General features: G+C 50.1%; 1 non-coding gene across 1 annotated transcript; it reads left to right on the top strand.

Moving 5' to 3' along the window:
• Positions 1–45,096: 45,096 nt before the first annotated feature.
• Positions 45,097–45,221, top strand: LOC146868425 (U6atac minor spliceosomal RNA). The gene has a single exon (XR_014968954.1). It is a non-coding gene; the product is annotated as a U6atac minor spliceosomal RNA (small nuclear RNA).
• Positions 45,222–72,089: the final 26,868 nt, after the last annotated feature.

The following is a 72,089-nucleotide window of genomic DNA, read 5'->3' as shown; positions in this document are numbered from 1 at the left end:
GTACGAATCGTACAAGTCCCGTACGAACTGGCAATCACGATTCGCATGGTAAAAAGTCCATACGAACCGCATTGGGAATCATTCCCCACACGTCCTCGGGTCGGAAAATGTGTCCGACACGTCCTCGGACGATTTACCGTACAAACGTGAAAAGTCAAGTCCGACCGAGGAATCACGATCCCACCCGTGCGTCCGAACTCACAACCGTATGGTAAAAACACCGTCCGCACCAAACTCCCATTGCAACCATGGAGATATGTGCCCGCATACGCGCCAAACACACCCCCCAGCATCCATACGTTCGAGTCGTACTCCCCGTTAATGTACACCCCCCCTGCATGTACACCCATGTACGTGTCGAACCCCCACCCGTGTACCCACACCCCAGTACGTTCGAGTCGTACCCACACCCCTGTACGTGTCGTACCACCGTGTACCCACACCCCAGTACGTTCGAGTCCTACCCCCACCCCTGTACGTGTTGAACCCCCACCCGTGTATGTACACCCCAGTACGTTAGAGTCCTACCCACACCCCTGTACGTGTCATACCACCGTGTACCCACACCCCAGTACGTTCGAGTCCTACCCCCACCCCTGTACGTGTCGAACCCCCACCCGTGTATGTACACCCCAGTACGTTCGAGTCCTACCCACACCCTTGTACGTGTCGTACCACCGTGTACCCACACCCCAGTATGTTCGAGTCCTACCCCCGCCCCTGTACGTGTCGAACCCCCACCCGTGTATGTACACCCCAGTACGTTCGAGTCCTACCCCCACCCCTGTACGTGTCGAACCCCCACCCGTGTATGTACACCCCAGTACGTTAGAGTCCTACCCACACCCCTGTACGTGTCGTACCACCGTGTACCCACACCCCAGTACGTTCGAGTCCTACCCCCACCCCTGTACGTGTCGAACCCCCACCCGTGTATGTACACCCCAGTACGTTCGAGTCCTACCCACACCCCTGTACGTGTCGTACCACCGTGTACCCACACCCCAGTATGTTCGAGTCCTACCCCCACCCCTGTACGTGTCGTACCACCGTGTACCCACACCCCAGTACGTTCCAGTCCTACCCCCACCCGTGTACGTGTCGTACCACCGTGTACCCACACCCCAGTACGTTCGAGTCCTACCCCCACCCCTGTACGTGTCGAACCCCCACCCGTGTATGTACACCCCAGTACGTTAGAGTCCTACCCACACCCCTGTACGTATCGTACCACCGTGTACCCACACCCCAGTACGTTCGAGTCCTACCCCCACCCCTGTACGTGTCGAACCCCCACCCGTGTATGTACACCCCAGTACGTTCGAGTCCTACCCACACCCCTGTACGTGTCGTACCACCGTGTACCCACACCCCAGTACGTTCGAGTCCTACCCCCACCCCTGTACGTGTCGTACCACCGTGTACCCACACCCCAGTACGTTCGAGTCCTACCCCCACCCCTGCACGTGTCGTACCACCGTGTACCCACACCCCAGTACGTTCGAGTCCTACCCCCACCCCTGTACGTGTCGAACCCCCACCCGTGTATGTACACCCCAGTACGTTAGAGTCCTACCCACACCCCTGTACGTGTCGTACCACCGTGTACCCACACCCCAGTACGTTCGAGTCCTACCCCCACCCCTGTACGTGTCGTACCACCGTGTACCCACACTCCAGTACGTTCCAGTCCTACCCCCACCCCTGTACGTGTCGAACCCCCACCCGTGTATGTACACCCCAGTACGTTAGAGTCGTACCCACACCCCTGTACGTGTCGTACCACCGTGTACCCACACCCCAGTACGTTCGAGTCCTACCCCCACCCCTGTACGTGTCGAACCCCCACCCGTGTATGTACACCCCAGTACATTCGAGTCCTACCCACACCCCTGTACGTGTCGTACCACCGTGTACCCACACCCCAGTACGTTCGAGTCCTACCCCCACCCCTGTACGTGTCGAACCCCCACCCGTGTATGTACACCCCAGTACGTTCGAGTCCTACCCACACCCCTGTATGTGTCGTACCACCATGTACCCACACCCCAGTACGTTCGAGTCCTACCCCCACCCCTGTACGTGTCGAACCCCCACCCGTGTATGTACACCCCAGTACGTTCGAGTCCTACCCACACCCCTGTACGTGTCGTACCACCGTGTACCCACACCCCAGTACGTTCGAGTCCTACCCCCACCCCTGTACGTGTCGTACCACCGTGTACCCACACCCCAGTACGTTCCAGTCCTACCCCCACCCCTGTACGTGTCGTACCACCGTGTACCCACACCCCAGTACGTTCGAGTCCTACCCCCACCCCTGTACGTGTCGAACCCCCACCCGTGTATGTACACCCCAGTACGTTAGAATCCTACCCCCACCCCTGTACGTGTCGAACCCCCACCCGTGTATGTACACCCCAGTACGTTCGAGTCCTACCCACACCCCTGTACGTGTCGTACCACCGTGTACCCACACCCCAGTACGTTCGAGTCCTACCCCCACCCCTGTACGTGTCGAACCCCCACCCGTGTATGTACACCCCAGTACGTTCGAGTCGCACCCCCAACACAACCTCCTAAGTACGGAGCGCACCCCAGGCCCCAACATCACAACCGCATGTACGAGTCGTACCAAGCCACACACAAGGCCAGCACCGTACAACCAAATGGCCCATGTACACACCGTACACACGCTCAAAACGCACGTACACAACCAGGAAAAACCAAAACAACACAAGAATACACTATTCGAATGGCACAAAGCCACTAAACATGGCCAACAAACACTGAAAAAACACATACACTGACCTGCAACTGCCAAAAACAAACAGAGGCACTAAACACCACCACTCCTTATAACACACCCACCCAAACTTCAAACACAGCCACACCCACCAATTGACCAATAAAAAGGGCCCACACACACAAACCATGAGCCTTTGCAACAGACTCACTGCTGCTAGACACCACAGACAACTAACAGCACCTTACTACAAGCTTCACCACACCTTACACTTGCACATCTCCACACAACCACCTTCACAAACACACCCTCATCACATTCACACACACACACACCTGCACAACCACACCCACACACCCACAACCATCCACACACACCCCCCACCATCCACACCCCCCCCCACCATCCACACCCACACCCCTCACCATGCCCACTACCAAGAATCCAAAGTTCAGTAACCGAGAGTTGGAGGTTCTTGTTGATGAAATCCTCAGAGTCGAGCCACAGCTCTTTGGAACATTGGTCAGAAACACCAGCATGGTAGCAAAAACAGCCATGTGGCAGACCATCATTGATGCTGTGAATGCTGTTGGGGACACCAGAAGGACCAGGCAGGAATGCCAGAACAGGTGGTACGATCTGCGGGGGAGGGTCAGAGCCAAGAGGCAGGAGGAACACGACCAGGCCAACGCCACCGGAGGAGGGCCCTCCCGCAGACCCGTACAGTACCAGCCCTGGGAGGAGAGGGTGATGGCCATACTGCCGGTGGAGGCAGTCGAAGGATTAGAAGGACTCCGAGACCCGGGTGAGTACACAAACAACGCACCTCACATGGGGGGAACGGCATCCACAACCAAAATCACTAACAGGCACGCAACCACCCCAAGCCATCGCATGACTCAACCACACTCCATGAACACGCACATGCCACTGGCGCCACCATGCCCCATGCACCCAGCTGGACAATGTCAAGTCACAGGCCACAGAAGACACCAACACATGACACGGTAACCCGGATGGCGGGAGGCTGGGCACCAAAAATCACATAGTGCAACTCAGAAGCAGACAGCAATGCCCACTGCCCATATGGCCTAGGTCACAGCCAGATAAACAGTGTGTCCCAACACAGGAATTACTTGCCAGCAAATGGCGGACGCCTTGCATCAACACATGGGGGTGAAGGCACTGTTTCGCACATGACAGCAGCTAATGAACAGCCAACATTGTGAAAGAGTGGCAGCACACACCACCACAGCAGCAGCGCACACACAGACACTACACCCAATGGGTGCCTGGAGATCAGAAACAAACTCACTTCAACAAGCCAAGGCCCATTCAAAGATCTGCTAACAGTGTGTGCCCAGGAAGCTGGCCTGAGGTGACAGAGGGTGACACACAGAGGGAGGGAGAGGGGGACAGAGAGGGAGGGAGAGGGGGACAGAGAGGGAGGGAGAGGGGGACAGAGAGGGAGGGAGACACAGGGACATGGACAGAGGGAGGAGGCTGACACACGGAGGGAGGGAGAGGGGGACAGAGAGGGAGGGAGAGGGGGACAGAGAGGGAGGGAGACACAGGAAGACGGACAGAGGGAGGAGGGTGACACACGGAGGGAGGGAGAGGGGGACAGAGAGGGAGCGAGACACAGGGAGAGCAAATCAGCCGTGTGGCGTGTGCGAATGTCTGCTCGTCAGCAGGTAGACTGCGTGCATGTAGACAAGGGTGGCCAGTCCCAGAACCCCCCCTCTTCCCCATGGCAAAACACAGGGCTATGTCACAACCTGTTCACGAGCACAACGACAGCTACCTGGATCACATAAGTGTGTGGATCCACTCCATGTGCACATGTACAGTGCTACACGGAAGGCGCCAATACATGGCTCGCCACACCTGCCCACTCCACTGCTGACTGCAGTCACACTTGACGCAGCAAGTAAGACTGTGCCACACATAGTTAAAGGGGCCAAAGTGGTTCCCAAGGGACACACCCATGCACAAGTGCACTGTGAGTGGAATGCAAGACAGATCCCAATTCCAAGAGGAAATGTCCCAACTTTGAAACAGATGAAACATGGATGTTGCATGGACCAAAATTAACATTGTCTCTCTCACACACAGGTCAACGTCGTGGTTCACCCCCCAACACTGGGGGGGAAGACTCACAGGACCCGGATCTGCGGGAGCCCGATCCCACCGGCAGCGACCACTCTCACCACTCTGTGGACGACCCCGACCGACCTGGCACCTCTGGTGTCCAACCACCTGCAGCACCTGCATCAGGTACAACTGTGCCAACCACCACCCCCACTCCTGCCACATCCCAGGAGACACCCAGGATCCCTGCCCCAACACCACAATGCAGCCAGGCTGGCCAGGAGGGACACGGTGTCCCGTGCACCCAGGAGGAGGCAGGCGACAACGCCAATGCCACCCCTCAGGGGTCCCGGAGACCCGATGTACCCACAAGTGCAGGCCAGGTGCAAGTGGGCAGGGGTGGTGGGAGTGGAGGACGGCGGAGGCGCGAGCCTGACCAGTTGGCTGGGGAACCGGTATTTGCCCATGTCCGTGACATCATGGAAACATACCGGCAGGACACCACGGGCATGGCCCAGGTTGTGTCCATCCTCGAGGGGATCAAGACCCAGCAGGCCCAGCAACATGCCTGTCTACTGCTACACCAACGGAGGATGGAGGACAGACAGGCTGAGCAAGTGACGGCGTTCCAGGGGATTCACGATACACTCCGTCGGATGGCCGACAACATGGCCGACCCTCCCTGTGCCAGAAGGCGGAGAACATCACCACCCACAGGGAGGGATCAGGAGGAGGAATCATCCGATGGAGCATCCCAGACGTCGTCACGGCCTGCTGCTGAGGGTCCCCGCAGGAGGCCGGGTCGTCCATGGAAAGGACCGTGAGGGTCGGCGCTACATCACCATCTCCCAGGACACCTGGCCTGGCACCTGGGCCACTGGACCAACAGCATCACAGCATCAAGAGACATTCTCTGCCACATGGCCCTGCTGGTCACTGGCTGACCAATGTTGACAAAGACTGTGGCATGGACTCTGAGGATTTCAAATGGCAAGGACACCAACTCCCCTACTGAACTTTGGATTCCAAACTCCCGGAAAGCCCCTCACTTTGTCCCCCCTGCTGGTTGCATAATTACCTAACATGTGTCTTGTAAAGTCTAAACATGCCTGAGTCATCTATTGTCTTCAACCATCCACACCCTGGGGCCTGAGTCTGGCACAGGACACATGGGTCACAGTGTATTAGGCAAGACAGACATGGAGCACCATACACACCCGTGATGGGCCCAACCAGCTGAGGGGGTGGCCGAGCAACCGTGCTGACAGACACATAGAGTACAGCAACAGTCATGCGCAGAGGTCAGGGATCCAGTCCAGTGTCCTGGGGGGCACCCAGGTATGTGTAGACAGGTGGCAGAACCATGTCCTGCAAGCTTGAGTCCGGTGGATGCAGAGAATGGGGTCATGGACAACGTTGGATGCATGGGGATGGCACATGTCACAATACCCACACAGTCATGGACATCATGCCCAATACACAGTCTCAGCACACACACACAGCTTGCATCTTGCTACTCGACACATTGACACATAGCCACAATCAGGGAATACCATGCCAGACATGCTGGATGCACCGTGGCAACACACCAGCATTGACTGAGAAGAGGCACCTTGGAGGCATAGGGACACCTTTATTAGTCATGTTTTCGGGAGTACAGAGGCTACTTGAAGTACACATGAACACATCCTGTGGAGTAACATGTGGGTCCAACACTGGAACCCCCCTTCTGCAGCACAAATGTGTGTTCGCCATGGAACTGGCACACAAGCCTCGGCTAACAGCTCAACACCCACAGCTGCTCACGGAGAGACTGCCATACACCATTGATCCGCTGATGTGGAAGTCCCACACCATGTCAAGCCAATGCTAACCGTATGTGTCCGAGGGCAGTGTCACACACATTGATGCCATCATCACAATCCCCTATCCCATCACTGATGACTGTCTACCAGGCAGACCATCTATTCAGGTGTACACAGCTGCATGTCTTGTCCCATGCTGATGCCACATGGCTGCAGAGGAACCAAACATCGACAGGGCCAGTGTGCATACATCGTGAACACCTGCCACACCCAATACACCCCTGATGCATCCCTTACCCTATGGAGACTTCCAAACGTGTCCGTGCCTGTAACGCTGAGTCAGCCCACGATGTCGTGTCCAGGAGGAATAGCAGTGCCACAACAATGCAAGCAGCAGACGGCATGCGCAAGTACCTGGGGAAGAGAGACACACAAGAAGTCAGCCACAAAAAGCACAGCCACTTGCATGTTCATTGACTCGACACATGTATGGATGACAACATGCTAGGTCACAAGTATAACTGGGGAAATACTACCATCACGGCCACCATCACTCCAGTGACACACCCACACACACCTCTGACTCACGTGCCATACATGCAGGTGGACACACACATCACAACACATGGCACACGGGGACCAATGCGTGCACACTCAGACACTGGTACTCACCACTAAGCAAAGAAGTCGCGTATGAGCCGAGTCCGGATGTCCTCTTGCGGCTCCACATCACTAGCCACATTGCCAAGCCCTTCGTCCTCCACGGGTGGATGGTCCTCGTCATGTTGATTCAGGATGAGTGGCACAGCTCTTTCAACTGCCATGTTGTGCAGTATGCAGCAGACCATGAAGATCTTGCAGACCTTCGCCGGGGCATATGGGAGTGCGCCGCCGGTCTTGTGTAGGCACCTGAATCGGCTCTTCAGCAGGCCAAACGTCCTCTCGATCACTCGCCTTGTCCGGCCATGGGCGGTGTTGTAGCGGAGCTGGGCTGGCGTGATGGGGTTGCGGAGAGGTGTGAGCAGCCAAGGCATGTTGGGATAGCCAGCGTCCCCTACATGGGAAGCACATGGACATCGTTAGAAGTGGTGAAGCGGTCGTGCTGGTAGGTTATGCAAAATACAGGACAGACAGACTGTACCCACCAACAACACATGCCCGTTCGTTGCGCAGCTGCATCATCATTTCAGGCATCCTGCTACGCCTCATGATGTAGGCATCGTCTGCTGATCCTGGAAAACGAGCACAGACATGTGAAATCACCATGTTGGCCTGACACACCACAAGGGCATTGATGGAGTGGTAGTGCTTTCGATTGCGGTACGCCACCTCCCGTGCGTGTGGTGGTACCAAAGCTACATGTGTTCCATCTATGGACCCAATGACATGGGGCATCCCTCCCAGGGCATAGAATCCACGCTTGACCTCAGTCATCTGTTCAGGGGTTGGGAACTTGATGAAGTCATCCAGGTGAATCAACATGGCCTCTAAGAAATCATGCAGCACACGGCAGAACATGCTCTGGGACATGCCACCAACATGAGCTATGGTATTTTGAAAGGTACCCGTGGCAAGAAAATGTAGGGCAGCCATTACCTTCAGCTGGGGTGTCAGTGCCGTAGGATACCTGTGCTGCGGTTGCAGGTGTGGTGCCAGTCTCGCCGTCAACTCCACAATCAACGGTTGGGTGAAGCGGTAGAGCCGGATGCTGTCATTCTCCTGCATGGCAGCCAAGTCCGGAATAGGTCGGGCAAGAGGCGGCGCTCTGCAGTAATTAGGAAATGACAAGGAAGAGTGAGTGCACTACGACAACAATTCATATGTACTGAGCACATGTTAATCTGTCAATACACATATGCTACATAGGGAGTCAGGTATGTGCTACATGCCCAGGACACGTATGGCTGCCAGGTGACACTCCTACCAAGACCCAGCTACACACGGAGATTGTGAACCTCCACATGCCATGGCATGGGATTAGCTGTGTCCCAGTGCAAGTGACCAGCCAGACGCAAGACAGGAGTGACATACGCCCACACATCAGCAGCAGTAGGATGCCGATTGCAGAGACTGGTAGCGGAACACTGGATCCACAGGTCACATGACATTCCACTAGGACAGCCCACACACCTTGCCATGAAGGTGCACATGTCATGACTCACCACACATTCCTTGTGAGGATGCTGACATGTCCTTGTTACGCTACTCCGTGTCCCATGCATACATGTGCACCTCACTTCCGATACCACATGTGGCATGGTGTGCGGAACAGTGTGCAATGACAATCTACACACAGACACATGTTGGTTGCGGCAACGGCTGCAGCTTTTGAGGGTGCTCCAACATCAACCTGATGGGAAGCCCCCACACATACATGACATAGTCACATTGTGCACCGTGGGTAGTGACAAGTCAGGTGTGATAAACCCTGTACCGGGCATCAGGGGACACTTCCGTGTGTTGGTGTCCATGCCATGCCAGTGACGCCAACCCCAAGTGTGCAGTACGACATGCACACATGTCAAAGGAGTCAAGGCCATGCCTGGCACACATTGCACCATCACACGGTACATCTGTACACATCTCATCATACATCTGGTGCCTTCTCCACTCAGGAGTCATGTGCCACATCACAGGCCGTCACACCTGTGCCCCACTAATGTAGTAATGCACAGATGATGCCTTGATGTCAATTAATGGACAAGTATGTCCATCCATGGACAAATATGTCCGCCCTATCCCTACCTGTGTGCCGCCTGTCACCACTGTGATGTGTGAAAACCGCTGTTCTGCTGCGAAGAGGGCCTGTGTATGTTCCCATATCACTATGGGAGTGCTGCCGTATGTGTACCCATCGTGATGGGGAGCGTACAGGCATGTGTATGGCCCGTACCACTACGACTACGCATACGCGAGGCCACCCATAGTGATAGGGCCGTACTCACGCCTGTACGCTGACTATCACTATGGGTGTCCTCGCGTATGCGTACTCGTCGTGGTACGGGCTGTACACACGCCTGTACGCTCCCCATCACTATGGGTGGCCTCGCGTATGCGTACTCGTCGTGGTACGGGCCGTACACACGCCTGTACGCTCCCCATCACTATGGGTGTCCTCGCGTATGCGTACTCTTCGTGGTACGGGCCGTACACACGCCTGTACGCTCCCCATCACTATGGGTGTCCTCGCGTATGCGTACTCGTCGTGGTACGGGCCGTACACACGCCTGTACGCTCCCCATCACTATGGGTGTCCTCGCGTATGCGTACTCTTCGTGGTACGGGCCGTACACACGCCTGTACGCTCCCCATCACTATGGGTGTCCTCGCGTATGCGTACTCGTCGTGGTACGGGCCGTACACACGCCTGTACGCTCACTATCACTACGAGTACACATACGCGAGGCCACCCATAGTGATAGTGAGCGTACAGGCGTGAGTACGGCCCCATAACTATGGGTGTCCTCGCGTATGCGTACTCGTAGTGATAGTGAGCGTACAGGCGTGTGTACGGCCCGTACCACGACGAGTACGCATACGCGAGGACACCCATAGTGTTGGGCCGTACTCACGCCTGTACGCTCACTATCACTATGGGTGGCCTCGCGTATGCGTACTCGTCGTGGTACGGGCCGTACACACGCCTGTACGCTCACTATCACTACGAGTACGCATACGCGAGGACACCCATAGTGATAGGGCCGTACTCACGCCTGTACGCTGACTATCACTATTGGTGGCCTCGCGTATGCGTACTCATAGTGATAGTGAGCGTACAGGCGTGTGTACGGCCCGTACCACGACGAGTACGAATACGCGAGGAGACCCATAATGATAGTGAACGTAGGCACGCGTGTAGGGGCCGTTGCAATGCATTTGGGGTGCCCTTGGGCCCCAAAATGCACCGTACCTGTGTGTGACGCTGAAAATTACATAGGGGACAAGTATTAAGGCCTACATGCATGCTGGTTGTCATGGAGACCAAGTTCAAATTTCGAAATTGTTCTGGAAGATGCACAGCAGATGTCAGTTGGAATTCTTCTACTTTGTTGCAATGTGTTTGTGGGGCTGACATCATGCAGGAGAATGAAACCGATAGAGAACCCACAGACTGCTAGGTTTGAAGGGATTGGAGGAAACATAGGATGCAAATGTGAGTGACCAATCACTCTGTACCCCTGTGCATGAGATGGGCCAGCAAGGCAGATATAAGGCAGCCAGGTCCCATGAGGGAGCACTTGCCTGCACATCTCTGTATTCCACGACCCAGCTGCTGCTACTGATTCCCTGGAACCATGTCAAGGGCTGTGGAGAGGTCACAGCCATTCACCCTGGAGGAGAACATGGCTTTGGTGGATGTGATCCTCCCACAGTACCCCATGCTGTATGGGCGACCAGGTTATCAGGTGAGTGCAGTGTCCACTGGCACAGACTGTGCCCCATTTTCGTGACTGTGACTTCTGGCATTGTGTCCAGGTGTGACCCACATGCTATGTACTGTAGGGGGGTCCCAGGGGTGGGAATGCCTGATGTCTCCCAGCAGTGCCCTGAGACAGGAGGGGTGGGGGCCTATCACTCCCAGCAGTGCCCTGAGACAGGAGGGGTGGGGGCCTATCACTCCCAGCAGTGCCCTGTAACAGGAGGGGTGGGTGCAGAGTCCTCCCAGCAGTGCCCTGAGACAGGAGGGGTGGGGGCCTATCACTCCCAGCTGTGCCCTGAGACAGGAGGGGTGGGGGCCTATCACTCCCAGCAGTGCCCTGAGACAGGAGGGGTGGGTGTGATGCACAGTGTGAGGCTGGATCTTTGATTGTGTCGTTGCCCTCATTCCACCTGTGTCCTTTCAATGGCACGTACTGCTTTTGCCCTTCCCCAGAGGATCATGTCCCTATGACAAAGGTGCAATGCGTTGGATGCATACTAGGCCTTGTTGTAAACAGCTAATGTGTTCTAATCTGTGTCCCTGTGACATGTGCCAGGTGTATTGATGTAGTGTCACTTGTCCATCCTCACAGGTAGACGCCTCTGCCAAGGAGCAGATATGGCTGGACGCCGTCAGCGCCGTGAGGAGGGCGGAAGGTCGGAAGCGGCGCCTGACCCAGGTGAGGAAACGCTGGCAGGATATCCGGTGCTGGACGCGGAGGATCGCACGGGTCCTGCTGGGGGACTCACCTGAGAGCCACAAGAACCGCGGGCGCCGCCGTCTCTCCCACATCCAGAAACGTGTGCTGGCGGTGGTCTTTCCTGACTTGGACAGGCGTCTACAGGAGATGCAGCAGCCGGAAGGGGGTAGGTACATGTGTGTGTTTGTTGTGTTTCACCAGCATTTGTAAGTGCAATGTTCCATGGATACACTTCCAGGGTTTATGGTGCTGTGCTGATCCTATCCCCCACAGACTTGCTGTGCTCTCCTGCCTCCCTTCCCCTCCTTGCAATGTGTTCCCTGGTCTGTGTGTAGTCGCTCCATCACAAGGTCATGTAGCCTGACACCTTCTACAAGTGTACAATGCCTGCAGCATAATGTGTGGGGGTGGTGTGTAACAGGATTTGGGACCTTACCTGTGCCCTGTACAGTTCTGGACTTGTGGGTTCCATGTCAGTTGGCACTAATGCTGAGTCCAGACATGGGAGTTAGTCTCTCAAGTGTGAGGCCTTACAGTACGCATGTCCTATGTGGTGGCCTGTGACATGATGTGCATGAGTGTGCGTTACGCATAGTGCAGGGATGTTAGCGTGTGTTGCAGTCATTCCCATTCACGAGCATGGAGTTGTGTGGCCACTACTGTCCCCATGGGCATTTTTTCCTAGGTATCATGTGTGTAATCCGAATATGTTGACAATCTCTGTGTCTACAGCATAGGTTGTGCTCTGTGCCATTGTCCCCTGGCACCATGTATATCGACGTGCGATGTATTACAAGTGTCCACTGTACAGCCTGACCTGATTTTCCAAGTACATACTCACGGTGGCCAATGCCTGTGTGTCTTGTAGCAATCATCTGATGATGCCCATTTGTACATGATTCTTTGGACAGGCGCACCTTGGGTATTTGGTGTGCAACCTTGATTAGTTGCATCCCATGTGTATTTCACCCAGACTAAGAGATGTACGTGCTTCATGTGTCTCCATAGATTTGTCTCATGTAGGGGGTGGGTGGTGCGGGCATGGCCTACATGTCAAGACCTGTCATCTCCTTGCTAGGACTGGCCAGTGTGTGATGTTTGCCTGGACATACACTCAAGGTGCAGTGTGCCAGTCAGGGTGGGCATGTTATCAGTATTACCTATGCTGCATGTGCCTCTTGTTCCTGCCTATGGTCCCTGCTCATCCCTATTTGCTGCCACGCTGTGTGGTGCTGATGCAGTGCTGGATTGTCCCCAGGGCCTTGCTCCTCAGTCAAAATTCCATTTCATCTCATTTGCTAGTGTGTCATGCTCTCCATAGTTATTCCATGGCATGGTGGGTAGAGGAACTGTGTCTTGCATGCCCTACATATGTACCTTGTTTTGTAGATGTAACTCTTCCTTTGTATCAGGCTATGCACTGTAACCTACGTAGATTTGACTCATGTGACATATGTATACAGGTGTATGATAACTTTCTGTCTCTTCACCCTGCCCACAGCATCGTCGGGGGACATGGAGGGAGACATGGACACAGACGGCGCGGAGGGACGGAGCACCAGTGCCAGCGGTGACATCGGGGCTGGCACTTCGAGTGGGACTGAGGCGGTGGAGAGTGAACCCGGGGACCTGTCGACTGGCACAACAGAGTATGAAGCCGACGGGTCCGAGGAGGATCACTCCGAGTGGGCGGTGGCTGCACCACCATCTGACAGCAGCCCTACATTTGGCACCGCCCCCTCCATTGCCATCAGCCGCCTCCCACGTGCTCGTGTCCCTTCCCAGCGTGCCCGGTCCCCACATGTCTCCTTCCTGCCAGGCACCGCACCCCCTGCCCCTGTCTCCACTGCTGCCGCCAATGCTGAGTCTGTGGACATCCAGCGGCAGTTGCAGATTGGTCAGACTGCGATCCTTAATGTCCTCCATGGCCACAGCCAGGTCCTCAACAACATGGAGGCATACTTGGAGGGCATTCATTCATCGCAGGCAGACCAACGCAACTTGCTGTGTCCATAGACTCCACACTGACTGCAGCAGTGGGTCTCCTGCAGCGCTATGTCCCACCCCATACCCCTGCTCCTTCCACAATTCCCACTCCCATGCCTGTCCCACATACACACAGACGTAAGCATGCACCCACCACAACAGACACAGGCACCACACCAGCAGGGAAGGTCCGCCGCACACCTCCTGACACGTACACACAGGGTGCAGTAGGCACACCCACTGGGTCGGGGGGCAAACGTGTGACACGCAGCCAGAGTGGGAGTCCGCATTCCACCCAATCCACTCCCTCCAAATCCCCTCCCCTCAGCTCTCCTGGCCACATCTCCCCCAAAGACTCCTTCATGGCCGCTCTGTCCCCGAGCCCCACAGTGACGCCACCACGCAAGCGGTCAAGGAAGTCCTCGGTCAGGGTGCTTGAGTCCCCCCCCTGTCCACATCCTCCCCCAGTGGCGCTGCGACCCATCCCTCTGACCCCCCCCCCCCTCCTTGGGGCCTGTGGTTCCTTCGGGTGCAGGGGAGTCCCTGGAGGAACTTGCCAAGGTGTGCAGTGAGATCCTAGAATCCACCTTTGGCCCTGCCCCACCCCCTGTGGTGGAGTCCTCCATCCCTGCACCCAATTCGCCTACCCTTTGCCCTCCTGTCCCTGCGGTGCCTGTTCCTTCCCCCCCCCCATGATGCCCTCACCCCTGTGGAAGACGAGGACTCGTAACTGTGCAGGCAAGCTAGGGGACACGCATCCCACTGTGTCCCCCATCCAGCTCGGACTCCTGGACTGCCCTATGGCCTTTGTTATGATGGGACTTACGTCATACTAGTTTTTTGCTCATGCTGAATAAAGCTATTTATTTTTTGCCCTTGGAACACTCCTGCATTGCTGGCATTGCTGTTGGTGGGGCTGCTACATGGTTGTGGGTGTTGGTCATGTGTTGGGTGTGTGGGAAATGTAGTGGTGTGCTGCTCATAGGGGGGACCCTGGGATCAGTGTGCCTCACACGGTGTTAGCTACCTTTCTCCGTTCATGTAAGCAGTTGCTGCATGTTGCAATTGTCCCAAGGTGTTTTCCTTCCTCTGTGTACCCTGACTTCTTCCCTGCAGGGTGTTCCCAATATTTAGTGCAGAGCTGTGAGTACATTAACTGGGTGTGTGACGGACTCCTTCACCTTGGCACATGCATGCTGAGCCATTCTCCAGCTGCATCATTCATGGCATCCTTGGTAGTCATTGTACTTGTGTATGTGGACAATTGACATGACTTCATGTGTAAATGTTTTGTTTTTGGCCCTATGCATGCGTATACTTCCATCCTCTCACACATGTGGTACATGTACTGCAGGGTCTTTGTGCACCTGACTGACATTTGTGGGCATGGTATCTGTGACTACTCCACCCTTTGCATTCCATGGGCACTGCTGGGAGTGATGGGCCCCCACCCCTCCTGTCTCAGGGCACTGCTGGGAGTGATAGGCACCCATCCCTCCTGTGTCTGGGCACTGCTGGGAGGTCTCTGCACACACCCCTCCTGTCTCAGGGCACTGCTGGGAGTGATAGGCCCCCACCCCTCCTGTCTCAGGGCCCTGCTGGGAGGACTCTGCACACACCCCTCCTGTGTCTGGGCCCTGCTGGGAGGACTCAGCACACACCCCTCCTGTCTCAGGGCACTGCTGGGAGTGATAGGCCCCCACCCCTCCTGTCTCAGGGCCCTGCTGGGAGGACTCTGCACCCACCCCTCCTGTCTCAGGGCACTGCTGGGAGTGATAGGCACCCACCTCTCCTGTCTCAGGGCACTGCTGGGAGTGATAGGCCCCCACCCCTCCTGTCTCAGGGCACTGCTGGGAGGACTCTGCTCCCACCTCTCCTGTCTCAGGGCACTGCTGGGAGGACTCTGCACCCACCTCTCCTGTGTCTGGGCACTGCTGGGAGGTCTCTGCACACACCCCTCCTGTCTCAGGGCACTGCTGGGAGTGATAGGCCCCCACCCCTCCTGTCTCAGGGCCCTGCTGGGAGGACTCTGCACACACCCCTCCTGTGTCTGGGCCCTGCTGGGAGGACTAGGCACACACCCCTCCTGTCTCAGGGCACTGCTGGGAGTGATAGGCCCCCACCCCTCCTGTCTCAGGGCCCTGCTGGGAGGACTCTGCACACACCCCTCCTGTGTCTGGGCACTGCTGGGAGGTCTCTGCACACACCCCTCCTGTCTCAGGGCACTGCTGGGAGTGATAGGCCCCCACCCCTCCTGTGTCTGGGCACTGCTGGGAGGACTCTGCACCCACCCCTCCTGTCTCAGGGCACTGCTGGGAGTGATAGGCACCCACCCCTCCTGTCTCAGGGCACTGCTGGGAGTGATAGGCCCCCACCCCTCCTGTCTCAGGGCACTGCTGGGAGGACTCTGCACCCACCCCTCCTGTCTCAGGGCACTGCTGGGAGGACTCTGCTCCCACCTCTCCTGTCTCAGGGCACTGCTGGGAGGACTCTGCACCCACCTCTCCTGTGTCTGGGCACTGCTGGGAGGTCTCTGCACACACCCTCCTGTCTCAGGGCACTGCTGGGAGTGATAGGCCCCCACCCCTCCTGTCTCAGGGCCCTGCTGGGAGGACTCTGCACACACCCCTCCTGTGTCTGGGCCCTGCTGGGAGGAGTAGGCACACACCCCTCCTGTCTCAGGGCACTGCTGGGAGTGATAGGCCCCCACCCCTCCTGTCTCAGGGCCCTGCTGGGAGGACTCTGCACACACCCCTCCTGTGTCTGGGCACTGCTGGGAGGTCTCTGCACACACCCCTCCTGTCTCAGGGCACTGCTGGGAGTGATAGGCCCCCACCCCTCCTGTGTCTGGGCACTGCTGGGAGGACTCTGCACCCACCCCTCCTGTCTCAGGGCACTGCTGGGAGTGATAGGCACCCACCCCTCCTGTCTCAGGGCACTGCTGGGAGTGATAGGCCCCCACCCCTCCTGTCTCAGGGCACTGCTGGGAGGACTCTGCACCCACCCCTCCTGTCTCAGGGCACTGCTGGGAGGACTCTGCACCCACCTCTCCTGTCTCAGGGCACTGCTGGGAGGACTCTGCACCCACCTCTCCTGTGTCTGGGCACTGCTGGGAGGTCTCTGCACACACCCCTCCTGTCTCAGGGCACTGCTGGGAGTGATAGGCCCCCACCCCTCCTGTCTCAGGGCCCTGCTGGGAGGACTCTGCACACACCGCTCCTGTGTCTGGGCCCTGCTGGGAGGACTCAGCACACCCCCCTCCTGTCTCAGGGCACTGCTGGGAGTGATAGGCCCCCACCCCTCCTGTCTCAGGGCCCTGCTGGGAGGACTCTGCACACACCCCTCCTGTGTCTGGGCACGGCTGGGAGGTCTCTGCACACACCCCTCCTGTCTCAGGGCACTGCTGGGAGTGATAGGCCCCCACCCCTCCTGTGTCTGGGCACTGCTGGGAGGACTCTGCACCCACCCCTCCTGTCTCAGGGCACTGCTGGGAGTGATAGGCACCCACCCCTCCTGTCTCAGGGCACTGCTGGGAGTGATAGGCCCCCACCCCTCCTGTCTCAGGGAACTGCTGGGAGGACTCTGCACCCACCCCTCCTGTCTCAGGGCACTGCTGGGAGGACTCTGCTCCCACCTCTCCTGTCTCAGGGCACTGCTGGGAGGACTCTGCACCCACCTCTCCTGTGTCTGGGCACTGCTGGGAGGTCTCTGCACACACCCCTCCTGTCTCAGGGCACTGCTGGGAGTGATAGGCCCCCACCCCTCCTGTCTCAGGGCCCTGCTGGGAGGACTCTGCACACACCCCTCCTGTGTCTGGGCCCTGCTGGGAGGACTCAGCACACACCCCTCCTGTCTCAGGGCACTGCTGGGAGTGATAGGCCCCCACCCCTCCTGTCTCAGGGCCCTGCTGGGAGGACTCTGCACACACCCCTCCTGTGTCTGGGCACTGCTGGGAGGTCTCTGCACACACGCCTCCTGTCTCAGGGCACTGCTGGGAGTGATAGGCCCCCACCCCTCCTGTGTCTGGGCACTGCTGGGAGGACTCTGCACCCACCCCTCCTGTCTCAGGGCACTGCTGGGAGTGATAGGCCCCCACCCCTCCTGTCTCAGGGCACTGCTGGGAGGACTCTGCACCCACCCCTCCTGTCTCAGGGCACTGCTGGGAGGACTCTGCACCCACCTCTCCTGTGTCTGGGCACTGCTGGGAGGTCTCTGCACACACCCCTCCTGTCTCAGGGCACTGCTGGGAGTGATAGGCCCCCACCCCTCCTGTCTCAGGGCCCTGCTGGGAGGACTCTGCACCCACCTCTCCGATTTCACAATATGTACGCTCATGACATACACGGATGTGGATACGCTCCATGCATTCGAGGTGAGGGTACGTGTCTTACTTACACTGTTGGGGTGGGGGTACGCTCCATACGTACGCGGGTGGGTACGGGTCATACTTACACTGTTGGGGTGGGGGTGCGCTCCATACGTACGCGGGTGGGGGGTACGAGTCGTACTTACACTGTTGGGGTGGGGGTACGCTCCATACGTACGCGGGTGGGTACAGGTCGTACTTACACTGTTGGGGTGGGGGTACGCTCCATGCATACGGGGTGGGGGTAGGGTCCGTACATATCCGTCCCCACGCTGTGTGATGCTTGTGCGGGCCGTACCCAGGCCTTTGCCACGTGGGTACGAGCCGTCCCGCCATTGTTGGGGTGACGTGGGTGTGGGCGTGGTTCGACTCGTACCCACGCTCTTCAGGCGTGGGTACGGGACGTACCTGTCTGGTTGTGTTGCCTGTTCGCGTCGTGACGGACTTCCGTTGTGGCGGTCGCTGGCTTATCTGGACACGCCCCCACCCCCTCGTAGTGACCAGGGCATGGGAGTCAGGTATGTCCAGGGCATGTGTGCTGTGTGACTTTGGTGGGGGGTTTGTGGCCTGCCCTGGTCCTGCCACCCCCACCCCACCCCACTTTCCCCCCTCCCTTAGTTGGTCTGACCTTCTGCGGTGTCTGCGTCCGAACCTGTAGACGAGGTCGATTGCTATGAGGGCCGGGATGACTCGTAGGTTCGGGTCCATGTATGTCCGTCGCGTACTGGTCCTCCTTGTTCGCGTCGTCCTGTCGCGTACTGGTCCTCCTTGTTCGCGTCGTCCTGTCGCGTACTGGTCCTCCTTGTTCGCGTCGTCCTGTGTGTCCGTCGCGTACTGGTGGTCCTTGTTCGCGTCGTCCTGATTTCCCGGCAGTTTTTGGCAGCCGGAAAATATTCACCGTGCGGGATGACGTCGGTGCGAATCGTAATTCCTGGTTCGTGAATGGCAGGCTGCGAGCGTCCCGACGTCAGGTCGGCGCTTTCCCGGATCGCATTTGTATGTTTATTTTGTTCGGTCGGGGTTTTTTACGATTCGTACGGAAATGGTGTTCCCGTGCGAAACGTAATTCCATGTTGGTAGATTTTGACGACCGGGTACGCGTCGGACGGAGAATATGCTCCGTCCGACGGTTCGTACCCGCTTTTTACAGGATCGTGATCGGCACCAAAGTGTTGTGTTGACCTACTAGATACACCTATTTCTAGTGTTGATGGGGAAGTGTGGGTTGATGGATCCTAACTGAAATTGCCTGATGGCACTACATCTGCTACTTATGCAATTACACACTTCAGACAGTAGTTGAGACAGCTCGTATCCCACAGAAGTCAGCTCAAGCAGCCGAGTTGATAGCACTGACAAGAGCATGTGAGCTTAGTACAAAGTTGCTTCGTAACATTTACACTGATAGCCAATATGCCTTCAGCGGGGCTCATAACTTCAGGCAGCTTTGGAAAGAAAGAGTCTTTCTTACTTCACATGGGACACAAATAGTGCATGGGGAATTAGTGCATAATCTCCTTACTGACTTGACTTATCCTAAGAAAGTGGCGATTGTAAATGTAGCGCACCCAAGAAAGTGACCGATAAAATAGGAGCAGGCGATGCCTTTGCAGATTATACAGCTCGAGAAACCGCAGTGCAGCGAAGTATCACATCTATGTATATAGTGAAATCACAGGCTGAATGTTGGCATGATGCCAGGCAAGAGGTGCTGGACATGCAACAATCTGCCTCTGTTGATGAATTAGAACAATGGTCTAAGGAGGGAGCATTGGATGATGAGGGCTGATGGAGGAATAAAGAAATGACAAAATGGAAGTTACCCAGAGCCTATTTACACCCTATGATTCATATGGCACATGGGCCGGCACATGTTGGAGCATCCTCAATAGCAAAGCAAGTTATGCAAGTTAGGGATCATCCAGAGATTGTCGATACGACTAAGAAAATAGTCCAGTCCTGTCTGATCTGGCTCCAGTATAATCCTGGAACGGGACCACTAACTCCAACAGGAGAGTTTGCAATACCTACTGCAGCTTTTGAGGTCCTGCAAATGGATTACATCCAGCTTGAGCACTGTAACAACCTGAAGTATGTTTTGGTAGTAGTTTGTGCCTTTAGTAAATGGGTGGAGGCATATGCTACGAAAGATAATACAGCTCTTACTTCAGCAAAGGTGCTCCTAAAGGAGTTCTTTCCCCGATTCGGCATTTGCCGAGTTTTGTGGAGTGACAACGGACCCCATTTTATTGGGGAAGTTGTTGAGTATCTCATGAAAGGATTGGGAATTAAGAAGACGTTTCATGCTGCTTTTCGCCCACAATCAGCAGGACTAGTGGAACGTTACAACTCCAATCTGAAATTAAAATTGGCCAAGATACAGGCTTCCACTTGAAATGGCCTGATGCATCCCATTAGCATTGCCATCCATTAGATCGATACCACATACACGATCTGGCCTCACACCGTATGAGGTGGTTTTTGGAAGGCCAATATATATTTGGGGGGTTCCTAAGCTACACCCTATACATGATGTACCCTATGTATTGATGAATGACTATTTGTCTCAATTGACTGACAGTTTGTCTTCTATTTATCAACAGGTTCGGGAGACTCTTCCAGACAGGTCGCAAGGTGAGGGCCACTGCTTATGCCCCGGTGACTTCGGTGTGGTCGTAAAGTCCTTCCAGAGAGCCATCTCCCTAGCACCGAGGTGGGAAGGACCGGAGTAGGTACTACTGGCTACCAGGACTGCAGTTCGAGTGACGAACCGGAGGAACTGGGTCCACGCGACACACTGTCGAAAAGTGTTGCAAGACCTAGTGAACCCAGCTGCATTGGCAGATCACCGCGATATCCTGGTCGCCGAGAAATGACAAGCTATTTCACCTGAAGGATCTGAGGAAGTCTTTCCGGACCACATGATTCCTGGTACATCTCGATATTAGCTGCGACCTAGGAAGAAAGACACTTTGTTGCTGAAAAAGACTGTTTGAGCCACTGTCCTGGGTGGTTAAAGACTGACTTCAAAGGGGGGGTCGTCTTTTAGTGACTATTCGTCTCAATGTTAGTGAAGAAATCAACGCCTGCCCAGGACCTTAGGGCACCATCTGTTTTGTTGTTTGTCAATGAAATGAATATGCCTAAGGAGAAGAAACCAACTGCTGCAAGAGTTTGTAGCAAAAGAACAAAAATTGCTACTGGACTTACTTTGACTGTTGTTATTGTTGCCATATTCAAGAGGACAATAAACAATGATGAGGTGGATCAAACTGATACTGCACTACAGCAGTATATTGACTTTAATTTGGGACTATTCTTCTTTGTTGGTGCGACGTTAAACAGCAGAAAGATAAGGCGCTTGACGCGTGTTGTAGAGGCTGTAACCAATCAGACAGCAATGGCGCTTGGAAACATCACAGAACTACAAATTGCGAGAATTGTGACGCTTCAAAATATGATGGTCCTTGATGTCATCCTGGCTGATCATGGTGGAGCATGTCGCATCATCTGGAGTAGCTGCTGTATTTATATCCCTGACCACGCCCATTCTGTTTTTGATGCAATTTCCAAAATGCACAAAATAGCCACTGAAATCCACCTGGATTCAGGGACATGGACTTTAACTGGATGGCTATGGAACATGTTTACTGTATGGGGCTGGAAATTATGTCAGCCCTACATATAATTTTTGCGATTCTTGAAAAGAATCGCAAAAATTATATGTATATGTCTTCAGCTGATGCTAAAAAGGTCGTCTGTGGAAATCGGAAATAATTTACGTTTGCATAAGCTGAAGCCATCTTGTTTGTGACATCCATTTTGTTAGCTATGTAATTCTTCAGTCTTCACTGTTGCTTGCCTTTCTATTCTGCATGAGTCATCAGCTTTAGTAAACTCCTTCTGTACTGAGCCAAAGCAATGTACGTGCTGAGAAAAGGCCTGTAGCTGCTAGAATGCACCTGGCTAAAGATATAACTGTCAACTATGTTTTGCAACTCTAAGCATTTCTGCTCTCCCTTCCACTTTGCTGACTAAGTGATTACCCATCTGCCCATGTTTGGCTGTAACTATTCCTGTGTAGGCTGTACCTTCTATTTGTAACTACATGCTTACTCTGCAACAAACTCTGTATATAAGTCCCATGGTCTGGGTATTCCATGTACTACCTCAGGCAGCACTTGAGAGTGCTGTGTGGACATAGCCCCACTCATGAGTGATTAATAAACTTGTTATTTGAATTCCACCTTCAGTGCCAATCTCTATTTTGTTGGTCTACGGACCCGTGGACAGAGGGTTACCCCTGCACCGGTGTGCTCATTAAAAAGCACATTCCCACAGAAGGGCACCTCACAAGCTGATGGCCCAAGGAGGGAGCGAAAAGCCAAATTCTACATGAACTGAATTCAGAAAAACATGGTAACGGGTCCTTCACAAATGATCAGAGGTAAAGGCCTAGAAGGGATACGGACGAAGACTACAGAGACCAGAAGGAAGATTCAGGCCATTTTTGGGAATAAAAAGAAGCCCTTGCAAACATTTGCATTACTATTCACATATTCTACTAAGTGAATTTGGCAGCATAATCAGCGAGCCAAACAATTCCAAGACAAATGTATTGGTAGAGGGCACCAATGTGGCAGGGCTGCTTAAGTACATACATTTTAGCTACATATCAGTCGTGGATTAGGGGGCTAGGTATCCAGGGGCTAGCATTCCAATGGCTTGCGTCCTTTCTTTCAGGTCGGTCTCAAAGGATCCAGCTGGCTGACCAGGTGTCTGATCTGGGCGATATAACGAGCAGCGTCCCCCAAGGTTCGGCGCTATCCCCCTTCTTTTCAACGTCTACCTCCAGCCCCTGGTGGCCGCCTTAACAGATATGGAGTGTCAAGTCTTCAACTATGCGGACGACACCCAAATCATCATCCAGATCGACAACTCCCCCACGGCCCATGTACGGATGCAGAATATTCTGAAGTACATAGTCAACTGAATGACGACCAATTCCATCAAAATCAACCCCGACAAAACTGAGGTGTTGGCCATTACGATGGACATCAACCCTTGGAGTAACCTTTTCTGGCAACAAGGACTTGGCCCCACCCCCAAGCCAGCCCCAGTTGTAAAGAGTCTAGGCATAAAAATTGACGCCAAGCTCTCCATGTCCCACCAGGTTCTTACCGTGATGGGAACATGTGCGGGCCTACTAAGACAGCTACGGAGACTTGCCCCCCTTCTTTCATCCACGGGACTTCGTATGGTAGTGTCAGCAACAATCATCTCACGCCTAGACTATGGGAATTCTCTGTATATTGGCCTTCCAGAGAACCTGTTAACAAAGCTCCAGGTAATCATGAACAATGCTGCAAGACAAATTTTCAGGCTAAAAACACTCCTTTTTACTGAAGCCTGGGGCACATACTTGGCCAAATTGGATGCACAACCCTGCAGATATGCTGAGGTTGGGCTCTCTCTCATAGCGCTTAGAGACCAGTAGGTGATTACGCGCTCTAGAAATCCCAATTAACAATAACAATATGTGAGGGATGATGGGAATAATGGGGTTCTAGTGAAATATTCCTAGATTATGCCAATAACAATATGGTGCTAATGTACCAATCTGTATGATGTGCTATCCAAATAGGCTAAGGTTTAGATAACATATTTCGGGGCTGCTCCTCAGATACGCCAGGATGGTACTCAGGGATATGTAGTTATACTCAGTGCACTATCTTCCCTGCAATAAGCAATGTACAATATCAGTAATCCCTTCTGGACAACTGGAAACACGAAAAAAATCAGAGCTCGCCTGAAAAAACCTACAGGAGACCCAGAAGGGCTCAGCAACTACAAGCCAATCTCACCCCTGTCCTTCACATATAAAGTTGTGGAGAAAGCCATCAATAAACAACTCTCCATTAATCTTGAACACCACCACCCCCTAGACATCTCAAAGTCTGTATTCCATAGCAACCACAGCACAGAAACCGCCCACATCGTGGCGACCGATGACATCCAGACCATCATGGATAAATGGGAAACTGCAGCGCTCATACTACTTGACCTCTCAGCACTAGTGGATACAATCTCCCACAGTACCCTCATCACAAGACTCCACAACATCGAAGTAGAAGGACCTGCCCTGAGATATCTGGCCTCTCTTCTCTCCAACAGGACCCAATGAATCAGGCTCCCGTCCTACATTTTTGAACTCAAGAACCTCATCTGCGCAAGGATCATCACTGCTTCCCACCCTCTTCAATGTCCAGAAGGCACCTCTCGCTTAGTTAATAAGATCCCATGGCATCAACATTGTCTCCTATGCAAATTACACTCCGCTCATCCTCTCCCTCACAGACAACAACCACACCACCAGGACCAACTTGACCTCCCGCATATCAAACGTAACAAACTGGATGAAACAGAACTGCCTAAAATCAACACTGAAAAAACAGAAGTCCTGATCTGCGGGCAAAAAGCGCTCCATGAGACTCACGCACATCCCCCAATGACCATGCTAAAAACCTCTGCATCATCTTAGACAACAGACTCACGATGGTCAAACAGGGGAACGCAGTCACCTCATCCTGTTTATTCATCCTACGTATGCTCCGCAAGATATTCAAATGGCTCCCCACTGAAACCAGATGCATAGTCACCCAGGCCCTCATCACCAGGAGACAAGAATACGGCAACGTTTCCGGTTATACAATAAATTGAGATAAGTCCTCTATATATATTCTTTCTGAGGGGGATATTAGGCTACCCACACATTGCGGTGCTAAAACTGTCACGGAGGGATTTAGCTATTAGGGAATCTATGTTACGACGGACCAATTGGCCTTCCATGATAATAATCTGGCCCCACCTCTGCGCCGTCTACAGGCCGACATCCAACACTGGAAGTCAATGCCCCTCACACTATTGCAGCTTTATATAAGATGATGGCTTTGCCCCAATTTGTTTACGCATTACAAAATATGCCCTTTCCCGTTCCACCCAAATACTTTCAGGCTGTAGAGTCAGAGGTCAGGTCTCTTCTGATGAACGACGGAAAACCTCGTATCTCCTTGACTAATCTCACAAAGAGCTGGTACGATGATGGGATTGCTCTTCCGGCAATCAAAAGTTACTATTGGGCTTCCCAGCTAGCGGTCACTAACCACTGGGTTCATTGGCCAGTTGATGTACCTGCTTACAGGATGGATAGATATAATATGATAGCTGTCTCTTACCAATGGGCACTATAAGGAGGGCGGAAGAATGCTCTGGTGTATACCTCAACTTCCACTACGGTTGCATTGTGGCACACTGCGACCTCCGCCTTGGGTTGGAAAAACAAGGTTACCCTTGCTGCAAATTTTTCGTATGATCACAAAAGTTTCTCTTGATTGATAATTATGTTCAGTTGTTAAAATTCAAAGAATTCATTTAGCAAACAACTGAACACAATTATCAATAAAGAGAAACTTTTGTGATCATAAGAAAAATTTGGACCTGCTTTCTTCAAATCATCATGGACACTTGATGTTTTAATGAACTTTAATTAAGATTTATAACTGATGGGTGCTGAATCCTTTGCTTTGTGTGTTTGTTTTTGGGGTTGAACTCAATAGGAAGTGGAGAGGGGTGCACTTCCTGGCTTTTAGCACCATCAATAGATTGTAAAGTCACTTACAGTGACAGGTGCAGGACTATTGCCTCAACTCTCTTTGTGCTTTGGTTTTTCCAGATTTAAACTGATCCAGCTTAAGCTCCTCCATAGAGTTTATTATACAAGCGTTGCATTAGCCAAGATGGGCCTTTTGTGCTCCCCGCAGTGTCCCCGGGGTTGTGGACAAGTGGGCACATATCTACATCAGTGGTGGGAATGCCAAACTATATTGCTGTACTGGAAGAAAGTAATCTCCAAGATGTGAGACGTTTGTGGAAAAAGTATGGAAGTTACACCCTGACTTTCCCTCCTTAACATATAGGAAGCGACTGTGCTAACTGCTAAAGAAAGGATCTGGGTGTTCCTTGGGAATGTAGTTGTGAAACGTGATATAGACAGAACTTGGAAGGGACACAAGGTACCCAAACTCCGGGACTGGGAAACAGATATGGACTGGTGTATGCAGAAGGAGAGGGTGGTCTATGAAGGGAGGGGTTGCCCCCAAAAGTGGACCAAGATTTGGAACGACTGGAACAAAGCGAGGTGAATGTTGTGTCTACCGTTTCGTGATCCCGCTATACAAGATGGTAGGACTTCGTGAAATTATTGGTCATAATGTAGTAACTGACGTTATGTAATGTGATGGTAATGTTGGACTACACCTACGAATCGATGGTGGTTATGGTACTTATGCATGATGTCACTTTATTATACGCTGTCATTTGTTTGTTTTCTTATTCAATAAAAAGAATAAAAAATGTAAAAAAAAGACTACGGCAACCCACTCTACGCCTTCATCACAAATCAGCTCATGCAAGGGCTTCAGATTACCCAGAATGCTGCCACCAGATTAATCCTCAACATCCTCTGCAGCGCATGCATCATGTCCCACCTCAGAGTTACACTGGCTACCAATTAAGGAACGCTGCCAATTTAAACTGCTCACTAATGCATACAAAGCCCTCCACAACGCCGGACCTGCATACCTCAAGCACCACCTTAACATCCACCAACCTACCAGGCAACTGCATTTAGTCACATTGTACCTCGCACAGACGCCCCACATCCGCAGAAGCAAATCAGGAGGCGGCTCATTTTCCTACATCGCCGCCAAATCCTGGAATGACCTCCCACATCACATCAGGGCTTCCCTATCCCTACTTAAGATACACAAGAAACTAAAGAACTGGCTATTCAACTAGGAGCCTGATTGGCCAAGTCATCTACTCCAGTGCCTGGATACCACTCGGATGATAAACGTACCTTACAAATCCACCTAACATACCATAACATTACATCCACTCCTCTATTGTTCCGTCCTGACATCCTTCCACCAATCTATCAACCTTTCACATTTTCAATCTTCCATCCATCCTTCAATATTGTAACCATCTATTAAAATTCCATCTATCATCTGTTCACACATTCATCAATCCTTTGACCCATCTATCCACCTTTTCACCTTTCCTTGTTTCATCAGTTCATCTAATTACCATTCCCTACACACATAGATCTATCCATCCTTTCACTCTTACAAATATTCATCCCTTCACTCCTCTGTCCATCCTTCCATTCACCTATCCATAATTTCTTCAATTCTTAACATCTTCCTAACATCTTTTTACCAACTGATCTTTGACCTTTTCATCCAGCCCTCTCATCCTTTCAACCATCCATCCTTGTACTCATCTTTCCTTTTTACTCTTCAAGCTCCCTTCCTTCCACCTTTCCTTCCTCCCTTTCATATTTGCTTCCTTCTTTCCTTACTTCTCCTCTTTCTTCTTTCCCGTTATAACTACCACAATTATTTCTTTTATCACATTATTTTTTCAAACATGCCTCCCTTGCTGCTCTCTCTGCCTGTTTTCCTTTGTTTGCATCATTTCTTTCTCTTTCACTGAACTTTGCTCACATAATAGCACTTGAGTTGAACCTCTTAGCCTTGCTCTGCCCAGCATGTGTCCATGAGCTTTTGTCTGCATCCCTGCAGAGGCTGTTGTACCAACACTGCCGCTGCCACTGTGTGAACCACATTAAGGTTCCACTCAGGCATCACAAACAGTTTAGGTGGTACTACACCTTTAAGAAAATGCACCATTACACTTGAATTATACAAGGACAGTTGGTCTGGTAAATGCAAAAAGGCCAAAAGGGCTAACAAATAACCTTTAACTGCGTCTGCTGAAAGTACTTGCTGGGCTACAGAGAACACAAAAATCAAGACATCTAACAGGTTTGCCTGTAATGGGGTCGTATTGCAGGATCCACAAAGACCACAAACCTATTCCAGCACCTGGTGAAGCCAGATTTTGTAGCTGAACACCTGGCTGCCAAAATCACATCCATGACTTTGGGAGAAACGTAAAATGTAGTCATCTGCCGCTGCTCAATCTCCAAGCCTGGTGTGTAGATTGCACAGGCCCAGGTGCAAGACCCTGCTTCTGTGACAGAAGAGCCTCTCAAACTGGCAGCCTCATCAGAGAACAGATGATCATGCCCAAACATTCTGCAAAACACACACTCTGGTTCAATCTGGGGCCACTAGGATAACTTGGGCACATTCCTGATCTTCTTCAAAACTGTGGGCAGGAGAGGAAAAGGCAGAAAGGCGTACTGGAGCCCCGAGCTCCACCCTTGGAGGAGTGCATCTCTGAGGGAGAGACTTCTTGGAAACTCCAGCGTGCAAAAGAGTAGGCACTGCACATTCTCTCTGGTGGCGAATAGAGTAAGGAACATTTATCTTTATTGCAGAAAGATGCACTGTGCAACCCCAAAATGTACCTGCCATTCATGGTCTTCTAGATGTCGCTGGCTCAATTGGTCTGCTCTGGTGTTCAGAGATCCCTTTAGGTGGTTTGCGATCAGGAAAATTCCCTGAAGATCCAGCTAATTCTAAAGGTGTCAGGACCCCACTTGCCTTGTTTGTTGCAGTCCAACATGGCTGTGTTGTTGTCCGTGAGGTTCTGAACCAGCCTTCTCTTGATGGACAAAGCAAACACAAGGAGATGATGGACGGAGCACTGCAACTTTTCAGACACTCAACAACACTTACACATATGGGCTGAATCCATCATCGCTCTTTAGCTCACTTAGCCACCCCAGTTCAGACCCATCTATATGCAAATCAGTTTTGACCCTGTGCCTCATGGGAACAGTCCAGCCCGAACTGCCAAGCCAGGTCTTCCCTGGACCAGAAACAAGCATCCTGAGACCGGTTTTGGGGTAACACCCCTCACCAGCCAAGATAGCTTGAATCCAGTTGCAAAGTGAGCCACGTCTGGGCATACCATGCTAACTTAGGGTGAACAAAGCAAACACAAGGAGATGATGGTTGGAGCGCTGAAACTTTTCAGACACTGACTCCCAGTCACAGATCTGGGTTGAATCTATCATTGTTCTTTAGCTCACTTCGCCACCTCAGTTCAGACCCAGCTATATGCAAATCAGTCTTGACCCTGTGCCTCATGGGAACAGTCCAGCGGAACTGCCAAGTTTCAGCGCTCTGTCCATCATCTTCTTGTGTTTGCTTTTCACTTGATGGACGGCAGGAAGGTTTTCAACACCAAGCAAATGGCCCACAACTGTAACAGGTTGATGTGGAGCTGGGATACTGTAGAAGACCAGAGTCCTCTGACCTCCCCCTTTCCCAGTTGACCTCAACCTAGCAGTGATGCATCACCACCATAAGCTCTGGATGGGAGAGGGGTCTGCAGCTGTTCCAAATGCGATCCAGCAGCCACTACTGCAGGTCTTTTACAGTCCCCTCCAAAACCTGGATAGAATCTGACAGGTTAGGTTAGTGCTGAGCCCACTGAGACTTGAAGTCCCACTGCAGACCCCAAAAGTGCCATCTGGTGTAGTTGACAAGTAAGAGGATGGGACTAGTGGAAGAAAATATAATCTTCTAAATGCCTCCGATGTTTTTGACTCTTAAGGGTTTTTGGGAAAGGAATTGGGGGTACCCTGTTAGTGGAGGCTTGTATTACCAGGCTCTTAGTAATAGGATGCTGTGTCAGGAAGGCAGGGTCACACAGATCAGGCCTGTGATGACATGCCATCTATCTGTTTGAGGATTGAAAGGACTGGCAAGGATAGAATTCATTTCTTCAATACCCTCGAGGCAACATTATACAACCGGGTGAGCTGTATATGGTGATTTCGCCCCCGGATAGGCAAGAGACTACCACGCCCATTTAATAAACCTTTCTCAACAAATTGGCCCTTCATTCTCTGGCTTAGCGCCTTAGAACTGATTGCGAACTGTATTTGGTGATTGTGTCCTTGGAAAGACGAGAGACTGCCCACATTCAAAAAGTCATTTTCTACAAAGTGACCCTTCATCCCCTGGTTCAGCACTTTAAAGTCGATTGCGTCCAGATAGATGTAGCACCTTCGGCGCTCTGCAGAGGTTTCCTTAAAGCCCCTAGTCCTGATGAGGCCCAGAAGAAGCGGGATGAAGCGCGTCGACTGGATAGATATAAGAAGCCCTCATAATTTTGACTAGTATAAAAAAAGAAATAGACCACACCATTTAATATAAGAAAGGGGTTAAGATTCTTCATTTCTCCGTTAGGTGTCGGCATAAGGGCTATCTTGACGATATCGGTTGCGAATTGTAATTGTCTCTATAAATTGTTTATCGCATTCCTATTGAAATTAGGGCAACAATGATTCTGTGTGTGAAGATAAATTGTTCACGTATATCAAGTCTATTTTTATATAATTGTGTGTACAATTTTTTGTATTCACTTTGTATTATGTTTTTGTACTCTAATTGTGTTTTCGTATATGTAAATGTATAAGCAAATATACGCATAACGATAAACATCTGGATAACAGATCAGTGTATGTGCTTTCCAAATAATTTAATGTGGTTGAAGAGAATAGTTTTCCATTGAGGGATTAATTAAGGTTTCCTTCAGGTTCACAAACAACCAGCGTTGTTGGATCAATTCCGCCGCACCATATTTTGTTCTTTCTTGCTGATCTATCTATTTGTAGGTGGGCAAGAGCAGGGTTTAGCCCAAAATCCCATGAGGCTGTCAGAGTTTCGCTGAATGGTAGAAAGGGTGATGATGAGGTCTGTATGGGTTGTAAAACCTATGTGAAAATGTTAGTTTTTGCCTCAGCAGAGGTCAACTGCAAATTTAAGACTACAGGTACTTGTCTAATGACCACAGTGAATGAAGCGGTTTCTACAGTGGAAGGGTTAGGGAGGGGAGCCAGCCCTGTGTCTGGGAAAATGCCCAATCCACTGGCCCTTGTAGGTGCAAGTAAAAGTTGCCATCATCAGTTTGAGGGGAAAAATCGACCTCATCATCATAAAAGGCTGGTTGGCTCTGGACGAAGTCTGAATCCCAACAGTTGTTTGAGAGCACTGGAGGGTGACTCCTAGGCAGGGGACATTGTCTTACCAGAGTCAGAGTGTATTTGGGCCAAGAGCATTGGAACTGTGACTCCGACCAAGGTCGAGATGCATTCAGTTTGAAGTCAGACACAGCAATGGGATTGGTGTCTTTTTTCCGGCGTCAGCAGCTGACGTTGATGCAGAAGAAATCAGTATGGGTCATGGTCCCGGGCATGGAATCAGTTTAGGAGTCAGAGCTGAACCTGAAGTGGGTTTAGGAGGCTCATAGGGCACTGACAGAGGACCCACAGCGGTTACCCAACTGAATGCCTCTGCAATCTTTGAATGTATTGTGCAGTGAAATGTTTCTTATTGCTTGTTCCCTATTGGTGCATTTCCTGACAATTATGTACTCATTGACAATGCATGGATGTCTTTGTTAAGATTCCTATAAAAGTATGTGTAGATTTCTATGAGAGGAGACCCCCCTTTTTACCACCTTTAAAGGCAAATTTAAGCCAGATTTCACTTAGAACTGTAATGAGTTCTTTGTACTTGGCTCTCCTCGGCATAACCGGCCTACTGCTGCATTACCGCTGGCTTTGTGCTTCATTTGAATTGAATTGGTAGTTATGCAGTTATTGCAGGCAGCGGACTCTTGGCTATGCTGGCTGGCTGCTTACTTCGACTTGGCCCACTGGAACCGCCCCCTTTCCCCATTACTTATTGGTTTGGGTGAGTGAACTACATTTTCATAAAACTGAGCAAGGTGTGGAGTGCTCTTAATCACGACTTACGGGGCAGAGGTTGGGGAAAGGAGATAAAAGCTTAAGGTACTAAAGGAGAAAAGAAGGAAAGGAAAAACATCTCAGCGCACCGCACCGTGGAAGAATCCTGCGGGGAGGCACTAGGCTTCACCAGGGTGGGGAGGACTCTTAAGGGTCGCAGAGGTGGCCCATGTAGCCATGGGTGTTGTGAGTCAGGCAATTACTTGCAAATGGTGGATAATGAAACAGTTTTCTCGAGATTCAACGAGTACGCCTAGCTATACTAAAATAGCCGCAAAGAAAACCCGTAAGCAGCGCGGCAATCAAGGGGCCATGACTTCAGTCATACCGTCTTCACTAGATCTGCTTCCACACACTTTGACAGAGGAGGAAAAAGGAGACGGACCGGGTGCAGAGGTAAATGATAGAGAAAAGTCTCCTCACATGTCCGCCTCAAATCTGTTCAGCTCTCTTTTTGAGTCAGCAACTAAAATGCTGAGGCGGACGAGGCAGCTGCAATGTGGGAGAAAAAGATTATGGAGAATATACATGGGGCTATAAAGCCTCAGACCTATCCTCTGTTTGCAGTAGCCAATGGAAGGAGCTCTCTAAAGATGGGCCCGCACAAAAAATAGATTCTTATGTTGCTGTACTGGGTTAGAGTAGAACCAACTCTATTCCCCAAGAGCTGGATATGAATCTACTGCCAACAAATCTTGCATCATTCTCGCCAATCTTTACGGCATGGGAACCTGAGCAAGATGCACATGCAGTGACAAAGAAGGGGATGACTCTCCAAAAGTCAGGCTGCTCTCAGGCAGTCATGCAGGCTGCCAGTATGAATGATGGAAATGAGAACATCGCCTCTACAGATTCGCTTTTACATAAAATCTTAGAAGAGCTCAAAATGATGAAGTCTCTCAAGCGGAGGCTAGTAGAAAGACTGAAGTACAGCTGAATCTTATTAATCAGAATATGCTGAATTCATCAACAAAACTTTCTGAGGTCGAACAGTGAGTTTCTGATATAGAGAAATTAAAACCACAATAGGAAGCCTCCATTTCTAAACTCCAAGCTGAGTTAACGGATCTGCAGATAAAAATCGACGATGCTAGGAGGTGGGGAGCAACCGCCGTGCCGACAGTCAGACGAGAGGAAAACTGACTTAGATCGGTGCTGGCAGGCAGAACAAACGGTATGCAAGAGTAGAGGGTGCCTTTAGGAAATGGGAGAAGATATGGGGACATGGCAGACTTCGAGGGATTTATAGTGGGCATAATGTAGGCCACATTTTGTCACTGTATTCTGTAGTTGCTATTGTAAATGACTATGTACTATTTGTTTAAAAGAACAAGAAGGGATGTCAGTCCAATATAACTGTTTCTTAACTGCATAATCGACGATGCTGAAAATAGGTCACGTCGGGCAAACCTGATGTTTACCGGAATTCCTGAAGGATGTGAAAATGGTCAAACCGTTGGTAGCCTCATCTCTGATCTTGTAAAAAAACAGTATGTGTATCCAGCAGCAGAATCTTGAGATTTAGATTTACCTACAAAGGCTCATAGCGTGCCGGCCATTCAAATGCCTGGTTCTAAGTATCCTCGGACAGTAATTGTAAACTTCGAGGATTATCAGATTAAGGAGCAGATCCTTACCAATGCTATAAAGAATACATCTTTTCAGATTCCAGGGGACTTTACTTTCAGGATTTTTTCTGCTCCGTCAGCCCGCTGTAGAAAAGAATTTAAGAGCTTCATTAGTAGCTTTCAGCAAGCGGGGGCACCTGCGGGAATTCTACAACAATCAAAGCTTATAGTTCTTTTAAAGGGTCGGGCTGACATTTTTCATTCCATAGAACAGGCCCACGACTTCTTGCAGTCAATTCATCAGTCAGGGCAGAAAGCCGGGGGCAGTAATTCGAGCTCTTGTACTAATTATTGACTGTAGGAAAATGATTGCAGAAGTAAGAATGTCTTAACGTAGCTGTACCTTGGATTCTGAGACTTTTTTGAGAAAAGTATGGGTGAAATTTTTGGGGGGGAGGTCTCATTTCTTTTCTTTGATGCTCCAATCGATCTCTCTGTGCCATGTTAAGGCACCACATTATGGTTCGGAGGGGGGGTTGGTGAGTTTTAGAGTTTGGGGGCAGGTCAAGAACACACTTGTGGCGGGTCAGGCGCCAGGGAATCGGGGGTAGGGAGAGGGGATTTAGGGGTCAAGGGGGGAATATATTTTTTTTACTTATCGACCCTTAAACTCAACCACCAATACACGCTAAATATGCCCTTATCACCCAATACCCCTACCCACCTAAACTCACCCTTGCCACCCAATACTCTTACCCTAAATCTTAAAAACACCCTTACCTCCCAAATACCCTTCCCCACCCTAAGAAAACCCTTGCCATCTAAATACCCTTACGCACCCTAAACCACCCTTACCACCCAAATATCCTTACCCACCCTAAACCTTAAAAATACCCTTGCCACCCACAACGCTTACCCACCCTAAAAATACCCTTGCCAACCAAACACCTTTACTCACCCTAAACCCTAAAAATACCCTAGTCACTCAATCTCACCCACCTCTAAATCCTAAAAACGCCCTTTAACTAATTATATAATACTGGCAGTTGGTAGTTATAATTAGGTCTGTTTTTCCATAGATGGGCCGTTTTTTGGTTTGCTAATAACTTTAATCTTGTTTGACAAATCTTCACGAAACATTCCAAATCAAAAGTTAATCCACCTCAGCTGCTTCATGGAAGGTTTTTGGGGTCATCCATCCAGTGGGGGTCAAGAAAAAATGCGGGTCCCAAAACGGTAAAATCTCCATGCATTTTCTATAGACTTCTTTAGGAGAGGATATAGAAAAAAAAATTGAACACAATTACACCGAAGTTGGTGGGAAGCTAGATCTTGGTCAGCAGATTGTACTTTTGGTGTAAATCCATTCAATAGTTTTTGAGATATTAAGGGTAAAATATAATTGTATATTTTGGCAATTGGCCTCGCGAGAGGCCCACAATCCTCCCCCGAGAGCGCAAAACCAAAAATGGAGCCATGTGATTAGTTGAGAGGCCCATTTTTCCCGTGAGCTTTCACGCTCTCGTGGGACCAATTGGCTGGCTGTTGGAAATGTTAGGAATTAAATGGTCGCCATTACTGTTTACTGTGAAAAATTGGAGGTGTAATCGAAATGAAATACAAAAGCTATATAAGGGGGGGTTGCAGAAAGACATGCTGTCCTCCCAGATTTAGAGAGGAGGTGTCTAAGGGATAACTACTGTGAAGATAAGAAGTGTATATTGTTTTTAAGACATTTTTACGATCAGGCAGGATCTCAAATAGTAAAATCTACACTCCATTAGTAGGAATGCAGATTGTGGTGGTTGATTTTGAAAGAAAGTGTGTAAGAGATAAGTACTGTGATGAGTAGATGGTTAATTCTTATTTCCCAGAAAAAAGGTACGATCCCATGAGACTCTTGAGGGATCGTGAACAGTAAAAAGGAATAGATGATCTTTGAATACACTGTGCCATAAACACTTGTTACTTTATCAAGGAGTCTTACCGGAGATGGTGTTTATCAGACTCTACTATTTATTCTCATTGGTTTGTGAAGAGTTGTCAGTAGCGTTAAAGCCCATCCAAAAACCCTACTATGCGTACCCATTACCTGAGATAGAAGTCTGAAAGGAGAGCTCAGTTCCTCCCCAAACCCTACCACACACACCGGTCATCTGAGAGAGAGGTCTGAAAGGAGAAGCCAGTATCTCTCCACACCCTACTACGCACACCCATAATTACAGAGAGCGGTCTCAGCAATGAGGCCAGCCCCTCAACACATGTTATGCGCATTCATCATCTGAGAGAGAGGTCTAAAAGGAGAGGCCAGTCCCTCCACTCACCCTACTACGAACACCTGTCATCAAAGAGAGGTCTAAAAGTAGAGGGCAGTCCCTCCCCACACCCTACAATGCACATCTATCATTACATAGAGGGGTCTGAGCAGAGAGGCCAGCCCCTCCACACACCATACTATGCCCATCTGACACCTGAAAGGGACCCACGTCTGGGCATACCCTGCCAACTTAGTGCGAACAAAGCAAACACAAGGAGATGATGGACTGAGCGCTGAAACTTTTCAGACACTCACCCCCAGTCACAGATCTGGGTTGGATCCATCATCATTCTTTAGTTCACTTCGCCACATCAGTTCAGACCCAGCTATATGCAAATCAGTCTTGACCCTGTGCCTCATGGGAACAATCCAGCCCGGACTGCCAAGCCAAGTCTTCCCTGAACCGGAAATAAGCATCCTGGGACCGGTTTCTGGGTAACACCCTTCATCAGCCAGGCTAGCTTGAATCCAGTGGCAAAGTGAGCAAGGGACCCACGTCTGGGCATACCCTGCCAACTTAGGGTGAACAAAGCAAACACAAGGAAATGATGGACGGAGCGCTGAAACTTTTCAGACACTCACCCCCAGTCACACATCTGGGTTGAATCCATCATCATTATTTAGCTCACTTCGTCACATTAGTTCAGACCCAGCTATATGCAAATCAGCCTTGACCCTGTGCCTCATGGGAACAGTCCAGCCTGAACTGCCAAGTTGGCAGGGTATGCCCAGATGTGGGTCCCTTGCTCACTTTGCAACTGGATTCAAGCTAGCCAGGCTGATGAAGGGTGTTATCCAGAAACCGGTCCCAGGATGCTTATTTCCGGTCCAGTGAAGACATGGCTTGGCAGTTCGGGCTGGCTTGGCAGTTCGGGCTGGACTGAACCCCGAGGACACTCAGCATCCAAGGGGACTTCATCACTGCGCCAGAAGGCGCATTTTCAGGGCAGTGGAGAAAGGGGGTCGGGCCTCCGACGACTTGCCGGTCTGCATTTGGGCTTTTTTTTAATGGGAGGAAGGCCTCGTGGCCCCCCTTCACCGGACCAATTTTGGCCCCGGGAACCCCATTCACCGGTCCCGGCCTTTTTATTTATTTTTTCACCTAATGGGAGGGGGGTGGGGTTGCGCACTCCCCTCCTGGGCTGAGTTTGTCCCACGGCCCCCATCCAGAGGGGCCAAGCCTGTATTGTGGGTGTCCTGGTCCCACCCAGGGCATCCACTTGTCACTTTTGGGGACTGCAGGGGAAGCCTCAAGGGCTCGCCATCCCTGTCCGCTCCCCACCTCCTGCGGGAGCATGCACTGCTTTTACACATAGGGAGCTGCTAACATGCAGCTCCCTGTGTGTAAAAGCAAATTGTGCTCTCTGCTTTGAGTAAGCGAGAAAAAAATGCTTCTGTTTGCTCAAAGCGGAGCACTGTTTGCTATGGCTTGGCGGGAGCACCATAGAAAGCTGCAGTGTCCCGGGGGCGGGCACCCTGGGACATTGCATGAGTGAGCCTTGGCAGGTGGCGGTCCCCAGGGCCAGGTATGGCTCCTGAAGGGCGGCACACAGTCCCCTTCCTTTGATTGAAGTTGCCCAGGAGAGGTGGTGGTGGTGGTCCCCGGGTCTGCGGGTGGGTCTGCTCACCCCTGCATTACTTTTTCATTAAAGCCCCAGGGAGTTGGCAGTCCCAGGGGCTACGGTCTGTCCTATGTGGAAAGAGGTAACCACTTTGGGAAGGAAAGAAGGCCTAGTGCAAGGACACCTTTGTCCGGATAAACAGCCAGGAAAGGAGGTTTTGAAGAAAGAGCCTGAAGCTCACTCACTATGCGAGCAGAGGTGATGGCGACCAGAAAGGCAGTTTTAAGTGTCAGAAGTCTGAGAGGACAGTTATGTAGAGGCTCGAAAGGAGCGCACATAAGATAGGTCAGAACTAGGTTCAAGTCCCACTGGAGCATTATGAAAGGAATTGGAGGATACAAGTGAGTAATGCCCTTAAGGAAGCGATTTACAATATGGGACTTGAAAAGAGAAGGCTGGTCAGGAAGCCAAAGAAAGGCCGAAAGATAGCCTTTTAGAGTGCCCAGAGCAGAGCCCTGCTGGGCAAAAGAAAGAATAAAGAGGAGATCTCTGAAAGGGGAGCAGAAAGGGGATCTACAGCCTTTGCGGCGCACCATGCCACAAACTTGTTCCATCTACAGGCGTATACCGTTTTGGTGGAGGGATGCCTAGCTGCCAAGATAACGTTACAGACTTCGGGAGGAAGGTCGAAAGCTGTCAGCTGTCGCCGCTCAATCTCCACGCAAAGAGATGGAGGCTGGACATGTGTGGGTGGAGAACTGTCCACTGCTGCTGCGACAGAAGATGCTCCCGAAGAGGCAGTCTGATTCGATGATCGATGGCAAGAGCTCGGGATACCAGACTCTTCGTGCCCAATCCGGAGCCACAAGAATGACTTGGGCCCAGTCACGCTTGATCTTCAGCACTCTGGTTAGAAGTGGTATAGGCGCAAAGGCGTATAGAAGACCGCAACTCCACTCGTGACGAAAAGCGTTGCTGAGCGAATGCCGCCTTGAAAATTCCAACACGCAGAACTGCTGACATAGCACGTTCTCTTCGGTGGTGAATAGATCTAACCAAGGCTCTCCCCACCGCTGAAAGAGACCTTGCACCACCTCCGAGTGAAGACACCATTCGTGATCCATCATGCACTGGCGGCTGAGTTTGTCCGCCCTGGCGTTCTGAAAACCTGCCAGGTGTTGAACCACCAGGGACATGCCCTGATGTTCCAGCCACTTCCAGAGACAAAGTGCCTCCTGACATAGGGTCTGTCTATGACCCCACCCCGCCCTGTTTGTTGCAGTACCACATGGCGGTGGTGTTATCCGTGAACACCTGCCCTACTCTCCCTTTGACAGAAGGAAGGAAGGCATTCAGTGCAAGATGGATCGCCCGAAGCTCCAGAAGGATGATATGGAGCCAGAGTCTCTGATCTCTGCCTCTCCCATGTGGCCGCCCCACCCCAGAAGAGATGCATCTGTCACTACTGTGAACTCTGGCTGGGGAAGGGAGAGAGACCTGCCGTTGACCCAATGCTGGTTCATTAGCCACCACTGCAATTGGTTTGCAGTGCCTGCCGAGGTCTGGACGCAATCGGAAAGATTCCCCTGAATCTGTGCCCACTCGAACTTCAGGTCCCACTGCAGAGCCTGCATATGCCACCTGGCATAGTCCACCAGCAGGAGGCCATAAGGCCCAGTAGCCTCAGGGTCACTCTGAGCAAAACCCGGGAGGCTGAAAGATCGGAATCATAGCCCGAATATCGCGAACTTGCTGCTCGGGAGGATAAGCCCGAAACTACGCTGTGTCCAGAACTCCTCCGATGAAAAGGAGCTTCTCAGAGGAAATCAGGTGTGACTTCGGCACGTTGATGGTGAACCCCAGTGAATGCAGAAGGTAGGCCGTAGTCTGGAGGTGGGAGAAAGCCTGGGGCGAGCCCGCCTTCAACAGCCAGTCATTGAGATAGGGGATGACGGGAACCCCTGATCTGCGCAGATGAGCTGCGACTACCGCCATCACTTTCGTGAACACCTTAGGGGCGCTGGTAAGGCCAAATGGGAGCACAGTAAACTGAAAGTGCTCGTGGCCTACCGTGAACTGTAGTTAACGCCGATGGGCCAGCATTACAGGGATGTGAAAATAAGCGTCCTGCAAGTCCAACGCTACCATTCAGTCTCCAGGGTCGAGGGCAGACAGGAACTGAGCCAGTGTCAACATTTCGAACTTCTCCTTCGGAGGAAGCAGTTGACGTTCCTGAGATCCAAGATAGGACGCAGGCCCTTGTCCTTTTTGGGTACGCTCTGAATTAGTCCCCTCCGTCCATTCATTCTGCATTTTGATTCATTCTGTTTTTAAAAAAAAGAAAATATTCTTTTTTGATTTGGGAATTGTGTTTTGCTTGAATGTAATCATTTTATAAAACATTTTTGTGTTATGATACCAAACTTCCGGCTAAAATCAGAAAAAAACATTGTGTATTTTGGTATCTCTTTATTGTGTATTCTGGTATCCCCCTATCTGAAATTATTGTTTTTGTCCACGGACATGCAGTGAGAGGGGACTCAGTGCGTATTATGCTGCTTTTGTATATATGCGATGTATGTATTGGTAATTTTGCGTGAGTATGCTGTGGGTATACAAGTGATTGTATGCTGATGAATGAACTGTTTTGTTAATGGGATCCGATGAATTTCACTGAAACTGTATAGTCACGATTTTTTCCTTATGAATGGATTATTGTTTATGTACAGAAAAGTCAGAAAATAATAAATTAGTCAATGACTATGCTTCTCTGAATACTGTTATTGATTGCGGTGACTTAGCAAGAGCGGTTAACGTAAATAGGTGACTTAAAGCACCCTTAGAATTGATACAGGTAGAGTCTCTCTTTGGTCTAGTTTGATTGCCTTTTTGGGTACCAGAAAGTAGTGGGAATAACAACCACGACCTACTTCTGGGGCAGGAACTCGCTCGATGGCTCACTTGGCCGAGAGAGCCTTAACTTCCTGTTGGAGAAGGGCCAAGTGATCTTCTGAAATGCAATGGAATTGAGGCGGCATGGATGAAGGGGTAGTCTCGAAGGGGAGAGAGTAGCCCCTTTGGACTATCTGCATAACCCACGTGTCCGAAGTGATATTGAGCAAGTGGGGGAGGTGATGGCGAATCCTGCCGCCCACTGGTGAATGGTGGCTCTGCAAGGTCGGACTAGGAGGTTCTGGAGGCTGCTGCAGAGGGGGCTCTGGTGGACTGGTCTGCCCGCTGGCCCCCAGACCCACGACAGTGGGTCCCACGTCCCCAGCCGCGCAGAAGCTGGACAGCTTGCGCAGGCCTGTGGGTGGGACATGGCAGGGCACCCCTTCCATAGCCACGAAAGGGGCGAAAAGCAGACTGCGCTGGGCGGGAGCTGGAAGCGAGGCCCAAGGATCTGGCCGTAGCCTTGGAGTCCTTAAAGCGCTAGAGCACGTCGTCTGCCTTGTTGCCAAACAAGCGACGGCCATCAAAGGGCATGTCCAAAAGTGTAGCTTGGACATCACCCGAAAAGCAAGTGGACCTCAGCCAGGCGTAGCGTCTCAGGGCTACTGACATTGAAATCGTCCTGCCTAGCGAGTCAGCAGTGTCCAGCTCACATCTTATGGAGAACTTCGCTGCATCTCTCCCTTCGGCAACTGCACGGGAGAGCACGGCCCGGGCCTCCTCCGGCCACTGTGGCAGCACCCGCGCAACCGTGTCCCACACCGAGTGAGAGTAACAGCCCAAGAGACCTGCTGTGTTCACCGACCGCAGTCCTAAGCTGGAGGAAGAAAACATCATCTTCCCAAGGTGGTCCAGCTTCTTGGATTACCTATCAGGTGGTGCAGTAGGGAATGTGCCCTTGCAAGTCAAGGCTTGGACCCATCTCAGGGGTGGGGTGTTGGGAGAGGAAAATGGGGTTGCCCGGGGATGGGCGGTGGCATCGGGCAATCATCCTATCCACAAGAGCCCCTGTGATGGGCTTGGACCAAGTGCACATAAGGATGTCCGTGAGGGCCTCATTGAACGGCAGCAGGGGCTCCGAGGAGGCCGCTGCCAGTTGAAGCACCTCAGTCAGGAGGTTAGTCCTGACAGCCACCGTAGGAAGCTCAAGGTTTAAGTCCTCAGCCGCCCTACGCAACATCCCTGCATATGATGAACCCTCCTCCGTTGCCACAGTAGGGGGAGATAGCATGCCAAGGTCTGGGGAGGTGTCCAGACCACTGGCCCCACCCAACTCCAGTCCGGTTCTTCTAACTGGTCTGCTAGAGAGTCCACAGACCCCTCCCAGTCCTCCTCACCCTCCTTTGGTAGCCACTCAGGGCGATAGGGAACACCAGGGGAGAACTGTGGTACAAAAGTACCGGTCGGTGCTGGACCCGCTTGGTCGACGCCGGTCCCGCTCCGTGTCCACATCGAGGGGGAGGCTATGGTCGACGTCGGCTAGGGTCACAACCGGCGTCCGAGGGGGCAGAGGTGTCGCCACTGGATTCGGAGCCGGAGGTATCATGAGGTTGACCGGCGCCGATCCGGATCCAGGCTTGGATCCCAGGGAGCCCTGCGGTGGCAGAGCCGAAGCCACCAGCATCGAAGGCCTAGAGCCCCCAGCCGAGTCCGTGGGGCCTGAAGGTGCGTCAGCTGAGTCAGACTGCCTAAAGATCGAGTGGAGAGCTTCGTAAAAACTGCAAAGTTGGGCAGAGGTCGCCCCGGCTCCCGGAAAAGGAGGGAAGCTCGGGGTCGACCCATCAAGCTCTATGGATGGAGCCGGACGGCTACCTTCCGCAACCCTCACTGCGTCGGCCGACGGACGGGGAGAACACGAAGAGCGACGGTGCTTCTTCGCCTTCTTTTTGTGCTTTGACTTACCGGAAGACGAAGACTTCGGCGACGAGTGGTGGTGATGGCTCCGCGACCTCCCTCTCGACCGGGACATCGAGCGGCACGGAGCAGATTGCCAGGCCTAAAGGAGCTTTTGGGACCGCTCCCACAAAGACTTCGGGTTGATGGCCCGGCAGTCAGAGCACGACTTCGGGTCATGGCCGCGCTACAAACACCAAAGGCACACAAGGTGCGGGTCCATAACTGACATCAATTTGCGACCAGAATCGCAAGCCTTGAAGCCGGTTTGAGGAAGGGACACCAGGAGTTGAACGCCTCGAAAAGATGTTGAGAAAAAGTCGCAAAAAGAGAGTCAAAAGTGACTCGAGGTACTGCTCTCTCCAGATCTGCGAAGGCTGGCGCGGAAAAAGAAAGAAAGAAAGAACTGACGTCGGCGCGCATGGACGGTGTCTAAGTCGATACAGCGACGTCATTTCGTCGACCACGACGCCAACGACGAACGCGCAGTCGACCGATGCCACCTACCAACGCGCAGGGGTACTGCTGAAGAAAAATTCCCCAGATCCAGTCTGATGCCTGGGGGTAATTCTAAGGTGAGGAATCCATAACTAATTGTCTCTTTCAGATACTATTAACACAGCAGCTGAAACAAAAAGGGGACGTTTTTTTTAATGTTTCGTGAAGATTTGGCAAGCTGCACCAAAGTTAATGGCAAAACAAAAAACGCTTTTCCTATGGAAACTTTCGTCCTAACTATTACTACCTAATGACAACCACAGTAGGTAATATATATATACATATACACACCTGTGGAATACTTACATTTTCGTTTTAAAGGCGAGTGTGGCAAAGGCATATGAGTGTTAAAAATGTGTGTGATAAAGGCAAATGCATGGTAATGGATGTGTGGCAAAGGTATTGCATTGTAAAGGTTGCTTACCGCAAACTTCTGTCATGCAATAGATCCCATGCGTTATAATGACTCCCACCTCCGCATTACGGCTGGGTCAAAGCCTAGTTGAGTTCAGAACTCCACTGACTATGAATGGAGCATTTCATAGCGGTCTTGATACATGAGTTCACTGGGTAGGTTTGACCCGCAAAATAGAGACAGTAAGTTATGTCTCAAGGCAGGTGTAAGCTTTCATCCACATGGTACAGTGAAGCTATCTGGTGTTCAGGGAAGAGTACTATCCTAACACGCCCCCGCTCAGGAGGGCGTCCTTGTTCCTTATTCCATGCATGCAAAAACCCAACCCACATTGGAGACGTCCACAGCAGTAATCAGAAGCAGAATCCTGAAAACAATAATTACCGATTTTTTCCTTATTCCGTCCACCATTATACCATGAGCAAGTCAGCTGAAATGAGGAGTTGATTTCATGTGTGTATCAAGCTCTCCTCATTGATCTAGGAAAGACTTGGCACTAGAATGAAGGCACAGAAAGCCCCACACAGAGGAAACCCATTCATCTGTCTGCCTAGTCTAAACGTCACATATCACAGTGGAAAACCACAGGCACACACAGCAGATCGTTTATAGAGACAGCACAGAGGTGAGCATATGAATAAGCAAACAAGGCACTCAACCGAAAGCTGAAGAGAATTTGACAGCAATTTCCTACGAGTTAATTTTAGCAGTGAATTGCCATTTGCGTCCTACAGGGCTGAAATGATTTGAATGACGCATTCAGACTAATAAAAAGAAAAGTAAATATAGGGTATTTATTTTTATGCCACTGGCCTGCTCGAACAAATAGTAGCATCTGAGTTAAACCTTGCTTGCAGATACCGTGCCCATAGAACTGTAAGGCTGCCCGGGGGGGGGTCGCGCAGCGGCCCGCCCCTTGGAGGGCGGCCGCCTTAGTGCCACAGGAAGGCACAGGGGTGGGAGGTCGAGTCCCTGGGCTAGTCCGGGGGAGACCCCAACAGATAGCTGTTTCCGGCGAGGGCGGGCAGGAGACAGGGGTACTTATATCTGTCTCCGCCCCCTCCTCGCCCTCTTGTCCGCTCGTTCGCCTTGGCGCCGGTCGTTCCCCTGGGTCTCGCGGCGGGTTTATCCTTGTGATCCCGGTTATCCCGGTAAGTGTTGGTGATTGATTGAAGCGAGAGTCTCTGTGGAGCGGCGGGTGATCTTGGTGCCATTGCGTGGCCGGGAGGGCCCGGATCGGTGCTTTTATTAAGGCATTCGTGGCTGCGGGGCTGTAGCTCAAGGTTAGAGCGCATGCGGTGCATGCCTGTGGCCCCAGGTTCGATTCTCCGGGATCTCCGCTTCTGTCACAGTGCTGCCGACCTCGGAGCAGGGGACCAGGGTGCGAGAGTCGGAATTGTCTTTTTGAGAGCACGGGTGTCATTATGCCAGGGGGTGTAGCCCAGTGGTAGAGCGCAGGGATTGCGTGGAGGAGGCCCCGGAAGGGCTGGATTTAGGACGGTGCGACCGTGGTGCTATCTTCTTGTGGGCGCCGGGTTTGGATGTTTATTAGGCTTTTGAAGCACCGGATGCTGCGTTTCTTTCAGATCTCACATGTGGGTCAAGTTACTCGTGTGACTAATTTCCTCCTGGAGAGATCAGCATTTTGTAGAGTTGAGGTTGAGACTAACGGGAAGTTAGTGCAGAGGGTAGGTGTTCCTGCTGCTAAGAACGTGTGCCAAGTAGATTACAGAGTGCGTTTGATGTAAATAGGTCAGCAGGTTGCTGTTTTCAAAGGAGGCACACCTTTTTACTCACAAGTTACAACTTGAAGTACGTTATTCAATAACTGCATGCACACCGCCAAGCATACATTAAGAGAACATTGTTTATTTTGCAAAAAGGGCTAATTTTGGGAGGCGGGAGCTTGCATAGCGCGCGTTTGACCCGAATCGGGCAGCATAGCGCTTTCTTGCACCAGTTGCCTCACATGCTGGCATGTACGGATAGTGTTGGATGAAAGGAGAGAAGGTTAGCACTTCCCTTGACAAGGATGGAAGGGGTGTCCGAGTGGCCTTTACAACACATGCACGGTTAAGGCACCGTTACTTACTTACTGGCGTCTAAACCATGTCAGGCATGATGCGCGTTTTAGTAATACAGTGCAGCAACGCATGATTAAGAAAGGAAGTTGCGCAATTGGTTTGTCGAGGAGAGGATGTGGACCGTCGGCTACGCTGCGGCGAGGTCGCGTACACGTGAGAAGTCCCTGGGTGTGGAATGCGGGTGGCTTTGATCTGGGGAGTCCAGGTTCGGGCCTCAGCGTGGGCATTGTAGGGAGAGGCGGTGTGGCCTCAGGCACGCGCGCGCTGTCGCAGGCTGGTCTTTGTTTTCCCCGCGCGTGAATGTGGATGTAAGGCGGCGCCACGTGGGGCCCCCCCTTTACCGTGGGGCCAAGTTCTCGCTATATATATATATAATGTGCACACCGGAGCAGAGTATCAGCCAGGGGAGGTGAGGGGCATTTGTCTGATAGTGCTATGTGGGCACGGTGTCCTGTAGGGCAGAGTATGCACTATGTAGGCTTGCGTCATTTTGGTGTGTCCCCTTGCGGCGGAGCGGGTGCTATGTGTAGCGCGCGGATGCCGATTGGACTTGGGCGGGCTAGCGCGATGTCATAATAACCTCAAGGGAAGAAAGGCCAAGAGTGTGGGTGCTCTTTGCCTGGTTAGTTCTAGCTCAAGTTCGTGCTGTATAGGCCCCGGATTGGGATATTGCAGTTTTGGGTGTTTCTGGGATCGCTTGATTGGACCCCGGCCGAGCCTCCTTGTTGGGTTTTAGTATGTAGTTACGGGCCCGTGTTCGGCGCTCCAGTGCCTTCGGGTCGAGCCTCGCTTTTGTCTGAGATGTGCAAAAAAAAAAAAAAAAAAAAAAAATTCATATAGGACTGTATGAGTAATACTGGTTTCTTCAAGAAAGTGGTCTTTAGTGTGGTAATATGACCGGCCCTGTGGCTTAGCGATCTAATACCCCCTCGTCAGGGACCGGTGTCCGGCCTTTTGGTCGCAGCTTCTATTGCTCTGCCTGTCATCCAGGAGGTTGATTAATTGAGGACCACTGAGTTGGGTGACTAGAACCATCTGCTATTAAGTGCCTTGTCACCTATTGCTCAGCCTTTCATCCACAGGAAGTCGATAAATGAGTACCTTGGAGGGGGTAACAATTGGCATCTATTATTTAGTACCAGGTTACCTAATGGTTCAGCCTTGCATCCATTGTCGATAAATGAGTACCATTGAGTTGGGAAACAGGAACAATCTGTCTCAGTGCCAAGTTACCGTATTGCTCAGCCTTTCAGCCTCCTGAGGCGACTAATGAGTTCCTTCAAGTTGGGTAGCTAGAACCATCGATCATTTGCGCCAAGTTACCACGGGTGTACATGCTTCCTTGTTGTTATAATTACTTGCGATTGGAGAGGTAGGGAAACTGGTTAAGATATGTCAAACAGTGTAGAATTTGTCTGGTTAGAAATAAGGGATCAGGATCTCCTTTTGCTCGTGTAAGCGCTCCACACTTTCTGGTCGTGTTAGCGCCATATTTACATGCAAAAATTCCCTGTGGCTACTGAAGCTGCACTCAGAAGGGATATGTAGGGAACGGGGGTCCAGAAGGGGCATTTCAGGACTGAGCACTGTACACCTCCCTCAGGACAGGAGAGCAGGCTTTCTGTTACTGCCCAAAGGTGTTGAGGCCTCCAAGATCACGCCTGGCCTCTTCCTCAACAAGAACGAATATTTGGAGTTCAATCATAATATGAATAGTAATTTTCACGTGTTCTCTCTATGCCTACAGGCTTCTGGTCACTCTGTTCAGACACCAGCTCCTTTGCACACACCACGTATATGTATACTGTATATTTAATGGCGAAAGATGGCCATTTCTGGAAATTGTTGTATGTACTGCGTAAAGCCCTGCCCCGTGGTCACAGCATTGCCGCTTTCTCCGCGAGAGTGAGAGAGTTTTACAGCATTTGAGTCATGTGTTGGAGACTAGCATAGTTGAGTAGACTGCCCCAAGTCTTTAGTTTTGACTAGACAAGTTTAAGAACTCTGCTTCGTGTGTGTTAGATGATTTTCATCTGGCAAGGAATTATATGGAAAGGGCTTTTAGGGGACAACATATTCTGATTGGCACGTATTACAAATAACCTTGAGGAGGAAGGTAGGGCTCATGTATATCAGTGCCTTGTTCTTGTTTTGTTGTGAAATGTGATACATGGCTTAATGGAACATAGGGGCTGCATCACACTATTTGGTAACTGAAGTGGTCGCTACGCAGCACAAACGGTGAACTGCAGCTATATGCAGGGGTCGCATCAACACTTCCCAGTAATTAAGGTCGGTTTAGGTTGTCGGTGCCTCTATTCTAAAGTGTGCTGGTGGGGAAGGGACAATAAATATGCCTTTAAAACTTGTTTTACCACAGGGGCTGTGCATTCAAAGACAGGTCGGCCCGTTTTGTTATATGTTCCTTGTTGCGGTTTGGGTTAGCGGGGTTTGATTTTCCTCCTCCCATGCATTGATATGTCATGGCATTGTCGCTTGTCTTAGAGATTGAGTGACGTTGCTTGAGTTCTACCGGGCTGGGACTGTCGAAGTACACGTGGTGAGTCGGCCACCTTGGAGGCATGCTCCTGAAGGGGTAATGTGGTATACAGCATCCACCAAGGGGTAGGTGTCCTCCGCCACAGTAGATTACCTCGTGGGCCCGAGTCGGTCAATGGCATAGGGTGAGGGGCCCGTTTTGTTGTGTCCGTCAACGTCCCTTGTCCCGGAAGGAGATGTGATTTCCCGGTTATTGCCTGCAGTGGGCCAGGCAGGTTGACCTATTGTGTGATTTCTTGGTGGCCACTGCTTTACCAGCCTGTTGTGTACGTCGTTCATCGCCACCGGCCCCACATCGTACTCTGGTGGTTATGCATTGCAGATGTCCTTAAAGTATTTGGTAACCCATTAGATGTTGTAAACAGACCTGGGGAAGCAATGATCTGCCTGACTTTGCCTGGGGTCACCAATAATGACCACGGCTCTCGCTGTGGGTAATGCACACCCTTCCTCGGGTATCCCGGGTGCCTTCTGATTTAAAATAAAAATATTCACACTGAAAGGGCTTGGGAGTGTAAAATTTAGTAAGTTTGGCTAGTGTGTTGGTGACCCGGCCTTTCCAATGCCTGAACGGAGGCATGTTTCAAGAGGATATGCCTGTTAGCCACAATGATGTCGCATTATCCTATGCACCATAGAGGCTTAGTCTAGCCAGTACTGATGTGAGATGGGAGGTTGAACGGTAGTACTCCTGCCTCAGCGGTTCTGGGGGGGGTCTGGTTGCAATGGCAATTTAGGCCGAGTGGACTTGGGACGTGGTACTGATCGGGGACTGGTGTGGGTCTCAATGGCAGGCCGCCATGCAAGGGGACCATGTACCTAGGGCACGTACATCAGGCAGTGACATGTGAACTGGGACCATGTGTACTAGAATATGCAGGAGCGGTTCACACCACGGTCGGTCAGATGGGAAGTTGTCATCTTGATTCTCACTGGATACCCTAACTCCACCACGCCTATTGTAAGCTGAGGACGCTTGTTGCCGCTGTTAGACCTGCTATTAGTTAGTACCTCACTGCTGGGCCTTGGCCCGGTTTGTCTCGCGTCAGGGCCAGTTTGGGGGTACCGGCGAGCTGTTTGCTCCTCGGCTGAAGCGGGCGCTGCTAGTACAGGGCAAGACTGATGAGGCCAGGCAGCATGACAAAGGTCTTTTCGGCACTGGCAGAATGGTGCAGGCTGCGAAGTAGTGCCATTACAGAACATGGATTTGTCAACATTCAGCTAGGAAATGATTAGCAGCAGGAAGGTATTAAACCAGGGTGAGCAATTGGTTTTGGTTTCGTGCTCAACAGGAGCAAGGGAAGTGCATTCTGTCCCATCAGGGTACGGGGACCGTCTATAGCACCAGATACTGTAATGCTGCCATCTTCGCCCTGGGCTGGGGGGTCAAGGTCTTCCATCTTTACAGCCAGACTCTGAGCAGGCAAAGGCATACTTGCGAGGGTGCAATGGGCACTCAGCAGTAGAGTTAGATGGGTCATCATACCCTGGTATGACGCAGTGATGAAACATAGGTTATGGCCTCACACGACCAGGCACTCGAGGGCAGCTGTGGCGGGGGTGTGCCAGTGCCAAGAGGGTGCGGGTTGCCTGAGTAGGGCTGCTGGCTTGGAGGGAGCACTACTCTGATCGCCACAAGGGCACGTTTGTTTCATAGAAGGCTGAATTGTTACTTTTATGGCATGGTGCCAGTTGCTTTAGTTATGCGCATGTCTGTTGTCAGGCTGTTCAGAGGTATTTTAGCTCAGGCATGGCCAAGCATGGGTTATAGGCCAGTGGTCTGCCCTGGGATTCGTGTTAACAGGCAGGTGAAGCAGCAGAACTTGGAGGGGCTTGGGTTTGACCTCTGGGTACTAGGGCGGAGTCTGGTTGCTCACCTAGTAGCACGCCCTTGAGTTTGACGAAACAGGTACCTTTGCGAGCATCAGTACCGGGTAACTTCGCCCGCCCTCCAGCACTGGCTGGCAGCTATGCAGGTTGTGGAAGTGGCCTTCCAACAGGGGCCTATGGTCCACATGATTAAGGGAAGCACCGGGGGAACACTTTAAGCTATAAATTTGCAGGAGACCAATTGGCTTTTCCAGTATTCAAATAGAGAAGCATTTTACACGTTGTTCTCCTCTGTGGTCACTCTGACCTGTCTCTCCCTGGTATACTAGCAGAATTTTGGGAGGGCAAGGCTTTACAGTTGGTGGTGACTGATGGAATACGATGGGCATACTCCAACGGAGTGAAAGAGGAAGGAAGGCAGGCTGGGCACTGCCAGGCAGGAGTGTCTTGGCAAAGGTATTGTTATTTAGCCATACAAAGGCACCTTTGGACCATCGCCTATTTAGGTTTAAGGTCATTTCAGTCAAATCCACGGAGGAGTTTAGAAAGGTTGGGGGAACCTGTCCTGATGGTGCACGCTGCCCGCCGGCCCGGTTGGGCGTAGACTTGTTTTGACTGGACCTGGGAGAAGCCCGGTATCAGTATGCTGTAGGTATGATGGCCTACCAGGAGCCATGCGCAGTTGCGCAGAGCAAAGAGGTCTTGGCTTCATCAGGCATGGTCTTATACACGCCAAGTCCACAGGGTGCCGGGAGGGAGATGGGGTGCACCTCCCTAGTTTAGGCACGGTTCTTTTCCTACTGGACCTAGGGGAAGCTTTGGCTGCAGCAGGTTGTTAGTAATAGGCTACCTTGGCAAGGAGCCCGCTCAGGAGAAGCCATTGAGGTGTCAAGGAGAAAAGTTAATAGCGCCATGTGCAAGTTCACTGAGCTAAGAGGCTTTGGCTTCATCAGGCATGGCCTTTTACACGCCAAATCAACAGGGTGTCTGGAGGGTGATGGGGTGCACCTCTCCACGCTAGGCATGAATTTAATTTTACTTGACCTTGGTGAAGCCTTGGCAGCTGCGGGTTGCGAATAGACTGGACCTACTGGGCCTAGGGGAAGCTTTGGCTGCAGCAGGTTGTAAGGAAATAGGTCTACCTTGGTGGGGGGCCCTGGTAGTGACGGTGGCCACTCCCAAGGCTGTGGAGGAGTTACAGGGCGATCCAGGGTCTGCACTTACCAAGGGGTACAGCATGCAGCAGCACCATGGGGTGCTAAGCCAGGATACCCAGGGATGTTTAGCGGGTCCCCTGGAAGAACGACGGCGCCCCGTTAACCGAAAGGCGGTTGTGGGTCTGAGCAACCGGGGGCTGCCATTTATGCTCCGCCCACCCATCACGGGGGGGCGTGTGAAGCATGTGGACTGGTGGTCCACGGATGGGAGGGGTGGACCCTCCCAATATTTGGTATACACCAGTTGGCGTTGCCATGGTGACTCTAGGCTTATCAGACGGGCAGGCGGCATAGGGCTGGCCTGCCCTGGGATCGCCCGTAAGATAACCCACCTTGTTTGCATATTGGTTATGCTAATAAACCTGCAGCAATATTTCTCCACTTACATTACAGTGTCGTGTGTTTTTATTTATGCACTTATGTACTTTTGTGCTTTGTGATAACTGTTGCCGATATTGGCACTATGTAAGGCTGCCCGGGGGGGGGTCGCGCAGCGGCCCGCCCCTTGGAGGGCGGCCGCCTTAGTGCCACAGGAAGGCACAGGGGTGGGAGGTCGAGTCCCTGGGCTAGTCCGGGGGAGACCCCAACAGATAGCTGTTTCCGGCGAGGGCGGGCAGGAGACAGGGGTACTTATATCTGTCTCCGCCCCCTCCTCGCCCTCTTGTCCGCTCGTTCGCCTTGCCCGCCCCTCCGCTTACCCGGCGTCCGGAGGGACAAAAGGGGGGGGCAGGTTTTTTCTAACAGTGTTACTTTGTGTTGCAGGAGGAGTTACAGGGCGATCCAGGGTCTGCACTTACCAAGGGGTACAGCATGCAGCAGCACCATGGGGTGCTAAGCCAGGATACCCAGGGATGTTTAGCGGGTCCCCTGGAAGAACGACGGCGCCCCGTTAACCGAAAGGCGGTTGTGGGTCTGAGCAACCGGGGGCTGCCATTTATGCTCCGCCCACCCATCACGGGGGGGCGTGTGAAGCATGTGGACTGGTGGTCCACGGATGGGAGGGGTGGACCCTCCCAATATTTGGTATACACCAGTTGGCGTTGCCATGGTGACTCTAGGCTTATCAGACGGGCAGGCGGCATAGGGCTGGCCTGCCCTGGGATCGCCCGTAAGATAACCCACCTTGTTTGCATATTGGTTATGCTAATAAACCTGCAGCAATATTTCTCCACTTACATTACAGTGTCGTGTGTTTTTATTTATGCACTTATGTACTTTTGTGCTTTGTGATAACTGTTGCCGATATTGGCACTATACGTTTTGGAAGCCTGCTCCACAACTAGAGGGCAGAGGAAGTAGGCTGTGCCAGTCACTGAACACACTCTCCTAAGACATCAGGGCCCGTATTACAGAAGGGCCCCAGGGGCGAAATGGGCGTTTGTGCCCGCTTTACGCACCCCGGGGCACTTTGGTATTACAGAAGGGGCCGCAGATGCGTGTGCAGCTCCTTCTGTAATGCTGATGGTGGTGGTGCATATGTTGCGCCAGCGCCATCTCAGGAGGACGTTCCCTCATTTGTATGGGGGCGTGGCCCCATGCAAATGAGGGAACCTTTTTAACTTTGCGCCCAGAGGTAAAGAAGTTGGTGCCACAAAAGGGTGATGCACAGTCAGTGAGCCCCCCGATGGCAACCCACTAGAGGGGATCCAGATATCCCTTTGCAGTGCAGGAGGATGCCACCTGCACAGTGAAACACGCGGCGGCTTTGAAGCAGCTGCTCCGTATTTCACATGAATGTGCTGCGCCCAGGCCACAGCGTGAGTTTGCGGCTGCCATGAGGGTAACGCATTCAACCTAATATTGTGCAGTTTCCCTATTTGCGCCTGGAGCACCAGTTTGAATGTGCGCCGTGACGCAAACTGGGAAAGTGCACCCTATTACGTTATAGGGCCGCAGATTTCAGTCTAAGGTTAATATGGTCACTTCCTGAAAGAATTATCACGGGTAGACTAGCCATATAAATTACACAAAGTCTTCTTTCATCCATTTCCTGTGGCCCTTCCCAAATTCACTGAGCTGACCGAAGGCCTCATTAAACGGTTCAGAGTTAGAGCCAGTCATCCCGCCCCCTTCCGAATTAGCGATAACAGTGGGGAGGGGCAGAATTATTAGGATTAAATGAAGGACCAGCGGGTCCCCTTAGACATGAAGAATGAATGGGGAATTGGCCACTCATGCTCTAATACCCAATATTTTACCTCTGTTTACCCCAGGTGTTCACCCCTAGATTTCACCGGCTCCATTTACATGAAAGGCATTAGATTTGCACATGACTTCATCTCGTTGCCGACCCCATTGGAATTAACAACAACTGGCGAAGCAAATAAATCTTGCCTTTGGGAACTATTGGCTTTGCCAATGTTTTTTTTATGCTGTGCAGCAGGGCTAACGAAGAAACCAAAATAAAAATGGTGTAACGATGCAGCAGCCATTTAATTTTGTAGATGTGTGCACAGTGTTATTTTGTAGACTTGTGCACATATGATTTTGTATACATGTGCACTGCGTGTTTTCACGCCTACAAAATGTGCCAGAGTTTTTTATTATTTTTATACTCGTGCAAGTTGGATTGGGCAATAAAAAAAAGGTAGTGTCAAAGCGTGTTTTTTTAATAAAGTGAGTGGGGAGGAAGCAACTAGGAGAGTGGAGGTGGAAGCAGCATGGAGAGTGTGGTAGTGGGTGAAGGATCACAGAAGAGGTGGTTGGAAGTAACAAAGAGGGCCGCGGGAGAAGTACACAACATGGGTGAAAAAGAACCACACAGAGCGGAGGGGAACAAAAGTAAAAGTGGAGAAGCATACATGGGTAAGCACAACATAGAGGGGTGTGGGGGAGAAGCACACAGATGAGAGCAACAAAGCGCGGTGGAGAAGCGAAAAGAAGTACTCAAGAGAGACAGCTGGAAAACACATACACTCTCATGGAGTGGTTAACCAAAAAAAAGGAGTGTCTGAGAAGTAAGCAGTGGAAGGACACAAGTAATGAGGCTATGCTACAGGAAAGGTACTAACTCAAAAAACAGAAATGGCAGCCCACACAACCAGTCTTTGAAGCAGGAGATACTGGGTTTGTGGGTTGCCACATAATGGAATGACCACCACGTTTCCTTATTTCCACTACACAACAATAAAATATACAAGGCAATTAAACATGAAGTTGATGCAAATGTGCTCACTGGGCAGGTTCACTCAGCCTAGAGTTCACAGCAACATCCTACCATAGAGTTACTTAACGTTCACATATTGAGTTCCGTAGATAAGGCCAACCAGTCAATAGATCGGTATGGAGGACATGTTAATGTTTCCTAAACTTTGATAGGTTTAGCTTAACTAGTACCTAGATGTATAATTACAGGCGAGAACAAGTTATTTGCGAGTAAACAAACACAAACATAGGCCAACTTCCAATGAAAACAACAATCAAGTAATTAGCTGATAATGGTTGTAAAAAAATTAAGAGTTCTACAGGAACTGAAAGCCATGTTGAGTGAAAGGATGGTAGTGATAAGAGTAGGGTAGGAAGGGTAGTAGAGAGGAGGGTGGTGGTGATAGGATGGTGGTGGTGGAGGTGAGGGTTGTTGTGGTAGCTAGGATAGTGGTCGTAGGGGTGAGGGTGATTTGGGTGGTGGTGGTCAGGGTAGGGTGGTGGAGGCTAGGGTTGTGTGACGGTGCTTAGTCTAGGGTGGTTGTGATTATGGTATCAGGGTGGTGGTGGGTAGGACTTGTGGTAGCGGGGGTGATAGTATGGGTAGGGTGGTGGTAGGCTGGTGGTAGTTAGGGTGGTAGTGTTAAGCTTGTGGTGGTTAGGATGGTGATGGGGTAGTGCATGCGTGTTGGAGGGTGGTTGTGGTTAGGCTGGTGGTGTTTTTTGTTTTTTTTAACTGAGTTTTATATAGAGCGAACTTGACCTGAAGGTATCGGGTATCAGATTCACGAGCACCAGTTGAGTTACATGAGGACACATTCATTTTTTTTGTTTAGGCACGGAGAGATTAAGTGATTTGCCCAGAATCACAGGATGTTGTGTGTCCTTGCTGAGACTCAAACCCGGTTCCCCAGATTTGAGGTTGACTGCCCTAGCCGTTAGGCCAACTCCTCTTCCCTGGAAGTTGGGTTTAGGGGGTGGTGGGAAGGGAGTCGGTGGGGTACGGTGGTAATTCAGGTGGCTGTAGTCAGTGGTTAGGGTGTTGGTGGTGGGGGTTTAGGAGTTGGTGGTTATGGTAGAGTGGTGTTGCTTAGAGTACATTGGTGGTGGGTAGGGTTGAGGTGGTTAGGGTGGCGGAGGGTAGTCAGGTGTTGGTGGCAGTGGTGTTTAGGTTGGTGGCGGTTGAAGTGTGGCTGGTTAGGGCGAAGGGGTGGTGATTATGGTGGTGGTTAAAGACGGGGTTGTAAGGGCCATGTTGTGGTTGTTAGGGTGGTGGATAGGATGATGGTGGTAGCTAGGATTCTGCTAGTAGGGTGGTGGTTGTGAAGGTGGGGGTGGTAGGTAGGGTGGTGAAGGTGGGGTGGTGGTGAGGGGAGTGGCTTAAGGTAGTGGTTATTGTAGGGTGGTGGTGGTTAGGATGGTGGTGGTGGTTAGGATGGTGATGGTGGTTTGGGTAGGATGGTGGGTAGGGTTGGGTGGTGGTGGCTAGGGTGGTGGTTCGGTGTGGTTAGGGTGGTGAGGATGGCAGTCATTTGAACGATGTTAGGGTGTTGATGGTGATTAGGGTAGTGTCATGGTAGCGTGGTGGTGTTTAGGGTAAAGCGATGGTTGGTGTTTAGGGTTGTGGTGGTTTGAGTGTAGTGGTAATAGTGGTAGTTTGGGTGGTGGTTACGGGTAGGGTGGTGGTTTAGCGTGGTGGGTAGAGTGGTGGTAGGGAGTGGTGGTGGTAGGGTGGCAAGGTGGACATAGGATGGTGGTGTAGCACTATGGTGATTGTAGGGTGGTGCTGAAGGTGTGGGAGCTGGTAAGGGTGCTGATGGTGGTTAGGGTTTTGGCTATGGTAGAGTGGTGGTGGTTAGGATGAAGGTGGTGGTGTTTAGGATAGTGGTAGTTCGGGTAGGGTGATGGTGTTTAGTATGGTGGTGGTGGGGAAACAGTAGTGATGGTGGTTTGGGTGGTGACAGTTAGGGTGGGGTGGTTAGAGTGCGGGTGGTTGTGGTTAGGGTACAATGGTGGTTAGGGTGGTGGTGGTTACGGTAGGGTGGTGGTCTTTAGGGTAGGGTGGTGGTGGTTAGTGTAGGGTGGTCGAGGGTGGAGGAGGTTAGGGTGAAGATGGTGGTTACAGAAGAGTAATGGTGGTTAGGGTGGTGAGGGTGAAGGTGGTGGTTAGGGTGTTCGTCTTTGTTAGTGGTGGTTATGGTAGGGTGGTAGTGTTGGTTAGGGTAGGATGGTAGTGATGATGGGTAGGGTGGTGATGGTTAGAGTGGTGGTGATAGGGTAGTGATGATAGGGGTGGTAGTGCAATGGTGGTAATAGGGGGGTGTGTGGCTGTTGTAGGGTGGGTGGTGGCCGCACAGGGGTGGTACTCATACTAACATGGGAGGGGAACAAGCAACAACAAGGAGAGAAAGAAAATAATTTCTTAATTCCAGTGCAAGCAGCGAAAGGAAACTAATCAATTCGAATCAATATGTACTTGGTGCATGTGCCACAGATGGGAGAAACGAACAGAGAGAGAAAGTGAGCCCTGACCAATTAGGAGCCAGCAAATAACAGTGACAGAAGCCAAGGAATGGTAAGCAATGGGCGGGCTCTAAGCTACTTTTTAGTAAACAAAATCTCTTGCAAGCAAAGCACATGCGCTGCCTCAGGAAAGACCTAAAAAAGGGCCTCTTGTACTGAGAGCCCTCATGCTCTGTTTCTAATCACTCAGACCTTCACACTTGGGTATGGCCAGTGAAGATGACAAAAAAAGATTGCTCGGTACGACTGCACAGCTATGTTTTGGGATTTGCCACACAATAATGGCCTACTATCATAATAAAAGATCTTTATTTTAGTTCGCAGTTGTGCAAAAGTGACACAATTGATACATGCATGCCTTTCATCAATCGATGAACCTGGCAGTTGAGGCTTGTTACCTGCTGTGAGGACAACAGAGTTATTTTGAGGACAAAGGTGATTCCATAACTGCCTTCTTGTGGAGTTGTGTAGCAAGAGTGCCATGGTAATGCATGCAAACAAGAAAAATAGGACCATATCCCGTGGTTGGTCAGTGAAAGGAATTCATGAATGGATCTCAGTGAGTATGTCAATCTCCTTGCTTCTGGTACCACTTCACCGACCGCACTATTGATATCTGCACCTCAGCTTTTGGGATCCATTCACATGGCCTGCCCTTTGCTTTAGATCAGAGGCCTTGAAATATTATGCTCTATAATGGACCATCACTAACATCTTTTGTCATTTATATCCTAGCTGGGAGTATGTGTCAAAAGGGAAGGGACTCCAAATATTCTATAAATCCCCAGCCACACACGGTGGATACTTATAATAGATTCAATTAAATTGAATAATTGTGAAAAATCATGAAGAGGGGGCGATGATTTTGTTTTTCACTGGGGGATGGGTGCAGCATTTAAATGTGTTAGGATCACTGCATTAGATGAATGGTCCAAAAACCTTGTAGTGTCGGTTACTTTATGCTTTTTTTGCCCCTCCTGAGGGAAAGATTGCTAACACTTAACAACAAAATACAAGTATATAGACCCACACACAATTTACAATGCACAAGATTAAAAGGAGAAAGAAGAGGTTTGTGCTAATCGAACAGGTGTGCAATTGCTTACCAAGGTTTGAAGTTCATTTGCTTTAGTGTCCAGTCCAACTTGTCCTAGTCTAATAAATGTCATTTCAGAATGCATCCAAGACCAAGAGGCTTTGAGATGCGGGCATCATCTAACAGCTCCCAAGATGGTCACAATACCCAGACACAGGAGGAGGGGCATGGTTTTCATCTGGAAATGGGGTCTAATGAGAGTCATTTGTTTGGAAACAATAATTAAAAAATAATGTATATCATTAGGAACGTTCGCTATTAGGGTTTAATTTTGGATGACTCCTTTGGCAAAAGGTTCAAAGACATAGGATAGGATATCTAAGAGCTGCATGTGTGCCAACTTCTGAAAAATTCCTCACAAGTGCAATCAATCCTGCTACAAGATGAGATGGTTAAAATAAACTGGTGTTTGTGACACTGCTGAATGCAAATAAATTATACAGATTCAGAATCTCAGGTCGAAATTCATGCGATAGCTTTGTAAAGTGAAATGCGAAAGATATGAAACATACTCTAACACACTGTAACATGTATGCAGGAAGCAACCCGTTGGGTCTAACTGGAGACTAACTGCAACCCTGGAAAACTCTATCCTCCTCCCGTCTTTCCCTTGTTCTTCTCCCTCTCTGATCTCTCTATTTCTATCCTTCCATCTACTCTCCTTCCCTCACTGCTCCACCTCAACTCGCAGCCCGGCTATGATATAGGCTGGCGCATTACAACGAAAAGTACATCAAATACCTTGAACTTGAAGAACAACTTACAACTTACTTACCTCCGGCAACAATGAATCTAGTAGAGACACAGTCTAGCCGCAGATTCCTTAAGTGGCGAACTCTCCCCGGGCGTCAGACTGGACCTGGAAAAATATTTTCAGCTTCTCCCCTGCCCGCCACACAACGTATGATGGATATGATTTCAGTGAAGCCATACAAGTCCCCTCAAGCGTGCTGACCTCAGCTTCTTCTGTGAAACTTTACGCATGGAACATGGCTACACATAGAAACTGGATAGAAACAGTGTGCTAAAAAAAGATTTAAAAAATCTTTACATCATCAAATGGAAAAGGTATGATAATACCAGAGAAGACCCTGGAAGAAAAGGCCAAAAAGTCAATGAAGCACAAGTCATATAGAACAGTGCGCAGAGGCGCATGAAACAGTACACAAGAAAAACACCTCCTACTTCTTTGACCCTATACCAGGACGAAAGGGTGGAACTCCCTTGACCATATACCGAGAGAAAGGGTGGAAGAGAACTCCATATAAGGTCAAGGAGACCAGACCAGTGGATCTGGAGAACTCCACCACAGCAGAAGCAGAATAAGGAAAAAGGGAGGACCACTCCCACAATCAGGAAGTAAGTGAACTGAAAACACCAAGACCAGACCTCAAGGTAATTTGCAGAGCGGGAAGATGGGCGGGGCGTTAAGGAATCTGCAGCTATACTTTGTCTCGACAATATACATCATTACCGAAGGTAAGTTACTTGTTCATCTGATAGAGACATCTAGCCGCAGATTCCTTAATTTGTGATTTAGATGCCATAGTCACTAGGACGAGGGTCTGCAAAGCAGTCCCAAAATAGGTTCAAGAGGACCAGCTGACCGAGATTGCAGATCGGCCACACCACAGTGAGAGAGAGAGAGAGAGCTCTTTTAACCCCTTCAGCGCGGCGCGGATTACCGCGCTGTGCTGAAGGATTTGTGCGCGGGCGGGGCCGTGACGGAGTGGTTCCGTCATCCGCACAGCGCGACCGACGCGCATGACGGAACCACTCCGTCATGCGCATCAAAAGGGTTAAAGGTGGTAACGACCACAACAAAAACGCAAGCAAGTAACATGCACCAGGAGTAAGGAGCATGTTTCTTCAGGCATAGTGGTACCGAAGTACAGATGCCGGTTGTAATCAACTCCAAGGAAGATAAGCATGGATCCAATTGAACATAAGTCTAATTGGCCCCACTAGAACTGGGCGCATGACCACTAGAAGCGGCAGATTACTCTGCAATGTATACAATGGAGAAATGAGCCACAAGACCGACTAAGCAGAGGATGGCATCTATCTTAGATGAAAGAACGTGGCCACCAGAGAAGCCAAAGCAATCCACTAAGTGGAAAGAAAAACTAAGATATTAAGAACAGTGCAAATTGACCTGTCCAAGCGCAACAAAATAAATTAAGTGCCCCACCACCAGGCGGGAAAAACAGACCAAGGGTCAAAAAAGAGGAGCAGATACCCCAAGCAAGGAAAACCAAGTCTGAGGGAAAAGAGGCAAAATCCTACACAAATCGCCTTACAACAGTCAGAATACACTATGCGAACCCCCAAGGTACACTAAAAATGAGTACGAAAAAACACATGAGGCTCCTGCCCTGATAAGCGCGGCAGAAGAAGGGCCCACAGACAGTCCCCTTAACACAAGCAGGGAAAGGCCCTAGAAAATGAGATACACACCAAACGAAGAAGTAGGAGTTCTATCATGGAGAACACTCCATCCTTGTATCCTTTTATCCCTTTCCTCTCTTTTTTTTGCTATTGTTTATTATTTATTTATATCAGGAGACCGAAAGGGATGAACACCACGCGGCCGAAAGGCCCCCGTAACAGAAAATATCCAAAGGTCATAAATGTATATATGAAAAAACAGATCACAGACCTAGCACTGTACCTATGCAAGTAATGCATGCCGCATCCCTATAATACACAGCAATGCTCAAAGGCACGCCGCAAATGCCACGAGTACCATCAATAGAAAGTGAATAAGGGGGAAAAGGCCCTTCCAAGAACAGAGTGGGAGCTAGAACACAAGACAACATTGCCTGGTAGAAGAATCTTAACAGGCACGTAAGGGAAAAACATGAGAGTGCGCTTGTCGAAAAGCACATACCAATACCTAGACTTACAAGGTCAACAAGAAGGTATAACTGAGTATTCCAGAATCACCCAATGGGATATTTAGGAGGAAGACCCCCACAAGACAGCTGAGGGAAGCAATCCCCATCAGAAGGGTAACCATGGAACATGATATATAGAATACAGATTCATACAAGTACAATTCATCAGTTGTAAGGCAATGAGAACAGATCACACAACAGCTCCGAGGAAAGGATAAGAGGTCACACAATGGCCGTGAGAAGGGGCAGAAGGAAAACCTATGCCGCTCCACAATCGAATGCCAACCAGACCGACCCTGCTGAGCGTCTGCAGCGGTGAGGACTGTCAAACACCTGGGGTATGCCGTATATTTCCCCGACACCAGAGGAATTTGAACCCCCAGCTTGGGGGGAGGGGGCCTGTACCACCACAGCTACAAGGAAGCACCATTGAATCCCAAAGCTTAGGGACAACAAGTCTCCACGAACATTGAAAATCCTACCTCTAGCCAGGAGAGGTGGCATAGCGCAATACAGATGTGCGTGACCAAAGCCACAAGGTGGAAACAGCCAACAGGGGAAAAACAATCGAAGGGCAACGTTAAGCCTGAGGTAATACAGAAAAACCCTCCTCAAGAAAACATGTTGCCATTGTAACAATCGAAAGAGTAGAAGGAAACAACTCCAAAGGAGTGTAGAGCAAAAACTGCGTACCATTGATACGTGATAGAACCCCAAGGGGAGATAAGAGGCTGCCAAAGGAACTGCAACCAAGAAACATGGTTTCCAACGCAACCGGACAGGATAGCAAGTCTGAGTCACAGAAGAAAGGGCAATAAGCCCAAGGGGTCAACATCACATAAAGAATTAAGGAAATTGCGTGATAAGGGATTAAGACAACAGGCGAATCCAATGCACCCCACCAGTCAGTAAGGGAGACTCCATGTAGGGTCTCGAGACAGGCTGCTACCCAGCAGCCCCAGAAAAGCAGGTCAGAAACACTGATCTGGCAACTGATGTCACAAAACACACACAACAGTGCTGTAATAACAAGGGAAAAAGAGAAGGGGGGCAAGTTAAGGGTCTGGCCTTTGCCGACTAGCCCAAACTCTACGTAAGCCTGCATCTGCTTGGGTTCCAACAAGATGAAACCCATCAAATGGCATGTCAAGCAAGGTTGACTGGATAGCTTCTGAAAATCCAGACACCCAAAGCCAGGCGTGCCGGCACAATGCCACAGCAGGCGCCATGGCTGGACCAATGTAATCAGTGGAGTCCATTCCACACCTGATGAGCATTTTGACGGCCTGGCGACCATCTAAACTCAACTGGTTAAACTCACCCTTGTTGGCATCTGGGAACCAAGGTAAAAGTTATGCCAAGGAATCCCACAAGGCATGGAGAAAGTGTCCAAGCATGCAAATAATGTTGGTGGAGCGTAACACCGCAATAGAGGAGGAAAAAACACGTTTTCCGCAAGAATCCTGCTTCCTGGACCTCTTATCAAGGGAGGAACGGGGAGGGTTCTCCATCTCAGGGGATGTCGTAATGGCCTGGACCATGAAGTTGCGGTGGGTCGGTAGACGGATAAGGGAAGCAGGGTCCCCTGGGGCAGGGCGGTATTTGTGGGCAATTTCACATTCCACTGGTACACCTGACTAAGATTTTGCCCATACCCCCAATAAAATATCAGACAGGGCCTCACAAAAGGGAAGTACTGGTTCAACCCCCGACTGACCGGGATGAAGGACCTCAATAAGAGGGTCCGTAGCCTTCTCCACTGTAAATAGAATGAGATGAAGACATCAGCCACTCTTTTCAAAACGTCTGCCAAAGAAGAACTGGCTTCCGAGGCGAGGCCAGGAGACGATAAAAGAAAGGAAGCAGGAGAATAATCTAGCCCGTTCGCCTTCACCCAGCTCAGTATTCCAGCTGTCCAACATAGTAGGAGCCACAAGCATTGGCTGCTAGGAGGGGGCTATCCCCTCACATTCTTCCGCCAACAGGTCCTGTAAAACCTCCACAGAAACCATCAGCGTAGAAAAACGTCCATAACCGGCATCAGATAGCGCTGTTCCAACATCTGCCTGGGAAGGGGGAAATACATTGGTCGATGTTGGTGCAGATGCAAGGAGCTGAGGTGAAGCCGGCCCTACGAAGCGCAGAGTTGTATCGTGAGCAGACTACGACTCTTCCGACTCCCTGGAAATAGGCAAGAGAAGGGCAACCGACGTCGCGATGGAGTCGACTGACGTCACTAGTGGAGGTCCCCAAGGATCGGGCACCGACGCCTGTGTCAGAGATTGGAAATGCGACCGAGAGCGAACCCTTTGGTGATGAGACAGTTACTGCACCTACGACCTCCTTGGGGCCCACAGGCGCTCCAGAGGGAGATGCAGGCCCAAAGACAAGATGGAGAGCCTTGTAGTACTCTTGCATCTGGTTCCAAGTTGCCCCGACTCTAGGAAAAGGTAGGAGGCACACGAGCGATCCCAGAGCAGAAGTAGGAGAGTCTCCATGATCCACACCGTGAGTCGAAGGAGCCACAGAAGCCTGGGATTTCAATCTTTTATGAAGCTGCTTACCATGAGAGGCAGCCGGAGCCCGGAAAAGAGTGGCACAATAACGACCCCTGGATCAGGAGGATGACTGACACCTCGTGGAGCTGGAGGTCCGCAACAACCGCGCCACCAGAAGTTTTATGCGCCACTCCCGCAGAGCCTTGAGCTTCAACCGCCGGCAGGCATCATACTCGTCGGTATCGTGGTGCTCTCCCAAGCACCACATACAGATTGAATATGGGTCTGTATCCGACATTTGACTAGCACAGGACCCACAGGACTTAATCCCAGAGGACATAGGAATTTTGCATACTGTTTCAGATAAGAAAAACTCATCACAGCAAGCCGAAATGGCTAGAGATACTCTATTTTGGATCTGCGTGCAGTGCGAAAAAGGAAGAAACTGACGTCAGCGCACCAGAGGGGACTTATATGGCTCCACTGACGTCATATTCAGAGTCGAATTCGTATGGAGCCATGTGGCGCCACTCTCTGGCGCGCAGAGGTACTGCTGAGGAAATTCTTATGGATCCAGTCTGACGACTGGGGAGAATTCACAAGTTAAGGAATCTGCGGCTAGATGTCTCTCTCACACACTTGCTTTAGTCCTTTTTTCTGCTGGTTTTCAGAAAGGTTAAGGTACCAATCAATATTGTTTGGAATCATGACGGCTTAACTTAGCTGAAAATGAGCAATACATTTAAAGTTGGTCAGAACAGGGGCGCCGCAAAATGGTTCTTGCCCAAAGCCCCAGATCTCGTTAGGATGTCCTCTTCTTTTTTTGTCCACATTACAAAGAAAAAAAAGTTACTTACCTGTAACAGTAGTTCTCCAGGATAGGTATCTTTCCTAGCGTTGTGTGCTTGAATCAACCATGTTGTCGAGCTGGAAGTTCCTTGGTATCATTACAATGGCATTTAGGCAGGGTGCTGTAAACATTGTCCCTTGTGTAGCACGCTCACCTCATTGAAAAAGAATCAAAGTACAACCACTCAGGTAGCAGGGGACTGAAATAACACCCTCCAGAGGCCATTACAACTTAGATATCATAGCACTAGTGTGACTGATTACTAAGGGCCTGATTTAGATTTCAGTGGACGGGTTACTCTGTCACAACAGTGACGAATACCGCATCCGCAGAAATATAAATCCCATAGGATATTATGGGATTTATATTTCGGCGGATGGGGAATCAGCCACCGTTGCGATGGAGTAATACGTCCACTGAAATCTAAAATCAGGCCCCAAGTTAGATGAGCCTCTTCTGGGGTGGGAGAGTGGTGGGCCAACTGAATTTTTAAAAGATACAATTAGAAGTTACCACATTTTTAGGTTTCACCAGCACAGCATTTGCGCTGGGCTTGAGAAATCTCTTGTATTTAATTTATCATAAAAGGGGGCTCTTATAAGTTCCCATTGCCGATTCGCTTTTGTGTGGAACTTTTTTTTTTTTGTTAACTTCCCCTGGCTGCACGTATTTACGATATTTGTACTAAAGCTTTTCACACTGTTTAAGCTCCATTCACTGTCATGATAAGATCTCTTCCCACGGAAAAGGCATACAGCTTCTAACAGTATGCTGAAATGCTTGCTTTTTCTTTCTTAGTTGTATAAAGCGGATGCTATAGCCTTAGAACTTTTGTGGCCTTTTGTATTCATGCCTCAGTACCTTTCTTTGCACTTTGTAGGCATTATCGGATTTTTTTTTTCAACTTAATCTATTTGGTCATATGATCACATTCTAAATGTTGTAATAAACAGTGTATGTTAAAAATAAAGTTAATATACAAGAGCTATGCTATATTTTACTACTAAAAAGGCAGCCACTAGTGCAGTTACCTTGCAGACAACAGGGACATGATTTGAATGGTGCAGCAGGTGCAGTAGCACCGGGCTCAAACATTGTCAGAACTCCTCAAAACACATAATATTGCTATATTTGACTCTTGCGCAGGCAGTTACATTGCACATATCTTTGTCTGGGAAAACCTGCTTGGTGTATCCAACGCTCCAACATGGTAGGCCTGAAATTGCACCATCGTACTGCATATCTCCGGTTCCCTTAGACCTATTGTGATGATCTTGGTGTCTTTTTGCTCATATTTTTTTCTCTATGCTTCCAAATTGGTTTGGACGTTTTATGGTGTTGTGATCTTTACTTTACAATTATTGGTAAGGCATGAACCTAGCATGCGCTTCTCTGGAGATTGCCAGTTTGTGCCATAGCTACCAGGGGTCGAGTAGAAATTCTCTCAGAACTGTGTTTGGACCTAACCAGAGCGGATTTAGTGAGTTGGTAAGGGTATCTGCCTCTCAAATTAATAACCCCATTTCTGACAGATACCAGTACTGGAGAACTACTACAAGAGGCAACTCCTTCTTTTACAGATTCACATGCTTGAATATGAATAAGAAGCAGTACAATAAATCAATCTACCTTTAGAATGTGGATGTCCTGTAAAAAAAAAAAGATAAGGCTCATCATAATGAAACATATCAAAGTACAACCTGCCCCACTGATGCACCTTCCTCTACTGTCATTTCTAAGCAGTAATTCTGCATAAATGTATGCTTGTTCTTCCATGGTGCTGCTCTGCACATGTCCACCAACGGTACTCTGATTAACAGCTGTGATAAATTGGGCTGTTGGTTGACTGGGATGTGAGGCCTGGTCAAACAACAGCCACAATCCCTGGCAGGATGATCCACAAAAAGCCACTAATTTATCTTGTGCTTAACGCTGGGTAGCTTGGAACAAAAAGCAGTCAGCCTTCACTTAGAGTAAATGTGTGAAGTATTTATGCAGCGCACAAACAGCAAGAAAGTGAAAATACAATACAAGAAAAATCCCACACTAATTTAGAAAAATAGAGTACATTTTAACAAATTATTTGGCATCAAAACAACAAGCATCCAAACAGTAGAACTGGAGTAATGATTTTTTAAACTGTTTAGTAAAAACTAGCACCTTAAGGATGACCTTGCCAACTGCAGATATCTAGTCACGCCAAACTGGGTCAAAGACGAAAAAAAAGGCCGACCACGATGAAGTGCAAATCAGATACAAGAAACAGATTGGGCCCAGTCAGTGCTTACCTTGGGACTAAGAAGAATTTTCAATAAAAATTACCTGAGAAGGTAACGTTTAGCAGGGCAAGGCTGCAGGCAGTGTCTGAGGAGGAAGCATTATCGTCAGGAGCCACTGGAGGAAGTTGTGGTGAATATTTCTATGTCCAGACGTAGTCACTTTTTTGGAAGTCCAAAATCTCCAGCATGACAAGGCAGGAGGCTGTAGCTGAAGACAGTTCCAGGAGTTCTGATACTCCACTGCCGTAGGATCGCTGAACAGGATTTGATGAAATGGAGAAGAATGTAGCGAAAACAGCAGCAAAGTCAGGCCGACTGGTGATGTAACTTGGGCAGATCAACAAGCAGGTTGGTCCAAGTCTTCCCTTAGCTCTCTAGCAGTTTTTAGAAGAAAAAAATCTCTAAAGTCCCATGTTTTAGATTTTGGTTATATGGACACTTTTAGCACCACAACCAAAGGTCCGGGCCCGGTGGGACACCACTTGGGGGCTTAGGACTCACTCAGGCTGGGTCCAACTGTGGGTTCAAGATGGTGAGAGCCATTTATGTCCCAGTGGCTTTGAACTGGAGGCCATAGAACTCGCCCTTAGAGTCGCACTAGTAGCCCTGGGTTCAGCTGATGAAGCAGGGCAGGCTTCAGGCAGCAAAGCAGTTCTTTAAGGTGCGGAAAACCAGCCTTATGGAGTTCACTGCAGGCCACAGCAGCAGGCAGTCTTATGAGAGTCCTTTCTCAGGTCTAGAAAGTGAGCTGAGGAGTGAATCGGGGCCCTATTTTTTATACCTGGAGCCTCCTTTGAAGTTGGAAGAAGTTTCTAGAAATGTCTGAGGTGCTTGAAATTTCCTGACTCCCCTGCCCTGGCTCCAAGCTGGCTGCAAGGACAATGTGGTGGTGACAAGCCCTTTATCTAAAGGCAGAGCACAGCCTATACAGTTGCACGTGGGGTTCTGCCCAGCTTCGCCCCCCATCCTGCCAGCAAATGGCCCATTCAGGCCCCCCAATCCCTTTATTGTGTGACAGTCTGGGGGGGAATTCCTGAAGTCTGCAAGTTACACCCAGCCATGTGACCCAGGGGAGGCTGCAGGCACCAAATGGCTATGGGAAGGAAAATGGCAAACACAAGGAGATGATGGACGGAGTGCTGAAACTTTTCAGACACTCAGTCACAGAACTGGGCTGGATCCATCATCGTTCTTTAGCTCACCTGCCCCCCCCCTCAGTTTGGACCCAGCCATATGCAAATCAGTTTTGACCCTGTGTCTCATGGGAACAGTCCAGCCCGAACTGACAGGCCAGTTCCTCTTTGGACAAGAAACAAGCATCCTGTGACCGGTTTCGGGGTAACACCCCTCATCAACCAGGCTTGCTTGAATCCAGTAGCAAAGTGAGCAAGGGACCCATGTCTGGCCATACCCTGCCAACTTAGGGCGAACAAAGCAAACACAAGGCGATGATGGACGGAGTGCGGAAACTTTTCAGTCACTCACCCCCAGTCACAGATCTGGTTTGAATTCATCAAGTTCTTTAGCTCACTTCGCCACCCTAGTTCAAAACCAGTCGTAAGCAAATCAGTCTTGACCCTGTGCCTCATGGGAACAGTCCAGCCTGAACTGGCTTTGTGTTTGCTTTCTGAAAGTGGCATTTTCAAAATTGCAATTTAAAATACGACCTTAAAATTAAATAGGATTTTTACTTATAATTTCATAGATTTTAATCGTGAAATGCTTATCTGTCCTCAATCAAAAGTTAGAATTTATTAAATCGAACAAGGCAACCCAATGTTATCCTATGCGACAGATCGGCATGACAGTAGTGAAAAATGAATGTAAATGTTTTTCACTACCAGGACATGTACAACTTAAAAGTATATGTCCAATCTTTAAATTACAATGCTCCCTGCCCTAATAGCTACCTGTGGCCTACCTTAGGGGAGACATATGTAATAAAAGAGGAGTTGAAGGCTTGGCAAGGGGATTATATTGCCAAGTTGAATTGGCAGCTCAAAACTGCATTCATGCTGCAATGGCCGGCCTGGGGCAGGTTTTCGTGTGCTACTTAAGTGGGTAACACAAAGTGCTACAGGACAACTAGTAGCATTTAATTTACAGGCCATGGGTATGTGGTATAACACTCTCCAAATGACAGTTGTCAAGTGCACAGAGTCCTAACCCCAACAAAAACAAATTTCAGCAGAAAAATGGAGGTAAATAGGCACAAGGTTTGGGGGAAGTCCACCCTAAGGCTGAGAGGTTTAACAAAAGCGCTGTTGATTCTCTTGGAATGCCCAGTCACAGGGCCATGTAGCAGTCTTCCTGTTTTCTCATAACCAGTTTATTGCTAGGGCCAACTAACATGCTACATCCTGCCTGGAAATGGGATGCCCTTATAGAGGGGTTCTGAATGCAACTAATAATTGGCCAGATTTACAAAACTTTGATTCCGTCAATGTATAACTTAAGATACCTTCTGACATCAAAGGTATACACAGTGCTTTCTCTGCTGTACTTGAGAGATTTTGGCAAAATGCCTTTAGTACCACTGACTCATTAAGAAAAGTCAGAGGGATAAAACAAGGAAGTCTTCTTAATGTGACCGTCTTTGCAAGACTTTCCAGGACAACTATGTAATTCCTACCCTACGGATTGCTTCAAACTGGCTTCTCATCAGTTGTGAGAATAGAGTGTTTCGCTGCCATAGCACTAGCGGCCATCTCACTGGTGGGAAGGCTCAGAAGATACCCTACATTAATTCTCAATTAGCCTGTCAACACAGAGTGATGGTTTATTTAACTCTTCTGAAACAGAAAATTGCTGCCATATGAACTTTGATTCAGTCATGTGAAAGTCCTGACTGCCTTAGATGAAACAAATATGGAAGGATTTGGAAAGATAATGCTGACAATGGGTGAAGGTTAAGATCTTTAGACGGATGTATGACGTTACAACGCACACTTTTACAACGCATGCACTTACAACGCATTTTTTACAACGCATAATCCATTACAACGCATGACATTACAACGCATGACACTACAACGCATTTTTAAAAAATACCTTTACAACGCATTGCCATTACAACGCATACTACCTTTACAACGCATACCATTACAACGCATTACATTAAATTACATTTAAGGTAAGTATTAGATAGTATAGGGGTAAAAATTACTATTCTAACTCCAGGGGGTGCAACAGTAGGGTAAGTGTTGGATAGTATAGGGGTAAAAATTACTATTCTAACTCCAGGGGGAGCAACAGTAGGGTAAGTGTTGGATAGTATAGGGGTAAAAATTACTATTCTAACTCCAGGGGGTGCAACAGTAGGGTAAGTGTTGGATAGTATAGGGGTAAAAATTACTATTCTAACTCCAGGGGGTGCAACAGTAGGGTAAGTGTTGGATAGTATAGGGGTAAAAATTACTATTCTAACTCCAGGGGGAGCAACAGTAGGGTAAGTGTTGGATAGTGTAGGGGTAAAAATTACTATTCTAACTCCAGGGGGTGCAACAGTAGGGTAAGTGTTGGATAGTATAGGGGTAAAAATTACTATTCTAACTCCAGGGGGTGCAACAGTAGGGTAAGTGTTGGATAGTGTAGGGGTAAAAATTACTATTCTAACTCCAGGGGGTGCAACAGTAGGGTAAGTGTTGGATAGTGTAGGGGTAAAAATTACTATTCTAACTCCAGGGGGTGCAACAGTAGGGTAAGTGTTGGATAGTATAGGGGTAAAAATTACTGTTCTAACTCCAGGGAGTGCATCAGTAGGGTAAGTGTTGGATAGTATAGGGGTAAACATTACTATTCTAACTCCAGGGGGTGCATCAGTAGGGTAAGTGTTGGATAGTATAGGGGTAAAAATTACTATTCTAACTCCAGGGGGTGCATCAGTAGGGTAAGTGTTGGATAGTATAGGGGTAAAAATTACTATTCTAACTCCAGGGGGTGCATCAGTAGGGTAAGTGTTGGATAGTATAGGGGTAAAAATTACTATTCTAACTCCAGGGGGTGCATCAGTAGGGTAAGTGTTGGATAGTATAGGGGTAAAAATTACTATTCTAACTCCAGGGGGTGCAACAGTAGGGTAAGTGTTGGATAGTGTAGTGTAATATTATGCGTTGTAATGGTATGCGTTGTAATGGTAGTATGTGTTGTAATGGAATGCGTTGTAAAGGTAATTTTTAAAAATGCGTTGTAGTGTCATGCGTTGTAATGTCATGCGTTGTAATGGATTATGCGTTGTAAAAAATGCGTTGTAAAGGTAGTGCGTTGTAAAAGTTGCGTTGTAAAGGTTGTTCCCCTCTTTAGACCAGAGACGGAATCTTTTCATTTTGCACTGTATGTCCGGTCTGTTGACAAAACCCTAATGTGTGCAATTACTCTGCATTCATCAGGAATTTCTAGGTGGCGAAACCCATTGTACTCTGAAGACGAGAACCCATTTTCATTGATCTTGGATCTGGATGCAGAACTTTGTTGTAGGAGCGGGACAGTAGATAAGCTGACTAGGGGTCATCCTCGACTCCACCCTCTCCATGACTAAGCAGGTCAACACCATCTCTTCCTCCTGCTTCAACACCCTCCGCATGCTCCGCAGGATCTACAAGTGGATCCCCACCGAAACGAGAAGAATGGTCACCCAGGCCCTCGTCAGCAGCAGATTGGAATACGGAAACCCCCTCTACGCAGGATCCTCGGCCAAACTCCTGAGACGGCAACGCATCCAGAACGCCTCTGCACGCCTGATCCTCGACATCCCTCGCCGCAGCCACATCACACCCCACCTGAGACCTGCACTGGCTCCCCGTTAACAAGAGGATAACCTTCAAGCTCCTCACCCATGCACACAAGGCACTCCACAACACCGGACCAGCGAACCTCAACAGATGACTCTGCTTCTACACCCCCACCCGCCAGCTCCGCCGACCTCGCCCTCGCCACAGTCCCCCGCATCCGAAGAACGACCTCCGGCGGCAGATCGGTTTCCCACCTCGCCGCCAAGACCTTTAACGCCCTCCCCACCCACATATGGCAGACCCAAGACCTGCTGACCTTCAAAGGACTCCTCAAGACCTAGCTTTTCGAGCAGTAGCAGCATTCCCCACCCCCCAGCGCCTTGAGACCCTCACGGGTAAGTAGTGCTCTTTACAAATGTTATGATTGATTGACTCTATTAGTCCGATATGCAGGGCTTCCAACAGATGTAGGAGCTACTAACACTACCTCGGTCATATTGGGGCAATTAAGGTTAGACAGCATGGCTCTGATCTCATTTTGCTACGTTTTTTGTGGATACGGAGAAGCAGAGGACATGTGTAAGTGAAGGTGAAAAACTCATTACCCCATGAGTTTTGCAGTACATGCCTGGCATGGCCTATATAGTACTGGCACTTGCACATGATTTTGGTGGCAAAGAAGTTTACGCTTGGTTTACAATATTGTTACAAAATTCTCGTTCTGCGTGCTTTGGTTTATCTCCCATTTGTGACACCCTGCCACACAGCAGATGAGGGCATCAACCCAGTCATTGTCTTCCCATGGTAAGTGTTCTGTGTTACCATAATTTGGTGCGACATTGCCCAATACCACAGTTTCAGTGCCTTTATCGAGAGAATTCTTAATCTTGTTTATCCATTTGTTTACATAGAACATCATCATAGTGTTGTCAGTGTGGAGTTAAACTGAAGATGCCTTGAGTCTATGGAGAAATTACTGTAGACGCAATCTCACCACTTGAAATTCAACAAATGTATATGTAGGCACTTTTTGACTTGAGACCACTTGCCACTCATAGATGAGCTTCCCAGCCTTCCATCGACAAGTCAGTGGCCGTTATGAAGTAGAAAGGGGTCTAGTAGGAATCAGAGACCGATGCTTGTGTTTTTCCATTGTATCAACCAGGGCAGGGCCATCTTCATTTTGGGAGTCATGTTGATTGTATTGGCGAATGAGCCAGTTGCTTATGCCCATTGGTCGTCCAATTCTTCTTGCGCTGGTCTCTTGTGTAGGC

This window comes from Triturus cristatus, chromosome 1_2 (assembly GCF_964204655.1).
Source record: "Triturus cristatus chromosome 1_2, aTriCri1.1, whole genome shotgun sequence".
NCBI lineage: Eukaryota > Metazoa > Chordata > Amphibia > Caudata > Salamandridae > Triturus > Triturus cristatus.
The sequence above is the reverse complement of the archived record's forward strand: the minus strand, read 5'-3'. Positions and strand labels throughout refer to the sequence as shown.